Source organism: Prosopis cineraria, unplaced genomic scaffold, assembly GCF_029017545.1.
Source record: "Prosopis cineraria cultivar Desert tree isolate PC_DT_omini unplaced genomic scaffold, ASM2901754v1 PC10, whole genome shotgun sequence".
Taxonomy (NCBI): Eukaryota; Viridiplantae; Streptophyta; class Magnoliopsida; order Fabales; family Fabaceae; genus Prosopis; species Prosopis cineraria.
The window spans coordinates 38805761-38877849 of NW_026555341.1; the positions used below are offsets into that span (position 1 = coordinate 38805761).

A 72089-nucleotide genomic window follows, 5' to 3' on the forward strand; every position below is an offset into this window, starting at 1 on the left:
CAATTTTTATAATACTCCTTATTGAAACCTCATCTAATTTATTTCATCATCATCTCTATACATATAAACTAAATCATACGCACATTCAATCATCATTTTTATATTACCTACTTCCTCCATTAAAAAATATAAAATATTTTTTTAAAATTTAGATATTAAAAATATAAATCTTTTGAGGTATATTTATTTTCTTTTTTTTAAGTGTCCATATTGATAATAATTTTATATTTATTACATGGTATTTAATAGGAGTAAATGTGAAAAGATAGGGTTAGTTGAAAAGTATGTAATTATTTTATTAAGGTGAATTTCAATTAAAAATGCCTTAAATTTTTGAATGAAATGGGCATATTTTTTTATTTTTCACTTGATTTTTATTAAATCCATTGATAATGACTGCAAAACATAAAATAAAAATAAAAATTGACGGGAGTGACATGCTCACTTTAAATTGAGCTTGTATTTTTATTTTTGAAAAATAATGATAAAATTTTCAAGTGAAAAATATAAATAAAATACAAAATTTACGAGCGCATGGTTGAACAACGAGCCCCGTCGTCCTCCATAACATATAAATATGCAAAGTAACCCATTTTAAAAATTAAATTGTGTTTTTTATAACATGAGACTCATACATTTGATATAATGAAGTACTATTGCATATTTGCATATACAGATTGATATGAAAGGTATATTAATAATAAAAAAAATTGATAGCATAGCAGCACTTTGCTGACTTTGAAAACGTTTAGCAACGCTACCAGGTGGGGGTAGAAAGTAGGAACAGTAGGAGCAGCAGGTATAATCAGAGTCTCCTCCATTTGCAGACCCTTCTCACTCTCTCACTCCTTCGTCCTTTCCTTTTCTCTCCTGGTTTCATCGCCCCCCTCTCTCTTTCTCTCTCTCTGCTTTCTGCTTTATAAATAATCACAGACGCATGATCTCTTACCAGACGAATAGCTAGCGTCTTCAACAAGGTTTTGGAACTTCAGAGCTAGGGATTCGGATTCTAGAATCGCTCTGGTCTCTTTATTTTCTGCAGATCGAGAGAATATCAATGGGCAGTTGTGGAAGGGAAGGATCGGTGAGGCAGTATATCCGATCGAAGGTCCCTCGTCTGAGATGGACGCCTGAACTTCATCGCTGCTTTGTTCGTGCCATTGACACCCTTGGAGGTCATCACAGTAAGTCTTCTTCGTTTTCTCACGCGCTTTCGCTTTTGATTTCTGTGCTCTCACTCCTTGTCTAGATATGATCGCGTGCATTTGATGGAATGATTTCTTGTTGCTGTGGTTCTGCAGAGGCGACGCCTAAGCTTGTTCTTCAGATGATGGATGTCAAAGGTCTTACTATTTCACACGTGAAGAGCCATCTCCAGGTTGATTTCTTACTATTGTGGCTTTACTGGGCTATCGAATCATGATGAACGTGTTTTTGGTTCTTACTTGATGTTTTGTTATTGTTTTCAAAACAGATGTACAGAAGCATGAGAAGTAATTTGGGTAGACAAGGTACTAAAAGTTGCTTTGCTGTCATGCTGTGTGATTTTTGTTATGGAAATCCTATTTTTGCGTATCGTACATTAAATACTCGTTTTGCTTTGCACATTAGAAGAATACGATGATAAGATCTCTATCTATTAGTTTTTCCTCTAATGGTACGCATTCAGATTCAAAAGCAAAACTCCGAGAGCTAGCATTTATGAACGAGTTTGGGAAATCTGCATCTGCATTGCTCATTTATTAGTTCTTTTAATTTTTTTTTCCTTTGGTTGTTGCCAAAAGAGACATGGAAAGGATGAGGGAAACCAGTGTACTTTTGAATCCTTTTGGGATGACAACTTTCAATGAAACCCGAAGCTTTTTTACTCTCTCACCTTCTGTGAGGCTTTTCATCTTTGTATATGTACTCTTAATAAATAATGCTGAAACAGATGGGAGTTCGAGCTACCATAGAAAACAATCTTTTGAGGAACATGATGATGGGTGCGTTGATGAAGTGAATGATGCAGATGGTGGTAGAGGGATTATTCAACATTGTTCGAAATCCATGAGGAAAGAATCAGATTCCCCCAGGAGCCACAGTGATTTCTCACCTAAAAGGTCAGCTTAGCTTCATTATTAGTAATAAACAAATTGTTATGATGTTTTTGACATGATATCAGACTCTTTCAAATGTCAAGAAGTGTAGTGGGGGAAAGGAAAGAGAGGAAAAAGAGGCAAGAAGATTGGGGTTTCGCTTCAAGTAATTTATAAAATATATAAAATATGCGAAGCGAGTTTTACTTTTTTTTCATGCCATGTTTTGAAATTCCTTTTCGTCTGGAATCTCTCATGGTGGTCAGAGCGAGAATGGAGACGAGGAGTTGCATAGCAGTGGCAGAGAGGCAAAGAACATGTGAAGCAGCAACAGTGACGAATCCGTACAGCTTTTATGATTATGTGCAGGCAACGGGTGAGCGCAAGGGAATAAAGGAGGCTTCTTCTTCTTCCTCTTCTGCTGCTGCAGCAATATCAATATGGCAGGCTCAACCCTTCTCTCATCTGCCACATTTTCCTAACCTCACTTCTTTCCACCAACAATCTGATTTTCTTCAGGTACTCATACCCATGCCATACCATATATACCATACATGCGATTCCTCCCCCTTCTCTCTCTACCCTTTTTATTTTATTATTATTTTTGACTATAAAATGAATTCAGTATGACGAAAATCAGGCTACACCGAAAGGTCGAATCAGATTTTGGTTTGGTCCGACGGTTTGAAGCTGTATAATGAACAGTGTAAAAGGTAAACAAAAACCCGCCAAGGCCAAAACTAGTAGATGTTAGTCACAGAATCCTGCGTCGTCCGATTTACTAAAATATTTCTGAATTTCATCGTGTATCGGATACTCCATGGTTTATTTAGTCTGTCTATAAATATATTACAGTCAAGTTCTGACTCCATCGTCTCGTCCTTTTTTCAAACTTTTCTGCAAAGAATTACTCACAAGTCCTTCCCCCCCCCCCCCGGTGACTAAAGTTATGAGAGTGTGTGTGAAGTTCAATATAAATTTAAGATATTTTTGCGAGATGTCATGAACATAGCTTTAACATGTAACATATATATTAATATAATATATATTAGTTTGCTTGTATGGTCTGATATAATAATATATTTGGTTCTTGTAGGTTTATATTAGGGTTTCATTTTTATTTACAAATAAACGCCTCAACCATGGTTTTAAATGTATATAACCAATATATTATGTTATTCGTTAGTGAATGATACTTAAATGAAGAAGTGAAAAAATTATGAACTAATTATGGCATTTTTTTGAAGCTGAGATGATGGTTGAAACAGGAACAGCCTTTGTAAGTTCCAAACACTGCTATTGAGTAATATTGAGATTTTTAACTTCTGTTTTTCATATATTCTAAGGTTTTTCTGATCTCGTTTTAGTATCTTAAATGCGAACCATTGGCTTTGTTTTTCCCGTTACCTTGTGCTTTTTCTGTGTTTCTTCTGTGTTCCCAAGTTTTTGGCCGAAAAGGAGAAGGAAAAATACTCCCAAACCTAACCTTTTTCACGTATTCATACTAGAGTACTATGCACTCCCTTCCCTCCTCTTTTGAATTTTGATGCTTTTTCTATTCGTATTTCGCAAAGTTGGTTCATACAAAAGAACATCAGTATGCGACAAAAAAAAAGTTGTAAATTGTCAAGCAGGAAAAAACAGACTATCTTAACGAGACGTGCGAAGGCATTAATTAGTACCCGAATCTGAACTAATATTTTGGATTTTAAACTGCGGTGTTGTAAATTGAAATTAAAATACTTAAAAATGAATGATGAATATGAAAATCATGAAATGTACTAATGCATAGAAGCCCATTTATTTATTTAGTAGTAATTTGATAATTAAAAAGCGGGAAAATCATCACTGAAATATGATGGAAATGGGATAATCCAACATTTACTGCACCTTGTCATAAATCATAATGCCCTCTATTTTGGACGCTTTTAACGTTCGGTGGTCCTCTCAAATTATTGGTAAGGACCTGCAATGGCGGGTCAAAATGGCCCTTTGCTATTATTGCACTTGCTCAGACAAATGACCTAAACGGCAGTAATGATAAGTGTCTTTTTTCTGCTAATAAAACTACATGTCGTTCAATTCTTTGGTGAAAGATATTATTGTAATTGTAAATTATCTTAAGATGGATGATTTGTGAAGAGCTATTCTGTGTGGATGGATTGACAGGGTACCGAATTGGTTAGCAGAAATGTGGGCTCAGCCGCAGGGAATAAAGATGCAGAAGAAGAGATGGAGGGGGGAGAGGGTGTGAGCTGTCACTCTCTCTCTCATTGCCAAATCAATCGTCAAAGAGAAGCAATACAATTACTAACAACGCTTCTTCGGCCAGTGAGATTAGTGAAGCCGTCTCATTCATCTCTTGTTCCTCCTCTGGCAAAGATACAATTAACCTAGACTTGTCTGTGGCCCTCTCTGGCAGTTGATCTTGTCCATTAACTTGAACTATAAAATCTTGTGCTTTCTCTGGGGCTCAGCCTGATTATTCTCCCCATCATCCCTCTCTCTGCCTCTCTCCCGACTTGTCTCTCACCACAGGCCAATCTTGCTAACTCTTTCCCTGCCACTTTTCTTTTGTATATAATTAATCTAATAGTCGTATTTTAGGATTATCGGGCCTAATATAAAATGATTCTTTCAATTTTAATTTTTGGTATTTACATGGATTTTAACTGTTTTCTATTTTTTATAAAACGATGTGACAGTGACTTCTACTCCAAATGCTGATTAACAAAACGTCAAAACAATGAAACAAAATTTGGTGTCGAAGAAGATTTAATTTGCCTCCTAAAGATATTATCAGCTAGCATATTCAGGGGAAATAAGTTTAAGAACTTTTCATGATCCTCTCATTGATTTTAATGGCAATGCTTTTTATGACTCATTTTCATATGAATATATGAATAATTTGTATTATCACTAAAGACATGTAAAGGATTGCAACAAATGTTACTCCCTTAATCAGTTAAATCATACATGCAAAGAATTATTATAACTTCCCGAAACTATCTTTAATCAATCAAATTCAAGATATAAATATATTTTTGAAAACAAGTCATAAGTAGATTATTAAATTTTTTTTTAAAGAGTTTAAAATAATTACATTGATGTTATACATAGAAATTGGAAGGAACAACATTTTTAAATATGAACCAGTATTTTACCCCATGCGATGCACAAGAATATTTTAGTATTTATAATTGCTATATATTGATTATTTAAATATATTTTGAACAGTTCAAATTAGAGCCTCTAAATTAAATTTAGACTAGGTTAAAAATGAAAAAAATTATTAAATTTTATAAATTTTTATTTTAATAAATCTAATATAAAATATATCATAATATTTTAAATTTGGTCCGATTGAATGCTGCATCAATTCATGTACAGAGTGCTTTAATAACTGTGCTGCAACGTGGTCTATGAACACAAGAGAGATTGTGCCTATCTTATCCTTGCCTTGGTAATAAAACTTCAAGCTATAAAAAGTGGATGATATATTATCATAAGCTCCGAAACAAAATTTTTCAAAGTGCCAGTATAAGAGAAAGGGTCTTACGTTAGAGTAGTTTCTTTCACTTTCCCCCTAAACTTTTGGCACAGTGCAGTTGCCTTCAAAAAGAGGTTTCAAGCTTCTTAATAAGTATAGTTATAGCTATGGAGCATGCTTGTGATTAGCCATATGGTTAAATATGTGCTTCATTCACCTGAAAGGATACAATGATATACTTTGCAAAAGAGGCAAACTCTTAATAAATGAAATACTATCTTTGAAGGCAAATTGGAAATAAACATGAAAAGAATATTATAATTAACTTGTAATGTTGCCCAAAATTTTGTAGAAAACAATATTTTTAGTAGTAGTTAGTGGTTGATTTTCAAAGTCATGGATTAAAATTTTTAATCCATCCTTATTTCTAACTCTAGATAAAGCAACATAGGGTTGTCCATGAGTAAAAACCGTAGTTGACAAATACAATCCAACATGATCTAGTGATTAACCTTGATTTTTATTGATAGTCATGGCAAAAGATATAATCACTGGGAATTGTCTTCTTTACAATCTAAATGGTAATCGCGACTTTGAAGAAGTCATGTCCATCCTATTAATCAAAGCCTTGTCACCCACATTTGATCCATTCAACACCCGTCTTTCAATGATGTCATCACCTAAATTTTTAATCCATCCTTATTTCTAACTCTAGATAAAGCAACATAGGGTTGTCCATGAGTAAAAACCGTAGTGGACAAATACAATCCAACGTGATCTAGTGATTAACCTTGATTTTTATTGATAGTCATGGCAAAAGATATAATCATTGGGAATTGTCTTCTTTACAATCTAAATGGTAATCGCGACTTTGAAAAAGTCATATCCATCCTGTTAATCAAAGCCTTGTCACCCACATTTGATCCATTCAACACCCGTCCTTCAATGATGTCATCACCTAAATTTTTAATCCATCCTTATTTCTAACTCTAGATAAAGCAACATAGGGTTGTCCATGAGGAAAACCGAAGTGGATAAATACAATCCAACGTGATCTAGTGATTAACCTTGATTTTTATTGATAGTCATGGCAAAAGATATAATCCCTGGGAATTGTCTTCTTTACAATCTAAATGGTAATCGCGACTTTGAAGAAGTCATATCCATCCTGTTAATCAAAGCCTTGTCACCCACATTTGATCCATTCAACACCCGTCCTTCAATGATGTCATCACCTAAATGCTCAATAATTACTCGAGTGCCATTATAAAGGCCTATGGATTGGTCAACATTTCTAATAAGCATTATAGGCATCCCAACTTTTAAAATTAGTTTGTGAGGGGAAACACCTGAATGATCAATGCTATTAAGGAATTCTGGAGTCTGCAATTGATCAAGGGAATCATTATGGTAGGAGCACAAAGAAATTAAGTATGAACTAAGATATTCTACAGGATCTCTAGGAAAAATTGAGCATATGTAATTGTTTACTTTGTTAACCACATCATTGGTTGGTGCAAGAATAGCTCTAGAAGTGAAATACATGGGATTAGACCAATTTTCTAAAAGGTTTGTGTAAATAGTATGCACAATTGCAATAAAAAGATCATCATACTAAAGGATTGAAAGTTCTTTAGCAATTTTATATCTACATATCCATCATGAGGTTACCCTAATTTACCATCACCAATCTTAAGAATCCACTTGGAGAAAGATTCAATCTCAAGTTGTGTAGCAATTGAGTATGATTGCAATCTTAATTTTTTGACACTTTACAATGAGTCCATAAATTAGATCTATTGATTGCAGAATTGATAATGTCTGCTCGTGACCTTCTTGTAATAACTAGCAAAACTTATCTAAAATCTCCACTTAAAATAACACATATCCCACCAAATGGATAAAGATGGTTATTTATGTTATTAATATGCAATATATTTCTCAGTGTTTTATCAACAGCTTCAATGCAATGTTTCTTAATCATAAGTGCTTCATCCTATATGATCAATTTGCATCTTTGAAGAAGCATTCCATGAGGAGAATTTTGTTTTATATTACAAGTTGAATCCTCATTAATTTCAACTAGAATAGCAAACCTTGAGTATGAAATTTTACCATTTGACAATAAGGTTGCAGCAATACTACTTGAAGCCACTTTTAAAACTATATCCCCTTTAGCTTGAATAAAAGAACTTAATGTGTTTCATAAAAATGTTTTCTCTGTCCCTCCATATCCATGTATAAAAAAAATTACAATCATTTGAACTCAAGATGCTAATAACCTGATAAAAAATGTTTCTCTGTTCCATGGTTAAAGACTCAATCAATCTTGTTGATTAGAGTTTCATTTCTTGACGATTAACATTCAAGTGCTCTAATATTAAACTATCCATAACATGTTGAGCACTTACTAGAGCATTAGATGACAAGTTAATAAAATCACACAACCTTCTCCTATTTTTATGAAAGTAATTGTTCAATTTCTATCATAGCTACTATCTCTTTATCTATAGGTGAGAATTTAACTCCTGCATGAAGAAAAGATTGATTTAACCAGCAATTTAAACAAAATTACTCTTTTATGTTAAATTGAAATAGATGTTAACAAAATTATTAACTTTTTCTCACTTGACAAATGTTGATTATTACGAGGTAAGCATAACATATCATTAGAAAGTATCTTTTTTGTATGAGTCCATACCAAGTCTAGCCTTGATAATGTTTACATCATAAGCATTTAAGCAAATAAACAACATAAGCAATGGCTAGATGCCTAAATTGCATATTTTTTAATTGCATCAATGAATTCTTGATCATCATCTAAAAGGCCAATTGCATAGCAAGCAGCTCTAAAAGTTGGGTGCACAATGTTATTGACCATTCTAATTTCTTCAAATGATTTAGGTCCTTTTACTTTATTAAGTAAAACTCAAAGAAAGTACAATTCTCTAGCATTTTGGATGAACATGGCTCAATCTACCAATTTTAATTCCCCTCTTATAAGGGTGCCATTCCCTTAACTTGTGATCATAGACAAATTTCATCGAGAACTCAATATAAGTTAAGTCTTGGCCATCAGTGTATTTATCATTATATCGCATCCATGCTGGCGTCATTGATTCATTAATGGTGAGTTTTTCCTTTACATCATGGAGTTGATTAGAATTTGAGAAGAAGATAGATAGCTCATTAGGTAAATGAAATTCCAAACGTTTAACAAGAGTATATTTATATTGAATTTCAAAACCAAAGATCTTTTAAGCACCTTCACAAGAAGACACATTTCAAAAATCACAGTATTTCTTTAATTTCTTGTTTAATATTTTTAATTTCTTCTTGTAATTCTTTTATTCCTACAGGTTTATCATAGGAGTTATCAAATCTTTTTATTATTTTATTAATATTAAGAGGTCATATGTTTGAAAATTATTTCTTTCTTCTTTATCTATAATATCTTTTATTTTTAATAAATATTGATTTTTTATATCTTCATCTTGAATTTTACTTATTATGTCAATTAAAAATTTTAGATTTTCTTTGTCTAAGGCATTTATTTGTAATTTTTCTGAACAATCACAAATTTCTTTACCTTGACATTCATCTTCAGAAGAATATTCTGAAGAAGATGTATTTATATTAATATTAAAAATGTTTTCTAATTCGTCTTCTTCTTCTTCAGATATTTCTGAAGAAGAAGAAGACACATTTCTTTTGCCAACATATTTGAAAAGGTATTTGATAGACTGAAAGTGATTTATTTTTTCCACATTTATATGGCACTAAAACTTTCTTAATAAATATGGGTTGTATAGCACAACAAATCTATTATCTAGTCAAGAGCCATTCTTCTCAATCACTCTCCCAATATCTCTCCTTTTATATGTAGAGTAACCTTCATAATCAACAATAGTTTCCAAATGAAACTTTTTGGAGATTATTTGCTACATTTATTTTCCTTCATAAAGGGAGAGTTTGGATTATCGAGCCCATAGGGTCCATGCATCATATGAGATCTTCCAATTTATATAGATGTAGGTCTTCTTTAGATCTGAGATCTTAGCTGAAATATACTTGTCAACCAATGTAGGAGTATCAATCTTGCTTTGTTGATCCAAGAACAATAATATATATGCATGAAGGGGGCCTCTCTTTTGAAATTCAATTGTATAAAAACTACAAATAAAGGGGGAAAATATAGTTAAAGGAAAATTAAATAATCAAACAATATAATCATTGACATTCATTTGAACAACAATGACAACAATAACAACAACAACAAGAAGAAGGACGACGACAACAACAACAACAATGCTAAATGAACATGAAAACAAAGAACTTAGATTTATTGCAAAAACCTACAGCAACATTGCCAAATACTCTCTTTCCTTTAATAACTTTCAAAAGGGTTGCAATTTCAATTAGAATACTCTTGCAATAATGTTTGGTCGATCAGAAGTAGACAAGGACTAGTTTTGACAAAACTTTTAATCTCTAGCCAAGTAGGATTGAAAGTAAATTTTATAAATAGATTAGAAAAACCCTTTTCCCTATAAATTGCCATTGCATTTTGATAATTTTCAATAAGATATCTAGCTCCTCCAATAAAGAGGATGGCAATATTATTCTCTTTCCATTGAAAGCAACATTATCCTCACTACTAAGTATAGCATTTGATAAATGTTTATACTTTTCAACTCTCAAGTTAGGTTGGTTTGATCTGATAAAGCATAATCTATCAGATTCCATCATAGTATATCCATCTATAATAAATTACAGAAGCCACTTTCTAGAATGGAGTAAAGTTGATCTTTGATTTTGATGAGTCATTAGGTGGAATGCCAAGAACTCACAAATAGAGACATATTTCACTTTCTTATTTTCCTCAAATCCATCCGTGTTATAAGGACTATTGTCTTCATATCTACCCTGACCATATGGGAATAAAATAGGATACTGTAAGGGAAGGTATGACATGTGTAGTTCATGGATTTGTTGCAACTTATTTGACTGCCTTTCTATAATTATGTCTCTAGGACGGTAAGAATGGTCAAAGTCACCCACAATCAATGTAACTGTCTTTGATAAACTTAGCAAGTTGTAATTACGACTTTCATTACGTCTCTTGCTAATCAAATGTATTTTGATATTTTTTGTATTGCTATCCTTGATCATTGAGGAAGCTATTTGATAATTCTTGATAAGACAATTTACATCATTGAAGAGTATTATAAGATTCTCCATAATTTTTGGGTTAACTTCATTTTCACGACCATGTTCATTAGAAAAAGAAAACACAAACAATGGGCAAAAAAATTATTTTACATGACATGTATGTAACTGTCAAAGCTAAATGGTAAATGTGGAAAGTGGGCTTATAGGTCCTAGGCCTATTAGCTAACTTGACCTAACTCTTGACTTATTGTAATTTTATCTTTCTAATATTTTAGTTATGATTATATTTTCTATAGATTAGAGGGATTAAATTTTTATTCTCTTTTGATTTGATACTATCATATCTTCCTTGTACTTTATAAGTTGCTTCATCTTTGAATAATACTTAAGTAATTCCTCACAAACACCATCATTGTATCATAGTCACCTTTGGCCTGTGCCTAACTCTCATTTCTCATGCGACCTCATGTGCATCTTTACTCCAGTCACGTGAGTCTTTGTTTTTCTGGATATGCATCTTTACTTTAGTCACGCTCTATTCTAGTCGCAATTTGAGACTTAGCGTGCATCTTTGCTTCTCTACTTCAGTTGTGACTTATGACTCACATCTCTGCCTCCCTGCTTCAGACGCATCTTGCATTATGCTTCAATCACGTCTTCATTTTTTGGGTCTACCCACTGAATCGCGTCTTCATCACTTATTCAGTAGGGCACCCTTTCTTTGCGTTCTCTTGTTCACTGAATCGCGTCTCTATTTTTAGTCACTGTTTTTGTGCACTCCTCTATGTTTTGTTCTCATGGCTTATAAGGTAGCCTTGAGTGGGACCCCATGGGCCTTTAATACGGATAGAGAACCCACAAATCCCTTTGTCTATATGGCAGTGACAATATTATTTTCATAAAGTGGTAGTAATAATGAATCACTTTCTCATCTACTTCTCACCCATCGGTTGAATGGGAATAATTACTTGTAATTGTCCAGGAGTTTAGGAGAGTCCTTATGTTCGTACGTGGTTGGAATAAGGAATGTTATCTGACTGGTTGAGAACACCATAAGTTAGTGACCTAAATATGAAACCTAGTGTGCATAAAATAATATGGTGATGACTTGGTTGATTCATTCGATGAACCCTGAGATAAGTGAAAAGTATTTACTTGCCAACATAGCTTAGGAAATTTAAGAGCTTGCTTGGTGTACTTACTTTGTCAAGGAAAATACAGTAGCAATTTATCAAGTAAAGCATACTCTTTGAACTTTTACATGGGGAGAAATTGGTTACTTTGTATTACGCAACTCTTATGCATTTGTGACAACATATAACCTATACGAGGTGCATAAATGGTCTCGTCAGGGTGACGCTCTTTACTACAAGATTGTTATCCAACGTGAGTGATGTTATGAATTTCTTCTTGGCCTTAATGACTCCTATGAGGATCTTCAAGGAAGAATTATGGGTATGAAACCCCTACTTCTCTTGAAGATACATTTAATATGATTAAATATAAAGAAAGTCACAAGGCCCTGGTACAACTCCCTTCTTCTACCCCTCTTGGCACTGAAACTTCTACCATGGTGACTTATCGTCATCAAAAAGGGGATCACAAAGGAAAAAAGTCTCTTCAGTGTGATCATTGTAATAAAAATGGTCATACCTGAGAAACTTGTTGGTGGATTCATGGTAAGCCATCTCATTTAAAGTCCAACCCCAGGGGTGATAGCAAAGATGAACATAAAGATGATAGTAAAGGCTTACTATTAACTCGACTTATGATTATGCACTCAACATTGAGGAAATCGCTATGATGAAATGCATCCTAGAAAAATACTCTTGAGACGAGACAATTGAGAAACCTATTCCCTTAGTTACCTTGGCCTATGTTGGTAAAACTTTTTAAGGGCTCTTAGTGCTATTTCTCCCTGTAACAACATCTAGGTGGTTGATTTTGGGGCAACAGATCACATTACAGGCTTTCAAGGGTTATTTTTTTAAGTTTAGCCCTCATTTTAAGTTTACTCGTGTATAAGTAGCCAATAACACATATTCTCGGGTGGTGGGAACAGCCACTGTTGTTATCTCTAACTCTATTATTTTGAAGAATGTCTTATATGTTCTTGATATCTAATATAGTTTGTTATCAATCACATGTATCACCTACTATTTATCTTGCCTTGCCAACCTTTGACAAATTTCTTGTGTTTTTCAGGATTTAACCTCGAAGAGGATGATTGGCAATACTAAGGAACGTAATGGGCTTTACTATCTTAAAGGAAAATCCACCAGTAAATGTTATTTAGTTGATCCTGTTTCCAATTTTGTTTTTGTTTTTTCTATTATGTCTCAAGAAGACATTATTTTTGGCATTTTCATTTAGGTCATCTCATTTTAATTATATGAAACTTTTGTTTCCCAACTCTTTGAATAAAATTAAATTTCATTGTGACACATGCCAATTTGCTAAACAAACTTGCAATCCTTTCCCCACTAACTCTTATATCACATTTATACCTTTTTCTCTCATACATAGTGATATATGGGGTTCTTCACAGATTGAAACTCATACTAAGCTTGGTAGTTTGTTTCTTTTATTGATGACTATACTCGATTGACTGGATTTTTCTATTGAAAGATAAATGCGAAGTTTGCACTATTTTCAAGAACTTTCATACTTTTGTTCAAACTCAATTTCAAACTTTTATCAAAATTCTTCATAGTGATAACAGAATTGAATATCTCAATTTTGCTCTTCTCACCTTTCTTACTGAAAATGGAATTCACCACCAAACTTCTTGTGTGTATTCTCCTCAATAAAATGGGGTAACCAAGAGGAAAAATAGACACCTACTTGAAGTTACTAGAGCTCTCTTACTTGGTAATAATATTCTCGCACAAATTTTGGGGAGATGTAGTTCTTACGGTTGCTTACCTTATCAACCGCATGCCCTCTAAGTTTCTCAGCTTTCAACCCCTCTTGATTTGTTTTTGACATCCTATCCTCACTTTCATTTAATTAATTCCCTTTCGAAAAAGGTTTTTAGGTGCACTATCATGATGCCGGCAACAAACTTGAATCTCACTCTATCAAGTGCATTTTTTTAAGGTATTTATATACCAAAAAGGGGTATAAGTGTTATTCTCCTGACATTGGCAAATTTTTTGTCACTTTGAATATCACTTTTATTGAATCACTACCTTTCTTTCTTAAATTACCCATGTAATATCCTCCTCCTTCTAACCCTGATTAACTCTAAGTCTCAATTAATTAAGAGATTAGATTAAGGTAAATAACATAATACTAAGTTTGCAAATAGGTGGAAAAGTTGAAATCTCAAGTTTTTAAAACTAAAACCATTCCCAATAATCTTTGAATGAAACAAATTAGAGTTCATAAATTATGGAAAAGCCTAAGATCTTTTCAAACATTAGTGTATTCACAAAGGAATTAGAAAAATAAAGTGATTCTACAGAAGTTGAGGGGTGCGTCGTGGCTTGTTGAACATACATTGCAGCGTGTTCACCTTTGTGCCATGCCTTACAGCTTGTTGAACCATACATCATGGCACATTGCACATTTCATGAGAGTAGACTTCTGTTGTCAATTGGACAACTTTTGGGGCAAATTTTGACGTGCCTCATTCCTCCATCCCACGTCTGATTGACGTGAACTACGTGTCTATGGAAAGCTCTTTCTGAGCTCTAACTAATTGCTTGGGTTTCATAACCAAATTATTACAAATTCAGATTTTGGACACTCTTTTCAAAACCTATACTTTTTAACAATTTTCACAATTTAAAGTGTCTAAAACACAATTCTCAAGCCAAAAGCCCTAAACGACCCTTCGACCGTATACAAAAGACTAAAATGTACATGTGCAATGTACCACATCATGCATAACACTTATAATTCACAATTTCAATACTCAAACCCTTAATTCAAAAATATGAAAAGTGGAGTTCAATCATCTTTTGCATTAAATAATTTATAAACATCACACAATATGGCCAATTCTTACTTGCATTAGTATTTTGACCCTAACACAGATATCACAATTCATAAACTCACTCCTTAAGACCTAAAATATACTTACAACTCACAACATACATAACGCAAGTAAGAACTAAAATGAACTATTCCTAGTTGGCAAATTTCAATTATCACATACACATAAAGACTTAAAAATAAAGAGGCCTATTAAATAGGATCACAATCCTAAAGCATCTGGTTGCTTTCCCTATTCAATCTTCTTAAGCTATTCCCTATAATATTGAAGATAGTTGGGTGAGTACAATCACTTAGTAACTAAGGTCCAACTAACTTATAAGAATGCATGTTAATTAATTTTAAGTACAAGTGGTAAATACAATCAATTTTCCAAATCATGTAAAATGTTTAAGAGCATAAATTTATGTTTTCAAGTATAATAGCACATATTCGTGAAATAATACTTTTTAACAACTTTCATATAGAAGAAAGTTTGTTACACAATCAAATGACATATACTCAAAAGGAATTAAAACTCAATTGATGATTCTGATCATTAGGATCACAATACATATAATCATGTGCCCGTACTCACTATATGCATGAACACACCTTTCTTATATTTCCTTATTCCTCTGACATAAAACTATGGGCTATAGTACGTTGGAATAGTTTATAATTCTAGACTTTCCTAGCCTAAATACTGGTGAGGGGATTACCCAGTCAAAGTCTACCCAACTTACTTGTGAAACACAAGTTTCCCTATTTTCTCATACTATAGGGTGTCATACTCCCTAAACTAGCTTCCTCATTGAACCAGTAGATAGCTAGCTTGATTTGAGTCCCTCGTTGAATCAATGGGACAGTCCCTTATTGAACAAGTGGGACAATAGGTATATAAACAATTTGGGCAAGCCATCAACTCAGATGAAAGCCCTACCACTTGGATTTAATTCTCTATTCATTTTCCTAGGCGAACTCCCACCTCTCATAATCATGCAATGTATAGATATGCATCATTACAAGAAAACATTTCCTTATCATTGTACCCAATCATAAATAGGATAATCACACAATACACACCTAATCAATTCATTGAACTTCACTTATCTATTTCATTGAATTTCTCATTCACAAATTCATTGAAGTCCTTAACCTCATGTTTTGTTGAACTTTACGATTTTGATTTCATTGTACTATTCACATGTCAAGTCAATTTACTCCACTTAACTTATAATCATTGAACTCCTAAGCAATCGTAACACAAAAATCCATTAAGAGGGTTTTAAAAGATTGCAATTAACATGTGATTGCATTTTTGTGCAAAAATCATTATAGTGAATTTTCAAGCAATTCATGCCACATTTACATTTTAATCAATCTCACATAATTCAATCATCAAATATAAATCAATAAACTAATTAACACACAAAAGCACAAGATAGAATTCCATTAGTTACCTCAAACCTTTGAGAGGTTAAAAGTTTCACCCAGTTTCACCCCTTAATTACTCACTCTCAAAGCTTTCAAGAAGCTTGAATGGTGCCAATAAGGTTGCTTTATAAGCAATCAGAATATAATTCATCAATATTCATATTTGAGCTAATTTTCACTATTAGCTTAACACTTATTTATACTCAAGATTCATTCTATATTCATATAAAAATACCCATAAGATTTTTTTGCTTCCTTTAACCTCATTAACATCATTGAACTCTTTAATGATCACTAATGGAACCAAATTGCCCCAATTAAACACATTTATGGGGAATTTTTGGACATTTAATGCCTCTGACACAAATAATCATAACTCTATAAATATCAAGTTTCATTAGCTCAATCTAGTCCTATTAACTCTATTTAAGTTAATAGGTTTGGATTCATAGCCTATATGGATTGAAAATCATTATTATTAACCAAACCCTAACTTCTACCACTAAGAAAATGGAAGAAGATAGGAAGATTTGAGTGTAGGAAGCTTACCTTTAATATTTATAAGCTTTAAATTACTCTAAATGTTCAGATTTCTCAAGCCCTAGCAAAGCTCTCTAGTTGTTCTCTTGTATTTCTTTGTTCTTCCTCTCTTTTTGCTTCATTTTGCGATCTTATGACAGCAGGAAAGTGATCATGTGCCGCAGCAGATGCACAATACATTGCAATGTATGGCACAAAGAGCATCCCTTTAGGCGTGTCAAGGCATACGTGTTGCGATGGCTTGATCCACAAGTCGTGATATTTAACACAGAACCTTTCCTTTTAGATTTCTTCCTTTTTTCAATCCTGAGTGATCCGATTCTCTTTCGAACTCGCATTTAGAGCTAAAATTAAAACCAAACACGCCTATTAGGCCTCTCTGGCCACATACCTCATAATACACTTAGTTAATCTAATTCAGACTTAAGTAATCTAGTTTAAAATCAAGGATGTTATAGCCCATTCATGGGGAAAAAGATGGTGAATGGCTAATTTGTGCCACTAATAATGGTCATTCAAATGAAAAACACATTGGCTCTACTGTGATGCCTCATACGTCTTTAGATCCTTTATCCATTGACTCTAGCTCCCTACCTATCCTTAATCTTGAACCACCTATCCCAAATCTTAACTCTAGTTCCATACCTATCCCTAATCCTGAACCACCTAACCTAGATCCTGAGCCATACTTGAATGAATCAGGGATAGATCAATTTGAACAGCATACAAACAATATTGATCCCATTGTCGCTCCAAGGAAAAATCATGATTCTCAAACGGAGGGTAATCCTGAAGACCTTTAGTAGCCTATTGCTTTTAGAAAAGGCAAGAGAAATTGTACTAGACACCCCAATAACAGGTATGTTTCCTATAACAAACTCAATTCTCAATTTAAGAACTTTGTTGCTACTATTGATAATGAGAATATACCTAAGACTTTTGAGAAGCCATTGTTGACCTTAAATGGAAGGCGGCTATTGATGAAGAGTTGAAAGCTCTTAATAAAAATCAGACATAGGAGATTATGGAGTTACCCTAGGGAAAGTCAGTTATAGGGAGTAAATAGGTTCTTATAAAGAAGTACAATTTTGATAGTAGTCTCAATAAATAGAAGGCTCAATTAGTTGTCAAAGGCTTTACCCAAACCTCTGGCATTGATTATCAAGAAACTTTTGCACCAATTCAATACCATAAATATTCTATTATTTCTTGTTCTTAATTTAGATTGGTCATTATTTCAATTAGATGTCAAAAATACCTTCTTAAATGGGGATTTGGAAGAGGAGGTATATATGGAGATCCCATTAGGACTGAGAGATCTGAATAATGAAGGTAAAGTATGTAGACTACACAAGTCACTATATGGCTTAAAGCTATTACATGGCTTGGTTTGAGAGGTTTACCCTTATTGTAAAGGGATTTGGCTATGTTCAATACCAAGTTAATCATACACTATTTGTAAGATAGTATGGTCAGAAAATAACTGTACTAATTGTATATGTAGATGATATAGTATTAATAGTAAATCATGCAGAAGAGATCCTGAAGCTAAAATAATGTTTGGCTGAAGAATTTGAGATAGAAGGCCTTAGAAATCTAAGATATTTTTTAGGCCTGGAGGTTACTCGCTCATCAAAAGGTATTAATGTATCACAGAGAAAATACACCCTGAATTTACTTAAGAAAATTGGAATATTAGGAGCAAGACCTGCACACACTCCAATGGAACTAAATTGCAATCTGAAAGTGAAACCTGATAGGAAGACAGTGAATAAAGAAAAGTATTAGAAATTAGTGGGAAAACTCATATATTTATCTCACACACGGCTTGACATATCCTTTGCAATAGGAGTTGTGAGCCAGTTTGTAAGCAACCTTCAAAAGGAGTATATAGAAGCTATATATAGAATCTTTAGGTATCTAAAGATCACACCTAGAAAGGATTTATTCTTCTCAAAGGGAATAAAAAGAGTATAGAAATATATACAGATGGCAATAAGAGAACTTTAGCAACCAAAAATGTAATAGATGTAGAAATCTACATTGATACAGATTGGGCAGGAGCTATCTATGATAAGCGTTCCACCACAGCATATTGCACCTTTGTGTAGGTTAACCTAGTGACTTGGCAAAGTAAGAAATAACCGATTGTTTCTAAAAGCTCGTCTGAAGTTGAATTTAGAGTATTACCTTTTGGAATTTGTGAAGGTATCTGGGTTATACAACTACTAAGAGAACTTGGTGTAGAAATGAAAGCTCCTATAAAAATGTGGTGTGATAGTATAACAGCCTTAAAGATTGCAAACAATCCTGTTCAACATGATCATACTAAACATGTTGAGATTTGTAGCCATTTCATCAAATAAAAAATTGAAGCTAAAATAATAATTTTGACATATATTCCCTTAGAAAACCAAGTTGCAAATATGATGACTAAACCTCTTGTTAGAGCCAAGTTTGCAGAGCTAATAAGCAAGCTAGAAATGATCAATATCTATTCACCAGCTTGAGCAGGAGTGTAGAAAGTGGGCTTATGGGTCCTAAGCACATTAGCTAACTTGACCTAACCCTTGACTTATTATAATTTTATCTTTATAATATTTTAGTTATGATTATATTTTTTGAGATCCTAGGGATTAGCTTTTTATTCTCTTTCGATATGATATTATCATATCTTCCTTGTACTTTATAAGTTGCTTTATCTTTGAATAATATTCAAGTAATTCCTCACAAACACCATCAGTAAACCATACCTAACCACTGATATCTTATTAGCAATTTCATGCTTTGTGTCATAAACATAGAGCTGCGAATAAACAGGCCATGCACCTATTTCAAGGACAAGACTTCCAATTCTATGATAATTTTGTCCAGACAATCTAAAAGAATAAGATCCACGACCAACAAAAGTTTTTATCTTTCCTCTCATTGAAGTAAAAGAGAACATGTTATTATAAGCCTGATGTTTGTCAATTTTTTTTTTTGAATCAATAGAGTTCAAGTCAAAAAATAAATGATCAAAATATGGAGGTGCTGGTTCAATTAGTGGAATTTTGATCTTCCCATGTGAACAACACAAAGAAAAATGAAGAGATCCAAATCTTGTTGCATGCTTAGCTTGTTCATTGAACCACATTAAAGCACCACATTCTTGACATGTGAAATGAGGATCACCTTCATCAATATAACCTACAAAGACCGAATTTAAAGGACAATATATTAACTAAAAAGGAAACATAATTAAATTGAAAATATAGTAACAAAATATGTGTGAAATAAGTATTTTATATTCATGTAATGGTAGATTAATTATACTACTTTCGTAATAAGTTTTTGGATGCTTTGTTCAGTTTGGCATTGCTTCTAATTACTATAATTGTGATTACATAAATAAAATTATAACATAACTTTAAAAAATATGTATTTTAATTACCAAATTTAAGTAACTACACTTAGATAATGAATTTGAACATCTCAAACAATATTCCAAACAAACTATTTTAATTTTTATGTAGGTTTATAAATCAAAGTAACTAATTGAAGCTTGCATATATGTCATTAAATGTGAGAAATATGTCATAGAATACATCTAAAATTAACTTCACAAGATGATAATTCAAAATCAAATATTCCTAATGATTATTGATTATAATTCCAACCTAAAAATGGCATACCATTTGATTCATTAAATAGATGAACAAAAAGTTTATTAGAGTTGGCATTAAAATTTTAGAAAAATCATACAAATTAACATTACAAAAATCTCATTATACAAATAGCAAATGAAATCATGGAGAGTTTATACCCACTTTAACACAAAGCCCATATCACAAAGGAATTGCCATCATGAGAAATGCATTCATATCTTCAGGGGAGCTAATACCATCATCTGTCACTACACCATGATTGTAATGCCCTATAAAGACCATACCAACACGTAACTTTAACACAAATAGCAAATTAATTCATGAAGGGCTTATATCCACTTTTAACACAAAACCCATATCAGAAAGAGAATTACTAGCACAAGAAATTGCATGCACATTATTAGTAGAGTCAATACCGTCATCTGCTACTGCACCATGATTGTAATGCCCTACAAAGACCATACCAATACATGACAAAGATAACATGAGGACAAGACACATTAGTCAACAATAAGAAAACCACCTAAACTTCCAACATGTGCATTTAAATGGGAGAATGTATAATTAACATAGAAACTTGATGAACTTCCACTGCAACTACAGGTCATTTTGGAAACTTTGAAGTTTACAAGTTCACAAGCTAGTAGAATTGACGTCTATATTTTTCCTTTAATTGTATGTATGCCCAAACCATCTCATCACTACTTTGTCAAGGGTCATAGTTTATGCCCTTATCATCTTTATTATGTCCAGCAAGACATATAAGATATGTTAGCATAGTTTTGTGAGGTTTGCATAGCATGTTTTTTATTAATAAGATTTTTTGTTTATTGTAAAACAAAAATCCCTATAAAAAGGCTGTTAAAGGTGATTAAGTAAGATCACCAGTCTTAAAAATCCTCTAATCAAACTATAAATCGTGATCATAATATGTGTGTGTATATATATATATATATTATAGGTAATTAAAATGCTAAATAATAGAGATATAAAAGAGAAAAGATACTTTATATAAAAACGTTTCCTTTGCTCACTTCATAGGTATTACTCATGCTTTTCTCTTTTATCTATAAGTGAATTTCTGCATATCCAAATTACACCCAACGCCCCTCAAAATGTTAGTGTTCAAACCTGTTTTTATATAGGTTAAAAAGATGAAATTGAAAAGCGCTATGTCATCATCATGTTCTAATTTCAAAACAGCAGATTTGGAGGAAAATATTGAGCGTGGATTGTAAAGGGTGTTTAACTATGTTCTATGCATATTCACTATTTAGCTCCTGGATGTGGAACCAAAAAAGGGAGTATGAAAATAAGACTAAAAACATAGGGATTTTTTCATGGAAGCCAATAAAACTCACCTAGCTTTTTGTGGTTAGGATTCGTCTTTAGATTATGATTGTTTCTTTCATTGTAACACCGAGACTATCTAAGTTGATTAGGCAAACTCACATGATAATTCTCAGCACTGGAGGGAAAATAATGGATTGGATAAATAAGACAGTGGAACTATACACTAATAAAACAGAGAAGGACCAAACACAATAACTTCAAAATTACCTCACGTTAGTGATCTCTTATAACCATTGACCTCTTGTGTGTTTATTGTCTCTTCAAAATTTCTCGTCGTGTTACCATCAATTTTATATCTCTTCTGGTGCAAAGATGAACCACCTTTCCATGCATACAAAAATAAGTAAGAACCAACCAAATGAAATTAATCAATGATAAGAAGCCGCTTCATTAGCAATTACCAGGAGGCGACAAATCATATATTCCTCTAATTTTTCTCTCTGTGTCAAAAATATCAGGATGAAATTATAATAACAGTATTTATCAACCAAATGTAAAATGGCAGCTATGTAAATCACATACAACACACCTAAGAGATGCCTAATCGACGTAAGGGCTGGGAAGGACATTGGTTTTCTTTGTCATAAGAATATATAGCTCTATCGTGTGAGCCATCGGTAGACAAATGCATAGTGCACCTCATTCGTATGCTATTCACCATGACATTAGAATCAACATGCATGCCAGGTTCCAAAACTTCATTGCAGCGATTTCCACACAACACATTTGATTACTGAACTGTGAAATTTTTGTTGAAAAAGGTAGAGATGATCAACACAGGCAAGATAAATAAGGAAGCAAAAATGAAACAGAATTTCAAGAAAGCTGACCTTGAAGGAAACTGTGCATTGACGGAGGGTGACGACGCCTCTACAAGGCCAATACTACAACAGCACTTGGTCATTCTTCACTGTCTCATAATCGAGATGCCTGACGCACAGCCACCAGTGACAGGAGAGCGAAAATCGAATCACAGCGTCATGAAATTGGAAGCGAGTGAATTCGAGCAGGTCAAGCGAGAAGAGCGAAGTCGAGCAGGAAGAGGAGCCGCAATTGAAACACCAACTATACTCAGAGAGACGGGTAAGTTCTGCATCTAAGGGGCACAAAAATATCCAACACCCTTGATATAATTTCTTTAAATTTCTTTAAAAAATATTTGTTTTTTTTAACAAAATCACAGTGTTATGTATAGGCGGCACAAAATAAACACATCCAATGCAATGAAACAATTTTTTTTTTTTTAAAAATAATGTTTACTGTTTAAACTACTGTAGATACACAGTAGATCCACAAAGCCCACTTCCTTTACAGTAAAGGAAAGATTCACTTCTAGCGACATTATATTTTAGGACTCCCAAACAAATGGTTTTCTAATTTCTAGCAATACATATATTTTGGTTGGGATTTTGATGTTTAAAAATATATTTTTTATATTAAAAAAATAAAATATTTTTAATTGAATCTCACTTTTTAATAAAATAATTACTTGTTTTTAAACTAAATCTCGTAAAATTCAAAAATTACAATTAAATCCCTTAAAATTTGAGTATAATTTGAAATTAAGGTAAAAAGGTAACGATGTCCTTATTAAATATATACATTATATCAGTCAAATAATTTATAATTATTTTATTAATAATGTATAACTATAATTTTTATTTTTTACAACTGTAATTTCATATATCTAATAATTAAATTGATTAATTTAATTATTGAATATGTAAAGTTATAATTGTAAACATCTGAAGTTATAACTGTAAATTAATGATAAATTAGTTGTAAATAATTTATGTTAAATTTTGTTAGTAATGCATGAATGTTTAATTATTAGATATATTAAGTTACAACTGTAAAAAGTTAAAATTATAGTTATAAATTAATCATTTAATTGAATTGATATATGTTTAATAGAGATATTATTATTTTTACAGTTTAATCTGAAATTACCCTGAGGCTCTCAGGACTTGATTGTGATTTTTAAATTTTGTGAGATTCATTTGTAAATAAGTTTGTTTTACAAGACTTATATATAATCTTTCCTTTATTCAATAGGAAAACTTAAAAAAAAAAAGATAATGAATATACCTTAAAAATAAAAAATGCTTTATATTTTTAACAAAATGAGTAAGATATTTTGGATTTTTTAATGTGTAATTAATAATTTTTTTAAAATATTTTTAATTAATAGTATAATTAATAAAATTTTTATTAATAAAAATAAATATGGGAAGAATGTGTAATATTAAAAATAATTAATTAATTCATTAAAAACACACAAGTCAGGAAAAAAAAGAGGTTATAATATTAGACGGAGGACTATATTTCAACTTCATTCCAGCGACAAGAGAACTTTATTTTATTTTATTGTTATTTTTTAGGAAGATTTATTTTTATTTTTTGTTGACAATTAAAAAGGGGAAGTTGAGCAAAAGAAGCAGGCAATTGGTTTCCTATTTATTAAAATAAAAATTTGTAAAAAATACAAAATAATTTTAATAAATTTTTTATTTTTAATTTACACTAAATTTAATTTAAAAGATTCAATTTAATATTAAATTTTTTATAATTAATATATATTAATTATTTAAATTTATTCTACATAGTTTAAGATTGTGTAGGATACATCTAAATAATTAATATATATTAATTATAAAAATTTTAATATTAAATTAAATCTACTAAATTAAATCTTAATCAAATTAAAAATAAAAAATTTATTAAAATTATTTTATAATTTTTATAAATTTTTATTTTAATAAATATAATATATAATAATATATTAAATCTGAATATTGATATTAAAATTTAAATGGCTCGGATTTTATCTCTGAGCTCTTGAGAGCTCACGGTACCCATCCTTGCAATAAGTATAGAAACTGGACCGGAAGAAGCAGTTTGTGCAAATGGCTCAACTATTGCGACCTCTAATAAGGCATTGGCCATGGCGGGGGTCGGAGTCGCCGATGCCGAACCGTAGTTGTGGGCTCAGCCTCCATTATGTCCTCCTCAACTCGCCCTGTTTTCTTGAACCCGCCAACCCAACCTCTTTTACTCATTTCTCTTTGGCCACTCTTGTTTCATCTTCTAATCGAAATCTTCATTTTCGTCCTTGCGGTCTTCGTTTATCCAGCGACCCTATGGTTCGTGATGGAAGTAACAGTGATGAATCGAGTATTGACGTTAAGAAGAGCCGGAATCAGTTGAAACGCGAGGCAAAGCGTGCTGTGCGTTGGGGTATGGAGCTAGCTTCTCTCTCTGCTCCTCAAATCAAGCGAATACTCAGGTCCCCCCCCTCCCACGCAATCAGTTGAAACGTTGATGCTTACTTTTAGGGCGTTGTGATATATCACTGATAAAAAGTTTCTGTAATTTGTTCTGGATTGCAGATTGGTTACTGTGGACCGAGAGGTGTTTGAAGCTCTGATGCTGGTTAAGGTGATTTTCCATTTTAATAATGAAGATGAGTTTTGCGGTTGGCTTGTCCCTTTTTTGCTTCTGGAATAATTCTCTATTCGTTTAATCTATTATTGAAGAGAAGGTGTTTGTTGTTTTGCCATAGAGATTAAGACCGGATGTCCGCGAAGGAAGGAGGAGGCAGTTCAATTATATTGGTAATTTGTTCATCCCTCGTTGAGTTTTTGATTTGGAATGCAGAATATTGTATTGCCTACCTGTGTTGCAAACTTAACTGAGGATAGCTGTAGCCTGTAGACCTATACTTAAATGTCTTGAAAGCATCTTTTGGGGAAATATACTCGTACAGCAAATGCACAATTTGGTCAGCCAAAGATATACTTCGCAGTACATTAGTCATTGGATTTTTTTTTCCTGACTTCACTAGTTAGTTGCTCAGCTCATTGCTCTAACTTGCTGCGCTTAGGTCTTCGGCTGAACAAAATGTTTTTTTTTTTTCATATTCCGAAGGATTATCTAAAAATATAGCTGCGGAAAATCTCCACATAGTTCACTGAAATTTTTCGTCACCTTCCTCTGACTTATGCTATAAAAGAAAATGGGTAAAAAACTTGCTTCTAATAGAACAATATCTAACTCTAATTCCATTGATAATAGAATGGACTGTCACCCTTTTTAAAGCCAGCTCATCATTCTTGTAAATTTCACTTGATTCCTATATCAGTTACGTGTCTTGTTTCCGCCCCCTTCTTCCTCCCTTTTAATTCCTCGGACCCTCATCCCATGTCTAGCATTGCGTATCATCTATTATCTATTTGACCCTTTTGCCCCTTGAAAGCCTCTCCAGTTTATTATATATTCAATTGAATTGACATGTGGGAGTTGTGGTAAATCGTGATATCACTAACCAGTAGATAAATTTGCACTTGCCATTTGAGATTTTAAGGTAAGTTCATATGACTTTTGTGCGTTATTCAATCCAGATTTTTGTGCTTCATACTCACCTAATTTATCTCAGGAAAATTGCTGCGGGAAGTGCAACCTGAATTGATGGATAAATTAATAGAAGCAGCAAAAGATGGCAATCACACCGAGCTACAAAAATTATGTGTCTCTGATACTGAGGTTCTTGAAGGTGATGATGACTTTACAGAATTTGAGTCTGAGGAGGATGATGAGGTATTCATTTATGTATTAGTTTTCATGCTACACATAGCTGCTTTAACACACACACACACACACACATGATATATCCATAACATCCATAATTTTTTGTTCAACATGTCCAGTAAGTTGAATCCTACACATTTGTCTTTCCGTACCCTAATCCTTGGGATACAAAAAAATCAATTCTGGATTTCTGATTTTGGTTGCTAATTAGTCTCTTCATAGCAGGTGAAATCTTAATTTTCCTTGATTCCTTGGGTATTACTTGGTCACTGATCCATTTAATGTCGTCTGATTACATTCTTACTTTTGGAGTATTTTATCAGGAATCTGATTGCTACAGTGCTCGAGCAGTTAGGTGGTTTGATGGTCTGGTCAATAAAGATATTAAAATCACCAATGAAGTTTATTCATTGCAGGAGGTTGAGTTTGATCGTCAGGTAATGTCTCCTTCCTCTTCCTCTTCTTTCCGTGGGACTTTAGAGAAGGTTAAATGCGAGAATCTCACCTAGGGCCCTGAGAAGACAGAAATTTGCATTTAGGGCCCAATATAATCTGCAAAATCTCTGCAGGCCCAATGGCCTTATGTGAAAATATGTTTTAATGAGAGAAGATGCATTTGTCCTCCTTCTCTCCATGAATGCACAATACAATATCCATAAATTCTCAATACAATGTCTTGTAATGTATTATTAGTCTAATGAAAATAGTTTAACTTAAAATGTACAAGTTGCATAGGATGAAAGAACAATAAATGTTTATGAATGCATAGCACAATGTCCATAAAATCTCAATACAATGTCCTATAATGTACAATTGACTTAGTGGAAATGGTTTAATTTGAAATGGACAAGTTGTGCAAGATGAAAAAACAAAACAATATTCATAAGTGCACAATATAATATCCATAAATTCTCAATACAATATCCTGCAATTGGCAACAAAATGTCTAAGGGCAAATGTGTCCTTTTCTGTTAAAACATTTTTTCACTTAAAGTCCTTGGCCATACAGAGTTTTTAGATTGTATTGAGCTTTAAATGTAAAATTTTGCGCTATGAGGGGCCAGAGTGAGATTCTCCCTACTAAAAAGGTTTTTGATTTCGGCAAAATTCATTGGTTTCTGTAAGTTTTAGAGAGTTTTCCACCCTTTTCTTCTTTTTGGGCTAGCGTACTTTTAGCAGAATGCGAGAGTTGTGTTTTGAAAATTGTGGGGAAGTCATTTTAATTTTTATTTCAATAAAACTTGGAAGTCTGGATACTTAAATATTGAGGGAAAATAAAAAAAGAAACCAGTACTATGTAATGAGTATGGAGTAACCAAGAGTTGGCACCTAGACTTGCTGGTTATGAAAGATTTCTTCACGGCAATCAATAATCTATCCTTTAACCGTCTAACGGTATAATGTCCTCTTATTGTTTTACTGTTATGAGGTCTCATAGTTTTGTTGGATCAGGAGTTACGAAGGCTTGTAAGAAGGGTGCACTCAGCTCAAGAACAGCAAGCTGCTAATGAAGCGGAGAGAAAAGTAGCAGCAGCAAAAATTCGGGCTGAAAAGGCTCTCACTCGTTTCCTTCTTTCCATTGCAAAGCAAATTCCTAACGAATATTGATCATCATTTTTTCATATAGCAATTAGTCATTCATATTTTTGGGTCATAGGCCAGGTGTCCTTTTATGTATGTTAAAATTGTTCATTTTTTTGGGGGTGTCATCAATGTTTTCAAAACCGGACATTGAATCGAAAAGCCAGCGGTTCACGATTCAACTGGGTTGGACGACGTAATAATTAAATTAAAAAAAATTATATATGTATATAATAATTTAAATATAAGAAATACATATGAAATTATTATTTAACTTAAAAAAATAAAATATTTTAAGTTTGTCATGACTTAACAAGTCACATGATACAATATAATATCAAATGATTAAAAAAATTAGTTATTTTTTTAAAAAATTTGATAAAAAATAAAAAAAAATTTTTTGAACAGTCTGGTTTTTAAAAATTGGATTTGGTTTTCGGCTTGATTTTGGTTTTCGGTCCAACCGTCGGTTTAAAACGACTCAATCCGGCTTAACTCCTAAAACGGTTTTTTACAATGAACCAAGCTGAAAATTAAACTCGATTGACGGTTGGACCGGTCTGATCGTCTGGTCTGACTCAGTTTTCAATACACTGGGTGTCGTAGAGGGTTTATGGCTTAAAAAGTATTTTCAAGGGCATTTATAGGTTACTAACTAGTAATAATGTTTCGCATCCATGATAAAATTTGAATCCATACCTAATAATCTTTTATTGGGAGAAACAGAATAATATGCCTAGTATTCACCTGGAAACAAAGATTAGGGAGCAATTGAGGGAATCAAGGAAAATAAATTAAGTATATTTGACTACCTCTACTTGAAATTATCTCTCTGAAAATATTGTAAATATATACAATAATATCTACACTCCCTTTCAAGTTGGATTATAAATGCTTATCATATTCAACTTATTTATACAATTATTGAAAGTTGGTTTTGTAGTCCATTGGTCAAGACGTCCACAACCTGTAGGGTAGGAGGCAAATAGATTAGACAAACAATTCCTTCTTCCACTTTTTCCTTTATAAAATGTCCATTTATTTCTACATCCTTAGATCTCTAGTGTTGAATTGGATTTAAGGCCATATTAATGGCTGCCTTGTTATCACAGTATAGCTTCAACTTCTACTTTGAGTAATATCTCCTTTATTACATGTCTTAACCATAATTCTTCTATTACACCTTAAGCTAAGGCTTGTTGATCAGACTTAGCACCGCTTTAAGATACTACTCTTGTTCTGACTCTTCCAAGGCACTAGATTTCCCAATGCAAATGAGCAGTAACTAGAGATGGACCTTTTATCTGGATGAATCCCTCCCCAGTTTGCATTGGCATATACTTCTATAATTCTTTGCTCCCTTTGTTAAATAGTACCCTTCTACTAGGTGTCTCTTTCAGATATCTTAGAATTCTATATGCTACCTCCAAGTGTTTCTTCTTTGGATATCATATATGTTGATTGGTTACACTCATGGCAAAGGCTATATTAGGCCTAGTGTAGGAAAGATAAATAAGCTTCCCTACCAATCTTTGGTACCTTTCCTTGTCAACTGGCTCATCTTTGCCTTTGTTTGATTAATCATTAGAGGCATCTTCTTCCTCTTCGAATTCATTACCTACCTTATGACCCTTCTTCCTTATCACTATTGGTGTATCTAGGGGCTTACAATCCAACATACTTGTTTCAATTAACAAGTCTAATATATATTTGCGCCACGACACATAAATCCTTGCCTTGATCTGGCAACTTCCATCTTGAGAAAATGCTTTAGTTTCTCGAGATCTTTGACTTCAAACTCTCTTCTTAAAGCTACCTTAACCCTGGTGATTTCTTCTTCATGGTCTCTAGTAGTAATTATATCATCAACGTTCACAATGAGGATGCATCTCTTCTCGCCATCCATTTTGACAAACATTATATGGTTGGAGAGACATTTCTTGTAACCTTCAACCTTTAGCACTTTAGAGAACCTATCAAACTAGACCCTCGGAGACTGCTTCAAGCCAAAGAGTAATTTCTTGAGCCTACAAACATGTCCTTCTTTCCCTTCATCAAAGCTTAAGGGTAGGGACATATATACTTCTTTCTTGAATTCTCTATTCAAGAATGCATTTTTGATATCTAATTGGTGGAGCTACCAATCAAGGTTTAATGTGACAAATAATAACACTCTGATGTGTTTAACTTGGCTATTAGAGCGAATGTTTCTTTGTAATTCAGGTCATAGGTTTGAGTGAATCCCTTTGCAACTAGTACGGCTTTGAGCTTGACAAGGTCCCCATTAGCATCAAACTTGGGTATAATGAACTACTTACATCCAATTATCTTCTTTGCTTCAGGCAGATCAACAACTTCTTAGGTGCCATTTTTCTCTATTACTCTCATTTCTTCTATGACTGCACTCCTTCACTTAGGTATCTTAAGTGCCTCATGGACATTGTTGGAAACCTTCACCCTGTCAACATTAGCAACAACAGTAGTATATCTTGAAGAGAATGCATTTAAACATACATACTTATGTATAGGATGTTGAGTACAAGATTTGGGTTGCTCTCTTATTGCAATTGGCAAGTCAAGATCATTTGCATCACATTGGCTTTTAGTGTCTCAGCACACACCTCCAATTCATGATTTTCAATATGGTTATGTTTAATGACCTCTATTAGGTTAGAATATGGAAGGATTAGGAGCACTAAGATGCCATTATCTTACTGCTTCTTCCGTTCATATACTCTAAATGGTTTTTTTTTGCACCAAAGTATCATCATTGTTTCTACTAGTTGAAGTTTGGGAGATAGAAGGGTTGATGATTGGTGGTGATGGTTCAGATAAAACAATAGGCTCAGGAGTTTTCTCACTCTTACTCTAAGGAAATCTCTCCCCCTCACTTTTCAAAAGCTGAAGTTCATCATACCACCCTTTTAAGTAAAAACCAAATGACATACAAACATTTAGTGGTAGGATCATAGCACTGATACCCCTTTTGAGTGGATGAATATCCTAAGAAAATGCATTTGATAGCCTAAGGATTTTGTGGGATTAACAGAGAGAACAAAAGCAGTATCGCCAAACAATTTGTGAGGGAGGAATGAGTTAAGGTGAGAAAGATCTGTAGAATTTTTAGAGAGAAAAAATTATATTATCTCATTCATTTTCTAATATACAAACTGGTCTTATATATACACATCAAGAGAGATAAAAATTGATAAATACTAATAAAGCCTAATTAATGATCCTAATAAATGTTAATTATTTACAATAATGACATAATATTTCCATACTCCCTCTTAAGTTGAATTATAGATGCTAATCATGTCCAACTTACTTATATAACACTCAAATGCAGGCTTAGGTAGTCCCTTGGTTAGCACATCTGTAGCTTGTAACTTTGTAGGTAGGTATGTTAGACATGTAATGCCTCCTACTTTCTCTCTGATAAAATGTTTATCCACTTCAACATGTTTAGATCTCTCATGCTGTACAGGATTCAATGCCATGCTCATAACAGCCTTGTTATCACAATACACTTTCATTGGTGGATCAACTCTGACTTATATTTCTTCCATGACCCTTCTTATCCATAGTTCTTCTGTAATTTCTTAAGCTAATGCTCTCAATTTTAATTCAGCACTACTTCTGGATACAACTCTTTGCTTTTGACTTTTCTAGGTCACTAAGTTTTCCCACACAAATGAACAATAGCCAAAGGTGGATCTCTTGTCTCCATAAGTTCCCCTCAGTTTGTATCTGTGTAAATATCAATTGTCCTTTGATCATGCTTCTTGAATAACAATCCCTTATCAAGTGTACCTTTAAAGTATATGAGAATCCTATATACAGCTTCTAGGTGTCTCTTACTTGGATCACACGTTTATTGGCTCACTACACTGACAACAAAAACAATATCTAGCCTTATATAAGATAGATAAATCAGCTTCCCAATTAATCTCTGATATTTGTCTTTATCAATGATTTCTTCTTTCCCCTTGTCTTCTTCTTCAACTTCATTATCAAAGTTGTCTTCTCACTTAAATGGAATTTTGAAAGATGTCTAGGTGTAAATTGGTAATTCTAGAAGAGGTTTGGATCCAAAATGTAATCCTAGAAGTTAAGAGACTAAATTATAATTTTTAAAAATTTCTTGGGTCACAACGTGAATACAACAAATAATGGGTACAAGGAGGTAATTTAAACTGGGTTGGAAATGCAATTAATAGAAATAATAAATTTTTTCCTTTTTTTGTTATAATCATACTACTAGGCTGAGATTTAAGGCCTAATACATTTAACTGAAACGGTCCGTTTCACTTTTGGCCCCATTTCCTCCATTGTGTTTTTTTTTTTATAGATCTAGGCTTAAACAAAATTTGGACCCATGACACAAGAAACTAGAGCTCTAGGACCCGATTTTTAACCTATTTCCTTCTTCCCCTTCTAGTAGCCGCAAACCACGAACCCTAAGACATCATCAGCGTCTAGCAGCGCGAGACCTGAAGGATAGCTCACTGCGACAATGCCATGAGCCTCAACGATACTGGCTCCCAACGACGATGCAGCAATCATCGCCGATGGTCCAAAACTTCTTTTCTAGCGACAGCACATGGAGAAACAGTGATTTCGATAACAAAAGCATTGAATTCCATCCATGGCACAGCAGACACAGCACCACAAAATGGTGATGTCTACTATAGATTTTTTTTTTCCGACAGCATGAAGTAGCGTCTTACAGCCAACTCTTCATGAGCTGTCGTGAAGAGATAACATGAAGGTGAAGAATCAGAGATGACATGAATAGAACCTTGTACAGCGACCTTCACAGGAACTTGACAGCTTTGAAAGAATTTTCACACGATATGAAGAATTCTGAAGTATTGTGACAGTGAAGAAGATGGGATACTTCATAGTGGGCAAGGGTTTCTAGACTAGAAGCTCACGGCAAAATCCAAATTAAATTGAAAAATAAATTTCAACATGATACACAAAAGAGGTTGAATTGAAATATACAAAATTAATATTTATAATCTTGGCTCTGATGCCACATGTTAGGTCTAATATCTCAATTTATATATGATCAAATAAGATAGAATAAAGTAACATGTGCGTACTTGAAGAATTGATTGCTTACTAGAGAGACCTTGATTACCTCGAGTATAGACAGACGCACAATCCACTGAACCTCTGTAGTATTCAAAGAGTGCGGAGATAATGGAGTAAAGGAAAGCTATTGTGTCTAGTGGTTATCAACTGATCGACTTATAAGGATCATATCAGTAACTGCTTTATTAAATAATTAAATAATTATATTTCATTATCTCTGACTCAATCAGTTAAGAAATAGGAAATAATTGAAAGCTATTGAGTTGTGAGTTGAGCTTCTACCCATTAGACTCACTTGTGTGGTTCACCTATTGCGGTCCAAATAAGATCATAAAGACTAATCTGTTTGGGCTTATTAATTAATATTAATCTATAAATAAATATTCTAACACAAGTTTCATCCGGGTTGTGTTTGCGTATGCCTCCTCAGTTTATCAGACGAAATCGATAATAATACAATTTTGAAACTGCCTCTGTACAACCACATTTTCTAGGAAGCTAAAGAGAAGCCAAAACCGAACGACAAACAGCATGGAAGAAAAGATGGAGATCGAAACAAGAGTGGAGAAATGAGCATACCAGCCGAGTTTCTTTCCCTTACTTACATATTTATTGTCGAGGGTCTTCGATTTGTGATATGCGGGGGCTGTAGGCTGCCGAGACATCTCTGAGAAATAGAATTATCTCCAAGAAACCCTGAAAACTTGCCCCCTGTAGGTAATGAATGACAGAGAGTTCGGAAACCGGGCGCATTCCGATGGCGAATGAAAGAGAAAGGGGAAGGGACTACCGGTTGACACAGTCTGCGATTGATAGAAATGGCATTTTTCCAAGGTTTTGATGCTAATTATTCAAACAAATGTGAAACCAAAAAATGGCGAGAATGATTTTGATAACCGACCGAAACACCCAAGGAGTGCTCCACTTCAGAGCAAGATTGGCGCCATATATATTTATATCCACACAAGCACACGCGCACATGTGCGTATGCATAAATTATCATCATTGTCCTGGGAATGCAGCAGTGGCCAGGGGCGCCCACCTGACAGTGCTCGTCCTCAATTCTGATTAGTTGAGCGATTAAATCCTCCAGGACATCGGTGCTCACGCAAAAAAATAAATTTTCATCATTGTACATTAACATAAAAAAAAGGTATATTTAAGTTTCAAAAGTGACACTTATCTTTTAAAAAACATATTCAGCTAAATTATACTTTTAATCATCTAACTTTATATAAGACTTTAATTTGATCTTTTAATTTTATAAAATATTTTTTTAATTCTTTAAACCTAATATTATTAGTTTTAAATAATTATTTTATATCAATTATTGTTATTTTAAAAAAATAAACTTAATATATCAACATTTGAGAATATTTTGTCAATATTTAAAGTTTCAATGAAAAAATTTCTTAGAATAAAAATAACAATGTTAGGGTTAAATGATTAAAAAAATACTTTATAAAGTTAAGAGACTAAAATAAAATGTCATATAAAGTTAAAGGACTAAATGCATACTTTAATAAAAAAATATTTAAAAAAAGAAATGTAAATATCAATAAGAATGTTTCAAACATTTAAATCTAAATATTTAAATTAGAACTTCTAAATTTAGAATTGTTTAGATTGATTTTTATAACTTATTTTTTAATAATTTTTTTGGAATCTAATTATCATTAAATTAAACTTTTAATACAATCATTCTTCATATACATAATTACCAGAGGAGACAAGGAAAACAAGGGGAGTCTCTTTTCAAATATTATTGTATGTTTAGTAATTAGATAAAGTTAAATTTTGTTAATACGAAACATGGAGAAATATATCTTGAGGGTTGAAAAAATATTACTAAACTAAAGAAAAGCCATTATTTTATACAGAACTTATAATGAGTTATATTTTTCATAACTTAAAAATTGTCATGCTGTGACAATAAACACCTTCCATCTCTCTTATTTCTATTATGAAAAACAAAATTCTCAGTAAGATCAAGTTTGACATGATAATGATTCATTTACCATGAGTGCAAGAAACATGATTTGTCTTAACATTAAATTTCACAAAAATAATAATAATAATAATCCATCTACATTTAACAATGATTTTGCAAATTATTTGATAGACTTTGTACACATCTCATACAAGAGACTTCAAACCCAAGTTTTCATAATAATTACTCACCCAATCTTATATGTAAATCACTTCTAATTAATTTATCAAAATCAAGGCTAGTTCGAATAATTAAATTGCCTTCCAAATAAATCACTTTTCAATTTTCCCCCAAACATAAATAATCATGAAAACTATTTTGATGCCATATGTTTTCACTTGCTTTTCCTTTTTTGAATAAAAAAAGAGAATCTAATATTTAAGAAAGTAACAAAATATTACAAAATCAATGTAAAGAAATTGGATAGCTTATCTTTCATCAACTATTACTTCTTGACAAAAGGTAAGAAACGATCAAAGATATAAAATTTAGTATCAAGCTCATGGCTTTTCCTAGCGAAGCAAACTACAATACAATTCAAATTCCTATGTATGAAAACAAGGGAAGCATTACATCTATGAAATGAAAACTCTTGGCCTCTTTAAACGACGTCTTGTAAAGGGTGGTCAGAAATTTAATTTCCAGTAAGGAGGTTGAGAGCATAAATGCAATTTGTAAAAAGCTCAACATTTATATAACCATGAGTCCTCCAACATAATTCAAACCCATTGATGATACCAAAAATGTCTGCCATAACCGTAGTAGAATAGTTCGGCAGCTTATATTTGTCTCCCACAATGCCCCATGCAGACATCAAGTTTTCATTTACTTTTCAAGTCTCTCTCCTCCTACTCTATTGGTCAGTGGTGGCGTGTTCATGAGAAGAGTTACAAACTTTAAGAAGTGGCGAGGTTCTTTCTGCAGCTTGCTTTTCTGGGGAGCCAAAACGTTCACTCTTACCGTGGCTTGCATTCCATCTTTTGCGACAACAAAGGAGGGCATTTCCATAAACGTGTGCCACAATTGCACGAAACAAGGGTGAGGGATTAATATTAAGGATCCAGCAAATGTTCTGCTTGACTTACGAAAGAGACAGGAAGATTACATAGCTAGGCTAGAGGAGCCAATACAATTCTATACATAAAATTAATGCTTTAAGTATTAAATCTACTCGGATGGTTGAACTGATTAGATTGCCACCCGAATATAAAAGTGGCTCAATTTGACACTCAACTCATTTTGGATATTGGACTATTTTGAATTGAACATTTTTTACATAATCAAAATTAACTCAGAAACTGAAATGATTGGACCATTTTGAATTTTTTTTTACTCTTATTTTATTAATAAAGGTTTTATTCAATTTAAAAATATTAATATCAATTTTTCCTTTGTTGTTATAGTAAAATTTTGAGTACTTGATTTGTTTATTGGCATTATTTAAATTAAACTATCAAGAAAAGATTGGAAACTCTTTTTTTTTTTTAATTCAATACAATATATTACAAAATAAAAAGATTACATTAAAAAAGTTCCAAAGTGACAAACCAGGAGAGAAAGAAAAATTAAAATAAGGTTCCAAAGATTGGAAACTCTATTTTAAAACACAAATGAGGAAAAAGAAAAAAATATATAGATGTCAAAAAATAAGAAAATTAAAACTTAAATATCATAGGAAAAATACTACTTTTAATCTCTACACTTTGCTCGAATTTTGATATAGGTCTCTATACTTTTTTTTAGTGTTTCATGTCACTTCATTTTTCTCCATCTACAATGTTGATCCCTATATTTTCAAACTGACATTTACATGGCATAATTAATGTTAATGTTAATATGTCAATTAATACTATTAGTTTTTTGCTTCCATGTCAAACTGGTGTTGATGAAAAAAAACCTACATTATATGAAATAATTTTTTTTTTCAAAAACCTTAGGTTGATTATTTAAGAGGTCAAGTCAACCACTTTTATTTCATATGATGTAAGCTTTTTTATTTTTACTCATTAAAAAATCATATTAACTTTTTGTTTGACATGTAAGCACAAAATTACTAACACCATTTGTGCCACGTTAATGTCCCTTAAAAATATAAAAATCAATGTTGTAGAAGGAGAAAAATATATAAACTTGAAATACCACAAAAAAAAATGCAATTACTTATACTAAAACTCAAACAAAATGCAAGAACTAAAAATAATGTTTTCACTGTAATATAGCTAAATAACTCTAAATTAATAAGGGTAAAGAGGCAAAAATACTCACAAAGTAGTTAGCCACAGACACCCAGTATCCTAAAGTGACGAAAAGGGCAAAAATACCTATAAAGTTACATGGATGGGCGCAAAAGTAACCAAATCATTAACTTTGACCTAACACTATTAACTTTGATAGTTAAATACTGACTGTGCATGCCACGTATTAGACTTTGCTGACGTGAACTAAAAAGGGGGAAAAAATACCTACGAAATTGTTGGCCAGGGGCAAAAATATCCTATAACATTACCAAAGTTGGTGCAAAAGTAATCAATCCATCCAATTCTTTAAATGTTAACTATTTAATTGACATTTAAATAAAAGTTGACTATTTTTTTCATTGAATCCAATTTCTTAAATGTTAACCGTTTAGTTGACATTTAAGTAAAAGTTGATTATTTTTTTCACTAATTTAAATAGAAAATATTCCTAGATGAAATTATCTGGAAGTTAATTGATTATTGTATGAATATTATGTTAAAAAAATATCATTTTGACTGAATATCAAATTAAATTTCTTATTTGTTTATAGCAGTGGCGAAAATTATTTGAAAATTTTGAAACTATCGTGAATGTAATTACTTAAGGTTGTGACAATGTTCTTAAGCTATATGTGCTCAATCTCGATCTTTGATTTTGAACAACCTATCTTACTATGTTAAATCTCAGGTTTTGCAGATAAGAAAAATGAGTGAATAAGGAAAAAGGAAGGGGCCGAGATACGAGGTGATGGAAAGAAATTATACAACATTAATTTTGACGGATTGGTTATTATTGCACCTACTAAAGTAACATTATAAGTACTCATACAATGATCGACCAACATCTATAAAAATTCATCTTGGAATATTTTTTTATTTTTTGTCTACATCAGTAAAAAAATAATCAACTTCTGCTTAGGTATCAACTAAATGATCAACATTTAAAGGATTAAATGGATTGATCACTTTTGTACCAACTTTGATAACGTTATGGGTATTTTTACCCTTTTGTAATTCACGTCAACAAAAACTGACACGTGATATACACAGTCAGCATTTAACGATTAAATTTAATAGTATTAAGTCAAAGTTAATGATCTGATTACTTTTACACCTATTCATGTAACCTTATGAGTGTTTTTACTCTTTTCGTCGCTTTAAAATATTGAGTGCCCATAACTAATTACTTTATGAATATTTTTACCCCTTTACCCAATTAACAATATTGCTAGTATTTTTAATATTATGTGTGTGAGCTCAATATTATTTTTAATTTAATTATTATACTACTAATTTAACCGCTGGTATAACTACTTAAATTGTAAACCATAAATCACTAACTTTCTGGTTTATAATTCAGTTCAGTTTTTAAAACATTACATAGAACAAAGACCAATATTCCATATAACATGGTAGCAAACAAAACTGAACAAATTGTTACCCTCCGATGCCTCGCTATGCATGCGGGAAAAGAGAACTTGAAAAGGATTGTGTGCGGACACGTCTTTTTTCGTATAAACATGGATATAATAAACTAATAACCAAGTGTTACAACCATACAGAAACCACACCTCAGTCACAATTTCATCATTCACCACCTTCCTACACCAAGATAGGGGATGATGAAATTCCAAAACGGTAATCTGCATGCACATTTGGCATACGAAAATTAAAAATCCAGAGGAAGAATACTAAAGGATGGAAGTTGAATCGCCTAAAAGTTAATAGAATTGAGTAGAAAAAAATTATTTAATCAATAAAAACATGTAATAATTTATATCCACATATGACTTGACTTGAGGAGGAAAAAAATTGTATAACATGATTATTAGCGTAAGTACAAAAACCACGTAAATTTAAGGTTACATGTAATAGAATAAGTGCTGCTTGTGTCATGCTGATTGAACAATTACAAGTTTAATGAAAAACGTACAAGGATGCACAAGCAGACACGACAAAAGATTATGCCTCTACAAAATGACAGGACAGCTAGGCGATTTTCAGAGTATATTGAGATCTACCTGGCGGATCAACGTGTTTGTGATTTCTTTATACGTACAAAAATACTATATCAGATTTCCCCCACAATAAAAGGTCAACAATTCAAGAAAATATGCAACGGAAAGTCCAATAGGCAGTATATATATGTGCCAATTGAGCCTAAAAAAAGTGTCAAGAGCTTTTGAAATATTGCTTTAGCCAGAGGAAGAGAGCAATACGATCGATTAGCTCAATTTCATCGACGCAAATGTCGCAGCTAGATCCATGGCCTCATTTATGTGTGACGCATCCACACCCTGAAATACGACAAATATTGCACAACTCAGTAAGACGAGGGGGAAAAACAAGCACTAATATGTACAATTCGACACTCATTTCAACTAATCTTGCTATTTAAAATTCCAATTTTGAACAAATTTGGTCTTTCATTTTTCCTATGTTCTGGAGAAAAACAAGATGCAGATATGCTGCAAGTTTTCAAAACAAAATTATTGAGAGAAACATGCCAATAACTTGCAGTAATACTTTAATGCCGATGCAGATAAACAACTTAAGAGTTTTAATGTCATACAAACGTCTTCATAACACAATATGTCGCCAAATAGAAGTACAGCATCTCAACTGACACTAGTTCAATCGTCCAAGTCCGCCGCTGAAGCTATTGAGGTAACACCTTTCATGAAGACATTTATATTACTATCTCCATCCCAAATTATAAGACAATTTAAGACAAAATTACACATATCAATAAAATTTAATAAACACTATAACATTACTTTTTCATAACAAAAATATAAACTTTCAAAAATGCTCTTCAATTAATATAACTTCAAATCTTCACACTGAATCATTATACTGCAATCATTTCAATTCTTTCTTTATTTAAAGGTAATATTGAAAAAACATTATTAATGAAATCTTTTTTTGTCAAATTGTTTTATATTTTGGGACAACGAAATACCTTCAAAGTTGCCTTTATAATTTGGGACAGAGAGAGTACATTAAAACTAGTTGTTTTGATTCTAGATAAATACCTGAATGTATTGCAAGCATTACCACAGAGACACCAAACACGATATCCAAAAATAGCAAGCACAGACAATTCAGTATAACTTTTACACTGGCCAAAATCAACAGGTACTTCTCTCTACCTTTATCGATAGTGAGTAAATACTGACCTGTCCTGTTGCAAGGCCACCTTTTCCTCTGCCACACCTTCCTTTTAAAGGTCCCAAAGCATTACTCAGCCAATCCGACACATCCAGCTTGCTTTTATTCCCTTTCTCCGGTACCCCAGCACAAACCACAGCCTTGTTTGTAGTTTCATCGATGCTAAAAACCATCACAGATAAATCCTGTGGATCAACCAGCAACGTCACAGCTTAGAAATTCAAGTCAACATAAAATCCATTTGAAACAGGTGAAGAATAATTGATGGAGCATATGCATACATATGATGAAATCTACTGATATAAAAGTCCCAAAAGGAGATGCATTAACACAATTCGATTATTAAATAAAATTCTATATCCCAATTAGATTAATTATAAATTATATAGTTTAGATATTGGTAGGGACCTTCTGCTCCATGACTTTTGCAACCGCCTCTCGAACTGCAACTACATCCAGACCAACATCAACACGAGAAATGCAAAAAGATTTTCCATCTGAAGCAGCAAGTTCAGCCTTCTCAGTCGTCAACTTTACAGCTTTCCGTTTGTTTTCCTCCGCAATCTGCTTTTGTGCTTTCCTCACTTGATCCTATGAACAGGTTATTACATACAAATTAGGACAAGTTCACACAAGAGGAGACGAGAGGATATCAATAAAAAACAGACCACCAAAGTAGAAAAGGAAAGAGAGCATGAACCCCAAAAATTCATACCTGAAGTCGGGCAATCTTGGTCTTTATATCAGCTTTCTTAGCAGCAGGTATTGATATTGATTCGACACGGTTTTTCAGATAAGAAACTTTCTGTAAAAAAGATGCATAAACTCAACTAAGTGCTGGGGAGAGATCTAGGTTCCAGAGCAGAATACATACATACATACATAAATATATATATATATCGAGTTAAAGTGAAATCTGACAAGTAAACATAATATGCTTTCCTAGTTTTGATGAGGCCCTCAAAATTATTTGATTCAACTGTCTAAAATTGTAGTTTCATGCTCATGAGCAATTCATTATTTTCCATACATCAAATATTCTGTAATCATAAGCCTATAGGACTTTGGCATTGGCTCTGACAAGGGATTTTGTACGGCCAATAGTTTGCTAAAGTCACAGTTCACAGTTTAGGGCTTCAAGGCTCATAACTAGCTATTCGAAGTCTCCCATCAGAATTTATATGGACCAGCGTCAAATGCCTCGGACTAAGGATATCAACTTTCTTCTTCCTCTTCTCCAGTCCACAGCTTCAGTTATTTTCAGTTTCGTGTAATCATACCCATTAACCTTTTAAGATCATATCTTCAATCACTCATTCCACATGGATAATATAAGCAAACAAACAAAATATACATCAAAAATAAAATAGACAGATTAAGATGCAATGTCTCAATTTCATATTGAGATTATATGACACTCCTGACAGACTACAGTTCATATTCTCTCCAAGATAAAAAGATAAATAAATTGGATAGTTTCCTTGTGTGAAGATCACATTTTCTACCAATGAAAATCTCAAGATATAATAAAATGCAAAATGACTGTTAGAAATCCAAAGAACTATTTTTGGTCAGCAGTAACAGCATAAATATTAAAATTGAGCCATTGTTAGCCTTCAGTTTCCACTCCTACCACTCCAATTTATTCAACGATCACATAGAATTAGCCGGTCTCCTCTATTCCATTTGCAATGCAATAGGTGTCAGCCCAAACTATAAGCAGTAACACATTTAAGCTTCATTCATGCTTTCCAAGCATGTACATACTCTAAATTCAATAAATATATTCTCATTACAAATTTATTGAGGATTTCTTCTCATCAAGTTTTCCATACTCTAGCTCATCTTAATACAACTTTCTTTCATCAAAGAAACAAAATAAATGATAAATAGTTGACAACCACATAACTTCCGTTGAAACGAAATATGGTACTTCATAATATTGACTTGTAAATTAAACCAAGAACTCAAGCAATGTTTATGAAATTGCAATTAGCACAATTAAGTATATAAGTATCAATTGCTGAGTTAAAAACAAAACACAATTAATGGCAACGTAATAATTTTCCAGTTCAAAAAAAGGAAAAAAAAATAAAGCGAAAGCATGGAAAGGATATATATTTCAAATTCACCACACAAAAAAAACGAACAGAATTTTTTTTTCAAAGCTTAAAGAAGTTGAAATTTCATAACTGTTATGTCTATCCCTTCCAAGAAAAAAATGTACCCTTCTTTTTTGCAATATTTAAGCTCACTATCTCTATTTTCAAAGATATTTTTCACGAAAGCTCAAAAAGTAATGGTATTAAAAGGAAGAAAGGAGAAATGCCCCTTCATAGGAGCTAAAATTTGCACCACCAAGAATATCATGTCTTACCCAGAAAAATTAACATTTCTTATCATTACAAAAGATGTATCTTAGTTTCTTTTTACCCAACTTTAATGACCCTTTTTTGGGAAGGCTTATGCCTCTTTTAGCACAACAATAGTAAATATAAAGCTAAATATTTGAATCTATAAAACCCCAACCTCTTCTAGTGCACTTCCTTCTATCTTAGCTGCATCATCTACCTCCTGCTCAAGTTCATTGGCCAATTTCATAGCGTCATATGCATAACCAGTTGTGACAGCTATTATCCTGCGTGTTCCTTTTGCAATTCCCTCCTCAGATAGAAGTGCAAAAGCTTTAGCCTCTCGGGTATTCGATATGTGGGTCCCTGCATCAAGTAAAATGAAATGCGTAAGAGAAATTCATAAAGCATTTAAAGAATCTATATACTATGATATTAACCTCCGCATAATTCTGCTGAAATAGATAACCATTTTTCGTTCTCTGGATCAGCTAAGAGATCCTCAACTTTTTGTCCAATTGCCACAACCCTAACTGGGTCAGGGTAGACCTGCATCCAAACCAGAATATTTACAAGTGTGACCTTTTGAAGACAAAAATGCGTGGAAGTATTCACTACTTACTTCGCCAAAAACAGCTCGTAAACCATTGATACGCTTGGCATCAATGAGAGTTGCCTCCTTTGAATATACATCTAATTCAGCTTCTATTTGCTCATTCACAATTGATTCAATTTTCCTCAACTTGTCAGCTTCAACTGGGTTGCCTGTTAAAATTTTCATTTTACCAGTAACTCTACATTCAAGTAATTCAAGCAGCCCAACTGAACAAAACTTACCATGAGAAAAATCAAATCTCAATTTTTCAGGAAGAACAATAGATCCTTTTTGGTCAACATGATTACCAAGTACTTCCTGCATTCACATCACAAGAAATCTCAAGAACGACAAACACAAACTAACTAGAGGAAACTCATAAAACTTGATGGAGTAGCATCATACCCGAAGAGCAAAGTTCAACATATGTGTGCAGGTATGGTTAGGGGCTATAAGGGCACGCCTCTCATAATCAACCTGCAGAAGTTACTAGATAAATACACAAAGGAGAATTCAAAATACAATAACAACAATAACAAGCCTTATCCCACTAGATGGGGTCACAAAAGAAAAGTTAAAATAAAGACAAAGATTAACAGCAAAGGACAGAATTTTACCTTGCATGCTACTTTATCACCAACCGAGATTCTGCCAGTCATTCCCCACAAAGACCCAATGTGAAGAACAAAACCTCCATAAACTTGCACATTACTAACTTGAAATTTGGCAAGAGGACCCTCAAGTGATCCTGTATCAAAAATCTAGGAGGCAACAAAAACCAATCAAATACAGTAAACTTAACAAAGACTACAACACATTAAGAGAGCACAATTGATGGAGTGAAGAATAACAAGTCACAACATTGTTCACTCACAGTTGTAAAGATTTGACCATGGAACTACATCAAAATTTAGATATGAATTTCATGTCAAACTTGATCACAAAATTATGCTTCAAGAAAATGAACTGAGATTTTATTAGAATAGACCTATTAAGCAAATTAACTCCGCCTATGTTTATAGCTGGTCCCAAACCCGAGTAAACGAGGAGGGTTGTGTTAGGCCATCAACAGCCAACGTAAAACTTTGTTGAATCTATCATGAACATGGACAATAGACGTTATAATGTTAATGCTAGGTCATTGCCTGTAAGTAACACACTGCATGGCTCGAGTGTAGTGATAAGTTTAGAGCCGCTGCATCGGCGCCCGGATGTAGTGTTAAATGAGCAAGGGCTACCGCGTCATTCTGGACGCGCGCAACTAAAGAGGTTCGTCCATGAGAGCATAATTAGATTTGGTACTTGGAATGTTGGGATATTGAATTGTAATTCTTAGAGGTTGTATGGGTTATGATTCAAAGGAAAATCAATATCCTTAGCCTGCAAGAAACAAAATGGCGTGGAGAAGAAGCTAAGGATATTCAAGGTTTCAAACTTTGGTATACAGGAAAAGTAAGTGCACGCAATGGAGTAGGTATCATTATGGATAAGGAGTGGAAGAAGAATGTTGTAGAAGTTAGCAAAATTGGAGACAGAATTATTTCCTTAAAAATGATAATTGGACGTGAGACTGTTAATATTGCTAGCGCTTATGCGCCGCAAGTCGGGACAGAAGCCAGTCTTAAGGAATTATTTTGGGAGGATCTGGAGGGGTTGATTCGACACATACCACAGAGTGAAAAGATTTTTATTGGAGGAGACTTTAATGGGCATGTTGGGAAGGAGGCTGGTCAGTATACGAGGGTGCATGGTGGTTTTGGTTTTGGAGAGCTAAACAATGAAGGACAAACTCTTCTTAATTTCTCATTGGCGTATGATTTTAAGATTACCAACACTTGTTTCAAGAAGAGAGAGGAGCATCTCATCACTTACAAAAGTGAAGCCTCAAGGTCACAGATTGATTTTCTTTTGATTAGGAACACAGATAGAAGACTTTGTAAAAATTACAAGGTGATCTCCGGAGATGCTGTAACGACACAACATAGGGTCCTAGTCCTTGATGTGTGTATTTTGAGTAAAATCCAAAAGCGTCGACAAGTAGTAGCAATAAGGATTAGGTGGTGGCAATTAAAAGGTGAAAAGCAAGATATTTTCAAGCGAAATCTTTTGGACAAAGGAATTTGGAAATCTCAAGGAAGTGCTAACATCATGTGGGAGGATATGGCTAAAAAGATACGGGAGGTTGCAAAAGTAATTTTGGGAGAATCAAAAGGTTCTGGTCCGAGAGATAAGGAGTCTTGATGGTGAAATAATAGTGTACAGGACAAAATCAAGTATAAAAAAAACTGTTTTAAAGCCATACATTTGTGTAACAATGAGGAAAATTGGGAGAGGCACCGTATGGCTAAGAAGGAAACTAAGAGAACTGTGGGTGAAGCTCGTTCTAAAGTTTTGAAGAATTTTATAAGAGCCTTGAGACGAAGGAAGGAGAACGAAACATTTATAAGATTGCCAAGAGTTGGGAAAGAAAATCAAGAAATCTAGAACAGGTAAGGTGTATTAAAGATGAAGAGGGAAGAATTTTAGTTACAGATGATGAAATTAAAAATAGATGGGAGACTTACTTTTCCAAACTTTTCAATGATAGAGAAGGTTTATCTAGTAATTTGGAGGATTTAGTAACTGGTGAAGGAGAACAAAATTTGTCATTCTATCGAATAATACGTGATAAGGAGGTAAAGGAAGCTCTTAAGAAAATGGCAAATGGTAGAGCCAACGGACCTGATTGTATATCTATCGAAACGTGAAAATGTTTAAGTGAAAAAGGGGTGAGATGGTTAACTAAGTTATTTAATGTGATCTTACGGTCCAATAAAATGCCTGATGAGTAGAGGAGAAGTACATTAATTCCTATTTATAAAAATAAAAGAGATATTCAGAATTGTACTAACTATAGAGGGATTAAACTCATGAGCCACACAATGAAATTGTGGGAGAAAGTAATTGAGCACAGGTTGAGATTGGAGACAAGTATTTTTGAGAATCAGTTTGGTTTTATGCCAAGTAGATCAACTACAGAAGCGATTTATCTACTAAGGGGATTAATGGAAAAATATCGTTGTAAAGATAAAGATTTACACATGGTTTTTATTGATTTGGAAAAAGCTTATGACCGTATACCAAGAGAAGTGCTTTGGAAAGCGTTGGAAAAAAAGAAAGTACGGATTGCTTATATTAAAGCCATACAAGATATGTACGAGGGGGTAAAAACTAGTATAAGAATGCCTAGTGGTCAAACAAAGAATTTTCTATAAAGATTGAATTACATCAGAGATCATCTCTGAGTCCTTATCTGTTCAACTTGATCCTAAATGTTTTGACGGAACATATTCAAGGAAAAACTCCCAAATGTATGCTCTTCGTGGATGATATAGTTCTTATAGCAAAGACAAGAGAAGAGATTAATTGCAAACTTGAGTTATGGAGGAAGACATTGGAGTCAAAAGTCTGAGTAAGAGTAAGACGGAATATTTATATTGTAAATTTGGTAAGAGACTATTCGAAAATAATTTGAAAGTGAAATTGGGAGATCAAATTATGCCTCAAGTTGAAAAGTTTAGATATTTGGGAGCCATTATTCAAAATGATGGCGAAATCAGTGAAGATATTTCACATAGGATTCAAGCTGAGTGGTTTAATTGGAGAAAAGCTAAAGGAGTTATTTGCCACCGTAAGGTGCCTAATAAACTTAAAGAAAAGTTTTATCGCACTGCTATCAGACCGGCAACGTTATATAGTAATGAGTGCTGGGCTCAAACGGGACAGCAAGAGCATAAAGTTGGAGTAGCAGAGATGAAAATGTTACGATGAATGTGCGGACATACACGTAAAGATCAAATTCGAAATGAGCACATACACGAAAAAGTGAGGGTAGCACCTATTGAGGAAAAAATGATAGAAAATCGGTTGAGATGGTTTGGGCATGAACAAAGAAGACCAAGGGAGGCACCAGTGAGAAGAGTGGAACATATAACTTTGAGTCCGATTAAGAGGGGTAGAGGAAGGCCAAAAAGAACACTCTTGGAAGTTGTTGAACGCGATCTCTTAATTAATAATATTCCTAAAAGCTTGATAAATGACAGAGCACAATGGCGTCTTGCAGTCCATGTAGCCTACTCCACCTAGTGGGATAAAGGCTTGTTGTTGTTGTTGTTGTAGACCTATTAAGCAAATTTTATCCTTTCGGCTCAACCTTAGTTTGCAGCAAGCCTTTATGCAAGTTAATCAGCTAAGATTATTGTATTTAGGATTATGTTTCAAACAAATATTCTACTGCCCACACTAAGAAGGATGGTTGTTTGCTTGATAATTGCCTAGAGATAGGATCTAGCAAAAGCTCTAATTTTACATTTCAATTCAAACCTACTTGAACTACAAATGTTGCATTTATAAAATATTGAGATGACAATCAAACTGCATTCTATTGCATACATTCACTTCAAATTCCGTTTCTTTAATTTGTTGACATTGTATTTATTACCTAATGTTGATAGACCCTAGTGGCATCATACAGATCCACAAAGCCAATCTCACTTACAACAATAAAGCTGCTTGTATATTTATCATACAACATCATGCAGCTTGAAATTTGTCTTACAGAGTAACTTATACAGCAGTAGTTCAATTATTTTCTATCATGAATAGTTTCCCACATTGCCAATACTTTATTTAGACTTCAAATCTTTTAATAATCAAATCTATATCTTATACCACAATGACCAAGGATACAAATAGTCCACTTTATCCAGCGATAAAGCTCGCTATGATCAAGAGTTGCCGCGCTTTCACTTCTATTTCTCATACAACAAAATCTTACAAAGCAGTTTTTTGGATTAGCCTTGATACAATGTTAACAAGTTCTGACAAGATCTTGCCCATCATTCAGTACAGCTCTCACTTTCTAGCATATTATGTTCAATCTATTGAACTTATTAACCATCTGTCAATCAGAAAAGAAGGTTAATAATAGAGAGGAAACTCCACAGAAGTCCCACAGTATCAAATGTTGATGATCAATGGAATGTTTAACAAACTTTAAATAATATTGTTTATTGTACAAAGCATTAACTATATCAGTCAAAACTAAGCATAATATTTTGTCTTTTCTACAAAAAAATTGTCTAAACCATTGATAGCTAACAGAAAACAAGTTTAATATTTCAGTACCTGACCACCTTGCTCAGCATAAAAGCTTGTAGATTCCAGAACAACACCAACATCACCATTAGTGTCAACGGCATCTAAGAACTCAGAACCTGTATATATTGCTCTCACCACAGTCTCATGATTCTAAAAGAACAATAAATGGGAAAACAAACTGTTAGATTAATTCTAAAATATCACCCAGTAAATAATTAGCAAGAAAGTGGATAGCATAAAACAAGTTATACAACTGCTGAAATGAAAACCAATTATTAATAATTCTCCATTCTAAATGTCTCAATATGTGCATGCTCCAAGAAAAATCCTATCCCCTCCTTTATTCCTTCATCTTCTTGCATAATTCTTCATCTAAGAATTTCTTCTGAACAGACTTGCTCTACTTTGCGTTTTATTTAAAAAAAAAAAATCCAACAGACAGTGAAAAGAAAAGGAAACCCAAAAAAACAAAAAAAAAAAAAAACTCACCTTGAACCAAACAAACTTGAAGCTATCATCGGTTGGAGAAATGCCCCTTTTGTGCAATGCTGAAGTAGCATCAGCATCCATGACAATAACACCACCAGCTTGCTGCCACGTAAAAATACATGATTTGTGGGAGGGAATTAGAATAAATCAGTACAAGCATGAGTCTGTCGTTTCAATTTTCAGAAGCTTAGTAAAATTCAGAGGACGCTAAAAGCAAATTACCTTTGTTTGAGCATTTCGTGACCTCTCTCTTGCTTCTTCCATGGCAAGATTGAAACCCTCAACATCAACAAGTAAACCCTTTTCCTCCGCCATCAGCTGATAAGCGGAAAATTAACTAGAGTGAATCATGGTACAAATGGTTCAAAGTGCAAAAACTCAGACAGTAAACAGCAAAAGCACTCTATCTACCTGAGTGAGATCCAATGGGAACCCATATGTATCCCACAAGATAAAGGCTTCCTGCAGTTAAGAGATATAAATGGATGAGAGATCACCATGAGACATTCTGCAAAGTAACAAGTAGTAAGGGTAATAGTTTCAATTGAATCACAATTTAAACACTACAAAACAAAAATTTGGATGAAGCTTGTTCATCACATGGGAAAATATCCCCAATTTTGAAACTCTAAGCAGTATTTGGAGGTACTTTGTCACCAAACAAAATAAATCTACATTTAGACAGTCTTGACCAATAAACAAGAAACAGAGATTGCATATCTACTTAAGTCTTGACAACAGAACAGAGACATTTGTCAAATATACAACTGGGCAGAAATCACACAGTTATGTCAGCAACAACTTGTTATAATTGGCATGGAGAAAAAGTCTGCATCAAGTCATCAACATCAGCTACACTAAGTGCAAGTGATATAGAAAATAGAAGAGAAAGTAGAAGAGAAATAGAAGTAGAATGGAACTGAGAAATAAAGAGGGAAATTCAGAAGAGATAGAAAGAACCAGTGGGAAATCAGAGGAGAGAACAGAGATCTATCTGAATAGTACTCATTTATTCTGTCAGTAAGCTAATTACAATTGAGAGGGCATCCTAATATTTATAGGATTCCAGGAAATGCTAAGCAACATCATTAAAACAGTTAAACAATCCTAACAACCCTCAACAACTAATAACTATCTAAATGACATCAGCTTTTATTATTTTTGAATCAGCATGGATCTTAATTTTCTCAAGAGGATAGGGATCTTTCAAGTAAATGACCTTCCCAAGGACAATCAATTTGGTATAGCATAAGAAAGTAGCAAAACAAAGTGAAATTTTAAGAGTTTGCTGCCAAATTATTAATTTGGCAAAAATCACACACTGGTCGATCTGTAACAACTAGTTGATACTGGCACGGAAAACAAGTTCATGGAAGTCATCAACATCAGCTGCCTACCCATGTGGATCTTAACTCTGTTATAGATGAACAAGGATCCATTCATCACCTTAGTAAGGACAATAAATATGAGATAGCATTAGAAAGTAGCAAATTAAAATAAATTTCTAGAAAATATAGTTTTCAATCGTCGTATACATGTGTAATTTAAAAGTTCCGCCATATCTGGCCATATTAATGCTTTTTTTCAAAGACAAGCATTTATTTAATTAAAAAATGTACCTCACGTTCTCATAATTAAATGAATATGTATATTGCAACGAGGAGAAGACTTACGTACCTAACCTCTTTATGCTTATTATGCTTTTATCCAATTCAATCAAAACAAGAAAAGTGTTAACAATATTAACAATAAGAGCTTGCATATAAGTATTTCCTTCCACGTCTTGATTTGATTGAAAACAAGCACATTAAATATACAAGGCTACATATATGCGTTTCCTCCCAGCAATGGTGCAAAACATTATAAATATGACCAGACGAGAGAGAAGACTTCACTTGCCTGCCCACTCAATATTTTTCCCTGAACATGTCGAACAGCCATCTCAAATTTCTCAATCCCCTGAAGACGCAGAACAACCAGTAAGATTTTCTCAAAAAAATACAGGAAAATCTATCAGCAACACCATAAGTCCTCAAGTTCACTAGAACTGAAAACATGGCCATCATGCTGACACTTAAGTTCATACATAATAATTCTCACCTTAATTAAGGTTCTCCCAAAACTTTCCTCCTCCTCCTTAATGACATCCTTGATAAGCACTTCATGGTGTTTTAGCTCCGGAAAAACATCATCCATTACATTGACCACAGTACTTACAAGCCTGCAATTAACAAAATTGAGGACCCAATTTAAAAAAAAAAAAAACCATAACAACCATAGCTCAATAGCTTGTTAAGAACAATGTTAACAGTTCAACTTGTAGAGTCAACCCAGGACCAATCCTACTAATCAATTTCTTTTACTTAGAAATAATACTAATCAAGCAAACCAAAGTATTCAATATTTCATTGGACTAGATGCTAGAGAGAGAGGAATAATATCAAGAAACTCGTTGACCAACCACTGAAACAAAGCCCTCAAAAGAAAATTATACCTACCCATTGAAAAACCCATCTCTAGCATTTAAGACTTCACGTCCATATCGAACAGCTCGACGGAGTATACGCCTAAGGACATACTCACGACCCTCATTACCTTCAAAACAAGCAAATATGACACAACTAAGGAAGTATCTTCTAATTCTAGAATAAGAAAGTACAAGTAATGTAGAAATTTGGACTATAAAAAGAGGGTGACAAGAGAGAGGGGGGAATTAGATAGTGTTTTATTGTACTTCAAGTCACAGCAAAAATATTACATTTCTTGCAAGTTGTAATACAAATAAAGTATGCCTATCTTATGGTACAGTAAAAAACGGCAAAATGCAGAACATAGATGACCATACATTCTTGTTTTTATTATTTTAAAAAAAAAAAAGAAAACGGCCTAAGATACCCAATGTACAATAACATACCAGGGCGAGATCCATCAGCAATGGCAAATGACAGAGTTCTGATGTGATCTGCAACAACCCTGTATGCCATGTCAACCTTGTCAACATCATCAGGTCCAACTTTTCCAGAATAGGGCCGAGCACCAGTTGCCTGCATAGATCTTGTATTATATTTATCATCTAGCAGACTGCAAAGTGAATTGACACATGGGACACTATATCTTCAATTTCAAAAACCTTAAATAAGAGAAGTCATAAGAAGCTGTCAAATTCAGAAATTATCTTTCAACCAATACTAGTACATGTCCTCATAACATCCAAGCAATTAATAACATGCATCAACATTAATCTACGCAGATGTCACATATCAATAACATTTCAAATGTAAAAAAGCACTGACAATTCTAAAAGAACAAGAAAACATTGGCTCTCTGGTATATTCACTCATACACTAACAGAAGATTGCAGAAAAATTGTCGTAAAAGATGACAGAAAACTTGAGTTTTGACGTTTTGTATTAATCCTCCAGAAGATTCACTGTAACAGCCTTGCAGAATACATTGAGTCTCTGATTTTAGACAAAATCTTAGTGAAACAGACCCCAAAACATTCAGCACAACCCAAAATAAGCAGCTGGCTTTCCAGAGGCCAGTCCTCTCTTTCCTGACTGATTTTTTTGACCGAAAGCCCCTTACTTGAGCTGAGTCCTCACAAAAAGCATTTACAATCACTCCACAACCATCCCCCTTACATAGGCAAAGTAGATCATTTTTCTTGTCACCCTCCCTCTCTGTCTCTTCCTCCCTCACCCCTTTGATTATAGACCTTGTTATAACTTCCCGGACCAATGGTTATCTACCACTCACAGTGGTTACCTTCGGTTGAAAGAGTCCGTCATAAGTCTTGGAGGAGAAGTTGACCAATGTTGAGGGATAATGCCATCAAAAAACAATTCAATGGGAAAGTAAAACTCATCATTTCAGAAGCTATTTGAGGTAAAAAAATTGTTAGATATGATGTGGCGATAAGAAATTCAATATTTGATAAAATACAAAATATTTTCTAAAAGAATGAATTCCTTGCATATTTCAAGGCTCCAAATAAACTTGCAAAAATTTAAACATATGACGATTGTACCAAAACTTCCACATGGCAAGGGATAGTTGCTAGTTCTCAATTTTGTTAGTTCTCTCTCTCTCTTCTCTATTTTTGCATTGAACACTCCCACTTAAGAAAGGAGAGATGCATTGGTACCATGAGAATACAAGAATTACAACTCAAATCAAAAATAAATAAAATTTGAGACTCTAAAAGTTCACTGTTTCATAACCTTAAATGAAACAAAACCAGAACCTCCAATTCTGTGACCATCATACCTGCTGAATGGCATCAAAGACAGGCAAGAAGACATCAGTGTCATAATTGCTCATTTTATTCTGAAGTACGGAGGTCAATCTTTCAAATCCCATGCCTGTATCAACATGTTTTGCGGGCAGAGGTTTAAGAGACCCATCAGCCTCCCTATTGTACTGTTAGGAAAAGAGAAGGAAGATAAGAGGTCCAGAAAAAGCTTAGTAATCATTTCACCCAAAAACAAGTTAGATATTCTAGGAAAAAAATAGGTTTGCATCTTGTGTTGCACCGTGACCAGATCATCAAATTCATAAATGGCAATGAATCAAAAGATCAGGAAGACAGTCAAAATCATACCTGAATAAACACAAGATTCCAAATCTCAATGCATGTAGGGTCATCATTATTGACCAAGGATGCCGCATCACGGTTACCTATTCTGTCATAATGTATCTCAGTGCAAGGTCCACAAGGACCAGTATCACCCATCTCCCAGAAATTGTCCTACTCAGATATAAACCCAGTTAGATATGAAGTAAACAAGTTATGCTTTAGATATTGGATGGTTCACTAATGTCTGGTAAAAGTATTTGATATTTACACGTTCAAGAGAGGAAAAAATTTATTTAATAAACACATGATTTTTTTGTTACAACTTCAAAATCCAGACAATATGCATTTTCAGACTAACTACAATCTTGATGAACATAAAAATCACATGATCAGATGAAAAAACGGTTTAAAAAAAAAACATACTTTACTACCAAAAGGAAGAACATGCCCAGCTGGCAAAAACTTAAGCCAAATATCTCTAGCTTCAATATCAGGAGCAAGACCAGACTTAACATCACCACCAAAATATGTCGCATAAAGATGACCTGTTGGTAATTTATAAACCTGCAACCAAAAAGAAGCAAATGAAGATATATCAAAAATATAATCATGAATAACCTCCAAATTCTAAATATGCATTGAACATTTTATTGATAGTGCAACCCTGAATTTTAAAAATCTAACCAAACTTAACAGTTCAATTGACAGACCAATGAACCAGTCCCTGAACAAGGTCAGTTGACCCATAAAACTGACCTAACAAAAATTAATAAAAGGATGAAAATCAAAGCAGATCAGGGGTCAATCAGTTTTGAATTCTTTTTCCACTATGAACCTTTCCCATAAAACAGCACGATTCACCTTGGACAAATCGTTTTCTGGCCTGTAACGTCTTGGCCAAACATAAAAACTGAACATAGAAGGCAGCAAGAGAAAGACGCAGTTGAAACAGAGAAATTTAAAGGAAAGTGAAAATAAGACAAACCCAAAGTATGAAATGGCCTTTTTTATGCGTACATGCTTCATCTCCTATAGGCATTTCTCTCAAGTATCAAGGTGTTTCACCAAAACTGCTCCTCCCTCAAATATTTGGTTCTCATTTGGGAATACCAAAATTTAAATATTAAATGTTCATAAAATTTCATCATGTCTAGCAGAAGCAGACAGTAACTCAGTACACACAAAAATTTGTACAAACTGTAACTTTATTAAACAGTGAAGGCCCATACCTTTGTCAGAAGTTCCCATGCCCACCCAATGGCTTCTTCTTTGAAGTAATCACCAAACGACCAATTGCCCAACATCTCAAAGAAGGTATGATGGTAAGTATCTTTTCCTACATCATCGAGATCATTATGTTTGCCACCAGCTCGTATGCACTTTTGGGTATTGCAAGCACGAGTGAGTTTGCTCAAGCCAGTATTAGGATCCACAGTTCCCAAAAAGATTGGCTTGAATTGGTTCATGCCTATCAAATTCAAAGCAGATTGCAACAATAAATTTTTTTTGTTGAAAGAAAGGGGAGAACAAGACACCATGGGTGAAGACAAATATGCATAACAAAAGAATTAAAGAGCAATGTTAATCTATGTGTTAATCCATGTGAAACTTTGGTTATTTACCATATCCGCATGGCAAAATAGAAGAATTTTACTTTAAATTAACATCATAACGTACAATCAACTAGAGTATCGTTCAATATGAAATAAAAATAACAATGAGAAGAACACAGATAAACTAAAGAGGCCATAAAACATCTTTCTCTTTAATGTTGAAATAATGGCGCAAGCTGCTACTTGAACTTGTACCAAGGGAAGTATAAGAAACTAAGCGAGTACAACGCATCTCAAATCTGGCAGACAGATGAAAGCTTCAACTTGCGTTTTATAAAATGACAAAAGACGAAGAAAAAAAACCTTTTAATAGGAAATGTAGTCACAGAGATACTAGATAGTTGACAAAAGACAAGACATTCAACCACACTAATTTCGCCAATATTACAATCAGCAACAGTATATACACAGCTAACACTCACATGTTACAATACGTTGCAATTAAGAAGCCACATAAACTTAACGTTCCATAGGATTTGACAGACCAGCTTACACTAAGCAACAAACAAGGGCAGAAGAAAGCTTGAGCTAAAAGTCAGAAGATAGATTAAAAGTTCCACATAAATTACATCTTTTCTCCCTTTCTTGTACTAACTCAGTAGATAGATTATGAGCGAGGGTAATTTTCAAGGATTGCTCTTTAGTAGGAAGTCGAAAGCTTGGATCTCAGATCAGTTACACAAGCGGGGCTGTAGTGACCCTATTTACAGAACATATGACGCCAAGAAAAAGGAATATTTTGTGCAACCTCCGAAACTTAATAATCAAGGGAGAAGAGAATCACACCAGCATTCGCAAAGAGAAGGGTTGGGTCATTGAGGGGAACAACAGGGCTAGACTTCCAGTTGACGTGATTCTTCTCCTCGAAGAACTTGATGAATGTGTCCCTGACCCGCTTCGCTGGCCACTCCACTCCCGTAGTCCCAGTTCCAGGCATGGTGGCGGCGAAGGAGGAGGAGGAGGATAAGGGGCGAAACAATGGCGTGTGCAGAAGAGAAGTGTTGATGAACCAAGCAAGCGGCGGCTTAGAAGTGAATGGGACGAAACGGAATGGCGGCTCCGAGACGGCCGGAGAGGGAGCCCGGAGAGGAAAGAGAGGATTAGGGATAGTAAAGAGCAGAGCTCCCGATCCGTTCCGGCCGAAGAATCGTGTCATCCATGTGGCGACCTGGCTATAACGCAGACCGTGAATTCATGATTTTGGCTTTTGTGGGCTTCCACCGAGAGAAGTAAGACTGTCAAATTCTTATTGACCCACAGTGCCGGCCCGGCCTAACTCCAGCCAATTAAATGGGCTAAATGTGTGTTTAATTTTCAGTTTAATAAAAGTTAATTTAATAAAAATTTATTTGGTAAAAATCAATTTAATAAAAATTAATTATTGTAACAAAATTTATATTTGAATATATTTTTTTAAAAATTACTTTAACAAACATAAAATTGTTTGGATTAATGAAAATTTATTCTTTTGAAATATACTTTTAATGTGTAATGACCAAAAAGGACATTAAGGAATGATAATTTATAATTTTTATTATACAAATATAATATATTAGTAATATTTGAAAAATGTGAAACAAATTTTAAAATAACATAAAATTTAAAATGTTAACTAATAAGAAAAAATATAAAATTTAATTTTGGACAAATTTATGTAATAAATAGTTAAACGTTCATTAATATTGAATAGTTACATGATTAATGGTTCAATCTATAATTTACAATCTGATCTCTAATAGAATCTCGAATCATATTCATCTCTCTATCAGAAGTTACACTTGAAATTGTTGATGAAAATACATGCTCATTATTATCATCGTTAGTATGAACCATATTTTCATCCTCAAAACGGCTAAAGTCAGAATCAGTTGTAAATTTTCTTCTAATAAAATTATGTATAGCCATTATTGCACCAACGATACAAACTTGTGTCACAGATGGATAGCTAGGCATGTGTAGTAAGATTGTAAATCTGTTCTTTCAAACCCCGAAAGCCCTTTCAATCATGGTCCTTAAGCTTGAATGATAATAATTAAAAACTTCATTATTATTTGCAAATTCAGATGAACTCCTGAAATCTGGGAGGTGGTACCTATGAGATCTATAAGGACCTAAATATCCACGTGGCATTAGAAAGCCAGCATCTAACAAATAATATTTATCTATCAATAAAAAATAAAAATTATAAAATCCCAAAAAAATATTGAGTAAATTATTTTAAATTAGATAAATATGAAATATACCTTGAGGTGGATGTAGAAATTTCATGTTCGGCCTTGTGAGTGCATGGTTAAACAAATGAGCATTATGGGCAGTCTCTTCCCATCTAGCCATGACATAAGTGAAGCACATATCCCAATCACATACGGCCATTATATTTTGTGTTGGAATACCTTTCCTTTCAATATATTTCCCTTGCTCTTTAACACTAACCACGCATGGGATATGTGTTCCATCGATTGCTCCTATGGTACCTTTAAAGAATGGCCAATATCGTGGATCACCTAAAATTTTTGGATGAATATCTTGAAAAGTGTGATCTTTTGGTTGGATATATTCCTTTTCTAGCTTCTCACAAGGACGACCCCATGTCCAACAATATTTAAGAACATACTGACCATTTCATGAATCCTTATTCTTATAGTTGGACACAAATCATGTTGCACCAGTTCATCATAAAGTTGAAAAAAAATATCTTTTTCTATGCGAAACATGTCATAACAACACTGAGGATGCCCTTGCAAAATTTCTTGCACCCATGCATGACCTGATTATGAATTGGTTCTACAAGGCTCTTTCAATAAAGTTGTTGAGTAATTAGATATTATTGCAGTAATAGCCTTAATCTCATTGTCTTCCGCATGTACAAGTAATTGTAATAAGCGAGATTGCGTATTGTCATCCATAAAAACTGCATAGCATAATTAAACAACCATTACACTATTGTCCATGACTTAACATAAGGAACACATAACACGAGAGTCAAATAACACAGTCAGTTTCAAAATAAAGTTAACAACATAAATGGCACTAGCTAAATTTAAAACATTAAGAAGGCAAGTTAGGATTGATCTAATCTGCCTTTTTGCCCAAGCACCTCAAATAGGCCACTAATGCTCTTTTGTTGTCCCTAAATCCAATATACATGTCCTTTGCAGTCTTATCTAACAAAACCACAGCACACTGTCCAAGAAATGCCTCATCACAAGCAATCTCCTTGATTTCATAAAGTTTCTTTGCAACATCCACCACATTTTGATCAACTGGTTTTGTTCCACCCTTTATGGAATTAAGAGTTGACTTCAGTGTTGAAACCCTATCCTCTTATGTAGACACCAAGCGACTCACTGAATCAACCATCACAGTTGCAAGACATTTTCCCTTCTTGTTTTGACCACTTTCACCTCTCTTTCTCTTGCTCCCCAAATTAGTACCAGCACTGTATGCATTGTTCAAGTTGACCTATCTAATTTCTGGGAGAGCTCCTCCACTAATATTTCTCACATCATCACTGTCTTCTGATCCTTCGGTCAAATCCAATTGAGGCCTATACACATCTTGTGGGCCATCAGCCGTAGGTGTCTACATGTAAGTACCTCGTGCTGTAACTGGTTGGAACAACTATGTCAATTCTTATACAAATGGAAGTAGTTTATGTCTGAATTTTCTATACTCAGGATTCTCCTACACATTACAAGAACTGAGTTCAATATATTTACAAAATAAAGCATCAAATATATAGCATGCTGTATATAACTATATACCTTAATCTTTTGACTCCACCACTCATTTGTTACTGATACAGTATTCTTTTCGCTATCCCATCCCAAACTAGTCTCTTTGTTTAGCAATTTATCCCATATATTCCAGTATTTTCTCAAATTGTCCCATTTATTCTTTAACTACTTCTTATCATAACTTCTAGAGCTCAAAGCATTGAACTGTTGCATTAACGCTTCCCAACCTTCCTTTGACAAGGTAGAGCCCTTGCGCTCATTTTTTCTAACTTGTTGGAGAGCTAATTTGATGAACGGTTCGGTCTCTTCGGTAGTCCACAATGCCTTCTCCTTACTCATATTAACTATCGAAATATTACATTCTCAATAATTAATTAACATAAATTAGACCTATTTATCAACCCACATTTAATAGGAAACAAAGCAACTAATAATTAATTAAGTAAATCATCCAATGTTCATTTATGAAACCATTCCAAAACCCATAATTCAACATTAGTTTGAACAAAAAAATTAAAAATACACACATAAACACACATAAATTCAGAATAATTCACTAGTAATTGAGCACAAAAAAATTTTAAAACACACACATTCTCAGGAAAAGAAATCAAAACCCAAGAATCAGTCATTGATCATAAGAAAATTTACATATACAAAGAGCAGAACTAATTTTGAACTTAAATAATTTAAGATCTGAAAATAGAACCAAGCATTTCCACCATTCCGGTTCCTATTCATTCAGCATAACAAAAGTTTGAACCATACATACAGAGCACAACTACGTTCAGATTCACAACATTCCTATTCATTGAGTATGAGAAAAAGTTCGAACCAATCCTTCTTCTTTAACGTTCAGATTCCCAACGTCCAGAAACTCTCAAGTTTTGGATTACCAATGCAGGTGGAAGAAATGGTCAAACAGAGCAGAAGTACCTTCAACCAAAAAAAACAGAGCATAAGCAATTCGGAGAACAAATTAGAGGACCATCGAGCATCCAAGACACAAAAGAAGCTCTAACCGTCTGAGCATCTGAGTGTCCGAGTTCAGTTCAAGCCTTAGGTGTTTTTACTTCTGTCAGCTTTATAATGCCGTCCAAGACCCAAAAGAATAAATGGAAAATGGTGACTAGAATGGCGAGGAAGGATGACAGAATGAGACCACGAGGTTGGTAAAGGAAGAAAAGTCAGATCTGTGACTAAAGATAGCGAGGGAGAGATAAAGGAGAGAAGGACGATAGTCACCGAAGATCTGACAGCGGACGAGGTGGATGAAGCAGACCAAAGCACAACACAGAGAAGAGAGAACGAAGAAGTCAGATCTATGACTAGAGATAGTGGGGGAAGATGGAGGAGAGGCGAACAAGAGCAGAGCACAGAGAAGAGAGAACTGAGATGAAGAAAGGTGAGTTTTGAAGAACAAAGAAGACCATTCGGGCAGGAGAAAAACGACAAATATGAAACCAGGGGTATCATGGTCATTTTAAATAATAGGTATTATATCTTTCCTCAACTGACTTTTTAAAAACTCCAAATATTAGCTTCCAATTTTTTTCGTTTTAGCCAGGTCCGAAAGCACTTTTAGAAAGTTAATTTTAAACCTTAAATAATCCCCAAACACCATTTAACTTTCCCAAAGTAAAAAATAACTTTTTGAATGTAAAACGCTGGTTTTCCAAACACACTTTTACTGCACAATCGAGTCATCAGCACCAATATCAATTCCATATAGTACAATCGAGTCATCAATACCAACATGCACTTGCCTTAATTATTAAAAACTTGGACAGTTTAACTTAAGGTCTCAAGTTCGAGTTTCAAAATATGAAGTTGAGTATGTAAAACATGTCTTAACAGTGATATCCACGAAACCCCCTCGAAAAGGGCCCCACCTAAATGAGAATTCAAATTAGCCTGAAGTGGATTAGGCGGACAATGAACCCAACATACTTAAATGCCACTGGGATATCAAAAGTAAAAAAAATTCCATATATATTCGAAAGGACAATATCAAAACACATTAGATTTATAATGTTTTGAATAGTGTTCTTTACTTTTTTTTAATTTTTGTTTAAATTTGATTAAAAATAGTTAATGCATATTTTGTTAAAAAAATATAGACATAGAATTAAAAAAAAAAGTGAATGTAGGACCTACCATTTAAAAAATAAGGTGAGGTGAGGTCAATGCGAGGCCCATAATTTAATTAATAAAATTTATTTATATAAAATGAAAATTTTTTGCTATATAGATTTTTATTTGTAAATGTCAAAAAGAATAGGATTTTATTTAGACATACCATTAAAGAATGGTAAAGAAAAGTATATGCGCTACATATTATTAAATAAAATGTTGGGTGAATGTGAATATCATAATTTAATTAATAGAATTTATTAACATATGAAAATTTTTTTTTGCTATATATATATATTTTCATTTGTAATTTTCTTGCTGTAAAAATTACCACAAAGTATAAAAAATAATAATATTTTTATATTTTAAAAGATTATATAAGATTCATAGTAAAAATTAGTGGTGGATTTAAAATTCTTTGTTGAGACAAAGTGTAAAAAGTATACAAATAACCGGATGAGTTTTATTATAAAATTTAATTTAATCAATAAATTATAAATAAAATAATTTATCATTTTGAAATTTTATACGTATGAGATAATAAATTGAAGAATAAAATACAAAGATAAGTGTTTTAAAAATACTTTAAAATTATTTTATAAAATTATAAATTTTAAATAACAATAAACATAAATTAAATTGACTAATGTATCTACTATTATATTAAATTCATATTCCATTAATGAACCAAAAAAATTCATATTTCATTAATTTTATTACATACATTTTTGAAATATTATGTTTTCAAACTTATATATTTAATTTTAAAAAATAGTAAATAAATAAGTTTTATAACTATTAAATTTAAAGAATGAATAAAAATTTAAAAAATATCATTTAAACATTTTTTAGATAACATTTATATTTAAAGAAAGTTATTTTAATCCAACATATATGATTTAACTGTCAACTAATAATTGGGTAAATAGAAATAAAAATTTGAAAGTAAAAGGAGCATTTGTATTTTGTATATATTGATAGGTTTGTATAAATTTTAAAAAGAGAAAAGAAGTATCTACAATTAAAATATAAAAGAAAGAGAACAACATCTTTTACTTTAAATTATAAGTAATCTGAAATCATTTTTAAATTTTTATAATTATTTTTATTTTTATCTTTTATATACCAAAACATTCATGTGCATCACATGGGGATTAAATATAGTGTTTTTATGAAATAAATTACATCATCATCATCATTATTTATACAGAATAAAAATCTGTGTAATTTTTGAAAAAATACAAATTGCATTGTTATGATTTATACATAAATTTATTAAAATGAGTTATGTTGGATTTCATTGCCACTGTTCTGTTTGATATGAGGCATTAAATTGTATGGTATTGAGAATTTTTTTGGTTGTAAAAAAGGAAATAATATTAATAAAAGTAAAAAGTCTACAAAGAGGGAGTTATATTTTGGTTAACAAAATGACAAGAAAAACTAGAAGAGTGTTAAAAAGACACACTAGGACCGCCAATCTTTATGCTCCAATTGTGAAAGCCTTGTAAAAGTCTAAATACTTGATTAAGGAGATGATTCTGTATGGAATTAAAGGAGACTCCTTTGTTATGAAGGACATTCAAAATCCTTAAATTCAATAGATTTTCAAGATGACATTGTGAGTGGAAGTCGGAATAAATTTAAAAAATGATGTTTGGCATATTAAGAAAATGTTAGACTCAAATCAAACAAATAAATAAATAAAACATGCAATTGCCCTCATCTTCTATTCTTAATGGACTATTGTGGACTCGTGCAACACATTATAACCAATCATTCATATATATATATATATATATATATATTTTTAATGCTCAACCCCTTGATCACAAAAATAAAAAGAGGAGTTAAAACCTCATTAATCAACATATAAATCATAATACTCATTCATTTACATATCTCCTTACTCACATTAATATTTTGGCCCTTTTTACACTTTACAACCCCATCACAAACAACCCAAATCACAAAATACACATTCAAATCATTTCACAATTAGTGTAAGTAATCAAAATGAATCACATGATGTCCTAGTTGGCAAATTATCCATAAAATACACATAATTAAAATGCTACTAGGCCTATTATTAGGATTTCAATAGAATCTTAAGCCTTAAATCCTTTTCTCCATTTCCAATGAGGTAGCCCTTATAATATTAAAAAAATATGGGTAAGTACAACCACTCGTAAATTTTCTAAATTTTTCAAAAGGTTGCCATAACTATAATATTAACAACCATATGACCGAGCACGAACGCTTATCATCTCACAACATGTATAAACAATAATGTATATATGGGGTTAAAATAATAACAACAATGTGACTTTATCAAATCACACTGGACCACGTTAATAACAATCATGCGGTCAGAATATGAAATACATGATCAATGCCAGTATTTTACCCTCTAGATACTCTTGACATGAAACCGGTGGTTATTTAATGGCTACATCTATGAACTCAAACTAACTAAGCCTTCTATTCATTAAGAGCTACACGACCAAGGCTACTATACCCACATGCGAGTCATAGTTTCTCCTAATATTAACAACCATTGAGTGTCATACCCCTAAACTAGCCTCTTCATAAATCGGTGGAGACTAGCTAAGTTCAATTCTCTCAAAGAATAAGTAGGACATTCCCTTAACATAATAGAACAATGACTATCTCCTGATTCTAATGATCGGCAATCTAGCTAGCTTTTAATTATAAAGGTAAGCTACTAATACCATGTGGATTTTATCGCTACTCCTTTACATAGACGAACTCCCACCATGATGATCATGCCATTCACACATTAACACATAGTATGCAAACTCATTAACATTCATCACATCATATTTTACTCATCACAATTCATCTCTGTCATCACATATGTCGATATATACAATATCTCATATTATTCATTCTTATCTACACATGCTCTTACTCTAGCATCAATTATACATGTATAAACATACATATCAATTTCATTGGTTCGAGCACATTTCTAATGCATCCCAAAACTTGCCGCAATTTGCATCACATAAGTTTACAAATACTAAATAAATTTCAAACAAATGATTTCAACAAATAATCAATTAACAAGCAAATACATAGATTAATTTCCCTTAGCTATCTCAAATCATTGAGGTATCAGAGGTTTGCCTCTCAAAACACATATTTCTAAAGCTTCTTCAAGTTTGAATGGTGCCAACAACGGTTGGTCTACAATTTAATCACAAAGATAATCATTAATATCCTTATTTGAATAAATTTCAATATTTAAACTCAACCCTTTTAACTTGCACAAAATACTATCTCTCATTCCCAAGCATATCCTTGATGTCTATTAACTTCCTTTATCTCACATTATCATTTATAAACTATTGAACTACTATTAATGGTCATCAAACACCTCCAATTGCCTCATTTATGGCAAGTTTTGGGTATTAATGACACCTATTCACTAAAAATGAGTAAAGTTGTAAATGCTAGGTTTAAATAATCTAAACAACTCTCATTAACTTTATTTAAGTTAATGGGTTCGAACTCATAGCCTTTATGGACCAAAAATCACTTTTCCAACTCAAATCCTAACTCAACTCTTCAAGAATGGAAGAAAAGAAGGAGGAAATAAGTTTAGGAACCTTCATTAGGTGTTTAATGGCCTAGAAATTCTCCTAAACCTCCAATATAGCATATCATAGCAGACAAATAGCATGTCCTTTGTTCTCTTCTTTATTTTCCTTTTGTTTTTTAATTTTGACACAGTCTTATAGCTTCAAAATTCTGACCATGTGCCGTAGTGCAAAGAGGACAATTCTTCATGCATTGCCATATATGCACCACTACGGATGCATTACATGGCGTGACATGTGGCGTAAAGCCATTTTCTTCTGATTTTCTTTCTTTTCGATGTCTGGGTGACTCGACTTCACTTTGAACCCAAATTTAGGATTGAAACCACAATCAAACATACTCATTAAACCTCTCTGGCTATACACTACATTACTTCATAACTTAAACTCATTAAATCTAACTTAATCTTGATTAATTTTCTAATATATTACAATAGGGGAAATTCATAGTCCAGAAGTGAGACAAAACACCTTTAATCGAGTAGTTCTACCATGGAAGGTGAGGTCAGATTAGTTTCTATAGAATTGGTCCAATGACACTTATGGATTTAATCAGGGTTGATATGAAGGTTTGGTTAGATATAATGATCATACATGCGATTTGGTTTTTTATGAACGATACATGCATATATATTAATATTTGATTAGCAATAATAATGTCTTATTTGCTTGTTATAATTTTACTTATTAATAGATAGTTATGGATTGTTTTGTTTACTGAGAATCTGTCTTATCCTATGGTTACTATTTCACAGGTCTTAACATTGGTAGTAGTAAAGGGAAGGACTAAGGCTAGGAGTAATGGTACTTGCCCTTTTAGAATTATGTAATAAATTTGTAGAATTATGTATATTAATGTTTATAAGTTGTCATGGAAATGCATAAATATTTTGTTGCACTTGTATGAGAGTACATGTGCATCTTAGCCTTGAAACTATAGGTGTACATGAGTGAGTAAAAGCAACCCACAACACTACCCATTACTCACGAGTGGCTGTAACCTCCCTGAGGTTAAACCATAAATTAACTCCAATTTATAGTAATCCAAGGTTCTACCCTCAAGGATTACCAAACTGTAAGCTTAATAAAGGAAATTTCTTAAAATCTTTTCAAGGGAATCCTAATCTTAACATTTCAAATCTCAAACATGATTAAAGGACTCTAAATCAGAGTTTTGAAAACCAAGCGGAAGCTTGAAAATCAATTGAAACCTAAATAATGAGTTCTAAACTTAAAAACCATTTATGTACAGAAAATGACACATGCGCCGCAGTTTATAGCTCGTGCGCCGCGGCATGTCTTCTCTATGCCATGCATCATTACGCATTGCACAAAATTTGATAGATCAATGCTGTTATTTGACAGCATAAGGTGAGAACTTCCGACGCATCCCAAATCTCAATCCAACGTCCTATTAAGGTGGTTTTGGTGTCTACACAGAGCTTTCTCCTAACTCTAGCTAATGGCATAGGTTTCACATTCAAACTCATTTTCTATAAGAAGTTAAACACCAAAACCCATTTTTACTACTTTTTTACAAAATTTCCTAATTGGGGTGTTCCAACTCAACCACATATGCCAATTGCCTATACCAACCCTCCGACCACGCTTAATGAACTCTTGCGAACTTGTACAACCACCACATGCAATCAAACACACTTATTTCACAAAATCACTACTCAGCCCCGGTTTTCACAAAACATAGAGGAGGAGGAAAAGTTGCACAAATTCAACCATTTCATTCATATTTATTCAAAAATAAATATGCTCCTACTTGCACAAGTATTTTAGCTTTATCTATGAGTTCACAACAAAAACTCATTAACCCTGAGCACAAAATACACTAGTTAAATACAGAATCATGCAAGTAGTGCACCAAACATGACAATTAATCATAGTTGGCAATTACATTAACAAATACACATGTAAATAACAAAAGAGAGGCATATAAAGGATTTACTCCACCAATCCTAAGCCTCAGTATGTTTTTCTCGACTTGGATCCGATGAGCTAAGCCTTGAAAATATTAAGAATTAAGACGTGAGTACAATCACTCAGTAACCAAATTTCACTTAACCCTTACAATTACATATTAATTGTAAATAGATGCAATTAGGCACATAAACATATATTTCACATAGCATTAGGCCACGGTTCACAAAACTAACAACCATGTGGCCGGACTTACATGTATGATCATGTGCCAACCTTATATCCTCCTATTACCTCCGACACAAAATCGGTGGCTATCACGTAGCTACATCCTGTACGGACTAACCCAGCCTTCCACTCGTGAGGAGCTACCGAGCCAAGGTTAACTCACTCACTTATGTAATTTGGTTTTTCCTAATATTAATAACCATGGGGTGTCGTACCCCTAATCTAGCCTCCTCATGAACTGGTGGAAACTAGTTAGGTTCAAGTCCCTCATAGAACAAGTGGGACAGTCCTGAATCAGCTAGGGAATAAGGGCTACCTTCCAATTCCAACAGTCAGTGCTAAGGCTAGTTCTCGATTCTAATGGTCATTATCAATACCATATGGATTTCCAATCAATCTACTCTTCTCCCTAGGTGAACTCTCACCAATGATCATGCTATGCACATTTCACACATAATATGCATTTCAACAATCATTTCTCAACACGTGAACTCACATAACACAAATACTCCACAATTTAACACATAATTCATCACAATTTTTCACCCATAGTAATAAATCACAAGTAAATTCATAAACATTAAGGGTGGCAAAAATTTTCTTTCCAAAACCATTCCACTAATCAAGTGTTTGCCAATATGCATTATCAATTTATCTCACAAATCATATTTTACAACACAATTAACATTCAATTATAAAAATTAAGTTTCCTCCAATTACCTTAAATCTTTAAGAGGTCAAAGGTTTACCCCTCACTATATCAACTTCCCAAAGTTTCAACAAGCTCAAAAGGTGCCAAAACGAACCTACTTTCATCTAAACCACAAGAACATCATCATTACTTAACTCTTGAACATAAAACTCCACAAACACTATTTTATCAACTCATAATCAATACCCATTCTTAACCAATGTGCTTATTAAATTTTATTAATATACATTATCATTAATAACACCTCAAACTATTATTAATGCACATTAACCTCTCCCAACTACCTCATAAATACCAATTTTTGGACATTCAATGCTCCCATGGACTAACCACTTGCAAAATCATCAATGTGATATTCCAATACATTAAATCACTCCCATTAATCTCAATTTAACTAATGGAATCAGACCCACACTCCTATGGATCAAAAATCCATCTCCTAACTCAAACTTTACCATAAACAATCATAAATGAGGGAGAGAAAGGAAGAATAAGGCACCATAATCTTACTTTGAATGTTTAGGAGCTCTAATCTATTAACAATGAGACCAAATGTCATGCCCTAGTAGAGCCAAAACTGAGCTCTTCATTTTCCTCCTCTTTCTCTCTTCTGTTTTCACACAAAAACGAATTAGATATATCTAATTTTTAGCCATGCGTGGTGCATGATGCCCTCCGCTGTGACGTATGGCACAGTAGAGTCCATTACATTTAAATTATCTCTATGTGTCGCGATGTGTGGCACAAAAATAATTCTCCACTTTTTCGTCCTCTTTCCTTGCCCGGGTGGCCTACCATCAATCCAGACCCACTTCTAGAGTTGAAATCATAACAACTATACCAAGTTAAGCCTCTCTAGCCACACACCTTATTAACTCACTAACTACCCTAATTAGGTTAATAAATTAGGGTTAAAATTTTATGAATGTTAGAACTGTCCCCTCCTTTTGAGAATTTTATCCTTAAAATTCGATAAATCATGTAAATCTTACCTTACTGAAAAAGATGGGGATACTGTTGCCTTATTTTCTCCTCCATTTCCTAAGTAGTATCATCGGGAGTCATTCCCTTCCATATCACTTTCACTAAGCGGATAGTCTTGTTTTTGAGCTGTTTATCTTTCACATCCACTATTCTTTCTGACTTAGTCCGGTAAGTCAAATTCTCCCGTAGCTCTACCTCTTCTGGTTCAATAACGTGAGATGGATCAGGTTGGTACTTCTTGAGTTATAAGACATAAAACACATCATGTACACCTGATAAATGTGGGGGTAATGCAATTCAATATGTCAAAGGCCCAATCCTCTTTAGAATCTCAAACAGACTAATGTATTTGGGAGTCAACTTCTTAGCTCAAATAAACCTCCTAATACCAGTCATAAGCAACATGATAGTGAATTACACAGGAGATGGGTGCTCAAGTCTCAACTCTTGACTGCTTATTGCTCGCATCTCACTCTTGACTAGCTCGAGTAGGGAAGGAGACAACTTAGGGCTATGGGTTTGGCAGTTTAAGAACTGATTAGTGATACCAATCAACTTAGCTTAAACCTCGGACAGTGAATGGGTTTAGTTAAAATTCAAAATAGAATGGGCTGCGCATAAGGAGTAAGGTGAGCTGGGTTAGTCAGGTGAAAACTAAATAATATATATACAAGCAGGTACGAACTACTCGAGGCCTTACCCTTTACCCATCTATTTTTGGTCACATAGGTAAACACTCCCTTATACCCATTTTTCTTTATCCATGAATTGCTACAGGCTAACTCGTTATGACGTGTTTTTAGGTAAATTACATACCCCTACTTGAGATGTAAAAAATGTGAAATTGTGTAAAATGTGACAGTAAAGGTTGAAACAATAATATGAGTGCAATGTTATGTGTTTTAAAATCAATGAATGTGTGAAATTTGGCCAAGTATGTGAATTTGAGTGTATATGTGAAAAGGGCCTTAATGTGGGTGAAAAGGGGCGTTTAAGTGGCAAAATTTGTATGTGATTAGATTTTGCTGATATAACTGTTCAATTAGGTAAAAAGTGTTCCATTAGATGTGATAAAGGTTCTAGTGGTGGCTAATGACATAAGATTTAGATTTGGGACACTTAGGTGAGAGAAATATCATATTAAAGTGAGACTTATGTTATTAGCTAGATTGTGATGTGAGATAAACTATGTGCAAGCGTTTGAATTACTCCAATCCGACATCATATGTAGAAATGGCGTACGTTGAAAGTTCGTATCAATCGAGTTGTTATATAGCAAAATTTGTCATGTGCGCTCTCTATGCCACATGCCACAGCGCATGTGGCACACAGCGCATGCACATGCCATAACATATAGTTCTTTTTAGGCAAAATTGACTATTTTTCCCTTGTTTTCTATTATATGGTATTTATGTATTCATAAATGCTTTTATTATGATAAATACATATATTTTGGTGTTTTAATATGCTTTCTAAAGATTTTAGGACCCCAACTATTTCAAAAGAATTAATATCTATATTTTTAGTATTTGTAATTTATGGTGATTTAAGAGTTTAGGGACTCCTATTCACTATTATGTGTGTTACGATAGGTGCAATTTGGTAAAGTTAGGTAAGTATTACACAAAATACCTTTGTGTTATTTGCCAAGGTGCAGACAATGTGTGTAATGTCTGCCTTGACATTATCAGGACAACACTCACATATTATTGTGATAATTAGGATTTAATGAAACCCCTTACTAAAGCTACCACAATTTAAGGGTTTGAAATAATTAGTTAAAACATTGAGATCCTAAGAAAACTTTTTTTAAAATATGGTTTGAGCTCAAACCATGGTTAAAAATCAATTAAAAGCAAATATGGAAGCATGTAAATTAATTTACTTCAAAATAGACTAAAATAAGTCATTTAGCCCTTATCTGGTCCATTCGCTGGGGCAGATGGCACAAAGGGACCAATCCCTCATAGGTTTCTTGCACCACGGTGCGCACTTGCTGTCATGACTTTTCTCCAAACATTTAGAGCACACTATTTCACCATTCGATATCCGATTTGAGCAGTTTAAGTGTCCACATGAAGTTCTTTAAGCCCTCTAGCTAATAATATCGGTTTCATATTCAAAAAAATCACCTATTTAAAAGATGAATACCTAAATCTAAAATGATTTGTTTTCACAACAAAACACATACAATGGTGTCCAACTCATCATACATAATGCCATTAGCCCCAGAGACACCTTGACCACCTCAAATGGACCTTACACCACATAACAATCCATTCACACAATTAAGTAATCATACTCAAAATGACTACCAAACCCCCATTGGACAATAACACAATGGGGAGGATAAAATTCAACACACAAATTAATTGGTCATTTTGGCACTCAAAACAGTTGACATATATATCATATGTAAGCAACTTGGCCAAGCACACAATTAATCCATAACATCATTCTTAGACCAAGATATACATACTTATCACAAGATTCACACAAGTAATATCCAAATAATGTCATGTTCCTAAGTTGGCAATATTTAATGACAATATTCATTACAAAACCAAAAAGGAGAAAAGAAAGAGCTATACTACAATGCTCTTCACTCTTCAGATGCTTCTTCCTTCCCCTAGCCCCTACCGAAGCCTTCGCTTGTAAAATATAACCACGGGGTGAGATAAACATCTCAGTAACCAATATAGCTCATCAAATATTTATTACCACAAATAACCATGAAAAAGTATCAAAAATATAGTAATAACGAGCATACCATAATTATAAGATAAATGTATCTCTTCTCAACAAAACACATAGTTTTACACTAACATAATCATCTAACTATCGAACCTCCAATACTCCCTGACATGAAACCATAGGCTCTCCTGGTTCAATCACTTGTTAACCCGAACACACTTTCGGTGGTAGAAATACCCGACCAAAGGTAATCTAACCTGCCTGTGGACTATGACTTTTTCCTCTTCATACACTTGTGATAGAGGCATCATTGACTCCTAACCGTACCCTAATGGATACTAGGGAGTTGCCAGACTGCCCGAATGTCCTATAATAACAGTCCCATACAATGCTGCACTGGATGTTCCATGATGTCAATCCGACCACATGGATTTTTCCCTCACATATCTCTACACACACATATCCCCACATATCTCAGGTGAACTCCCACCCCTATGATCATGCTCTTTCACAATTTCCACTACTTTTCATCATATTTTCACATTGCAAAGTTATAAACATAGTATATACATTTCAATTAGAAACAATAACCATTTACAAAACACTTTTTCATACTAAAAATCATTTACAATATCAAATTATGTACAAAACTCTTTAAAACCACAACCTTATCATTTGCAATTACTTCTACACAGTTATAATAGTTAATAACCACAATAAACTATATAGTTACCTCAACCCTTTGTTACACAAAAAGGGTTACTGTGGCTTACGTTAGCTCTACACGTTCTATATGCACGATATGACGCGAGTAACGCTCAATCACACAATGAGTAACAATCATCAATTATCACTTCGGATAACTCTGAATTCACTAGGTTCTAAGTTCTTAAAATACTTAAATTCCTTTTCTAACAAC

The 72089-nt window shown here is 33.3% G+C and overlaps 3 protein-coding genes and 1 long non-coding RNA gene across 12 annotated transcripts; 2 read left to right on the plus strand and 2 right to left on the minus strand.

The window, feature by feature from the left end:
* Positions 1–797: 797 nt before the first annotated feature.
* On the plus strand, positions 798–4725 carry LOC129323143 (myb family transcription factor MOF1-like). Its single transcript, XM_054969718.1, has 6 exons — positions 798–1184; positions 1302–1378; positions 1475–1511; positions 1934–2102; positions 2345–2597; positions 4248–4725. Exons 1-6 carry the CDS (start codon positions 1058–1060, stop codon positions 4473–4475), a joined length of 891 nt encoding a protein of 296 aa, XP_054825693.1. The 5' UTR covers positions 798–1057; the 3' UTR covers positions 4476–4725.
* Positions 4726–19623: 14898 nt separating this feature from the next.
* Positions 19624–22773, minus strand: LOC129323008 (uncharacterized). 8 transcript variants are annotated; one of them, XR_008596337.1, is made up of 6 exons: positions 22526–22773; positions 22225–22433; positions 22097–22135; positions 21903–22016; positions 20505–20791; positions 19624–19884 (listed from the first exon to the last, which is right to left on the minus strand). It is a non-coding gene; the product is annotated as an uncharacterized LOC129323008 (long non-coding RNA). The 8 variants fall into 8 exon arrangements; XR_008596339.1 differs by having other exon boundaries at positions 20505–21810; XR_008596336.1 differs by adding an exon at positions 21704–21810 and having other exon boundaries at positions 20505–20611; positions 20717–20791; positions 21903–22433.
* A 1800-nt stretch (positions 22774–24573) lies between these two features.
* On the plus strand, positions 24574–28045 carry LOC129322799 (uncharacterized). The gene is made up of 6 exons (XM_054969190.1): positions 24574–24981; positions 25085–25133; positions 25258–25309; positions 26131–26291; positions 26606–26719; positions 27735–28045. Exons 1-6 carry the CDS (start codon positions 24602–24604, stop codon positions 27888–27890), a joined length of 912 nt encoding a protein of 303 aa, XP_054825165.1. The 5' UTR covers positions 24574–24601; the 3' UTR covers positions 27891–28045.
* A 10941-nt stretch (positions 28046–38986) lies between these two features.
* LOC129321489 (alanine--tRNA ligase) lies at positions 38987–56320 on the minus strand. Of its 2 annotated transcripts, XR_008596016.1 has the most exons (24): positions 55914–56320; positions 54744–54982; positions 53938–54078; positions 53539–53685; positions 53205–53357; positions 51850–51979; positions 51434–51530; positions 51036–51156; positions 50835–50894; positions 49347–49397; positions 49158–49253; positions 48936–49037; positions 48474–48596; positions 43925–44068; positions 43713–43784; positions 43550–43625; positions 43335–43477; positions 43153–43261; positions 42891–43078; positions 41077–41166; positions 40770–40952; positions 40370–40546; positions 39763–39864; positions 38987–39487 (listed from the first exon to the last, which is right to left on the minus strand). XR_008596016.1 is itself a non-coding variant. In XM_054967255.1 (23 exons), the coding sequence occupies exons 1-23, from the start codon at positions 56281–56283 to the stop codon at positions 39416–39418; spliced, it is 3084 nt and encodes a 1027-aa protein (XP_054823230.1). In that variant the 5' UTR covers positions 56284–56317; the 3' UTR covers positions 38987–39415. The 2 variants fall into 2 exon arrangements, 1 of the variants encoding a protein (XP_054823230.1); XM_054967255.1 differs by lacking the exon at positions 39763–39864 and having other exon boundaries at positions 55914–56317.
* Positions 56321–72089: the final 15769 nt, after the last annotated feature.

Coding starts and splice junctions, on each gene's coding strand:
- LOC129323143 (XM_054969718.1), top strand. CDS start 1,058: ATGGGCAGTTGTGGAAGGGAAGGATCGGTGAGGCAGTATATCCGATCG. Junction 1,185..1,301: donor CACCCTTGGAGGTCATCACA/GTAAGTCTTCTT, acceptor GTGGTTCTGCAG/AGGCGACGCCTAAGCTTGTT. Junction 2,598..4,247: donor AACAATCTGATTTTCTTCAG/GTACTCATACCC, acceptor ATGGATTGACAG/GGTACCGAATTGGTTAGCAG.
- LOC129321489 (XM_054967255.1), bottom strand. CDS start 56,283: ATGACACGATTCTTCGGCCGGAACGGATCGGGAGCTCTGCTCTTTACT. Junction 43,262..43,334: donor TACGAGCTGTTTTTGGCGAA/GTAAGTAGTGAA, acceptor GTTTGGATGCAG/GTCTACCCTGACCCAGTTAG. Junction 39,488..40,369: donor GTGGCCTTGCAACAGGACAG/GTCAGTATTTAC, acceptor GTCGTATTTCAG/GGTGTGGATGCGTCACACAT.
- LOC129322799 (XM_054969190.1), top strand. CDS start 24,602: ATGGCTCAACTATTGCGACCTCTAATAAGGCATTGGCCATGGCGGGGG. Junction 25,134..25,257: donor AAGCTCTGATGCTGGTTAAG/GTGATTTTCCAT, acceptor GTTTTGCCATAG/AGATTAAGACCGGATGTCCG. Junction 26,292..26,605: donor AGTCTGAGGAGGATGATGAG/GTATTCATTTAT, acceptor GTATTTTATCAG/GAATCTGATTGCTACAGTGC.